Source organism: Balaenoptera borealis (genome assembly GCF_965194805.1).
Source record: "Balaenoptera borealis genome assembly, chromosome: 5".
Classification (NCBI taxonomy): Eukaryota; Metazoa; Chordata; class Mammalia; order Artiodactyla; family Balaenopteridae; genus Balaenoptera; species Balaenoptera borealis.
In genome coordinates this window covers 62,913,406-62,985,494 of record NC_138862.1, presented here as the reverse complement: position 1 = coordinate 62,985,494, position 72,089 = coordinate 62,913,406, and positions in this window count along the sequence as shown.

Below are 72,089 nucleotides of genomic sequence, written 5' to 3'. Positions count from 1 at the left end.
GTAGGTGGGGAGTTTTTTGTTTTTCATTACCTTAAAGATTCCTTTTTAAATGAGTCCCTTTAAACTCTTTTTTTTTTTTTTCACGTTAGATCAGCTGCCTTTCTGGATCCTGTCTCTTGATTCCTCCTTTCCTTCTAGTATAGTGTTCCCAGGGGTAGTGTGTGTGCTTCTACATCTGCTTCCCTTGCATTGTTATAATCCAAAGGAGGCACACGTGGGTATGTGTACAAATGCCTCACAGGCTTGGGCAGGTTCCCAGGTCATTCCTTTCTCCAGGGACCCTTTTCTCTTTCAGCTGCAGATCCAATGTTTCACTCAAAGTAAGCAACCAGATGGCTCTTTCGGCCTCCAAGGGGCCCCCATGTAATAGGAACTCACTTTACTTCTTCTATAGATGTTGAGGAATAACAATCCTGACCAGCCAGATTACACATTGCCTTACATTTGTGAAGCCACCAGCAGCTAAGAGAACTTTAAGGACATCATTTAATTTACTCTCCAAAGACTGTGAGAGGTAGAGGAAGGGCATTCTTCAACAGAAAAAACTGATGCCTAGATATATTATGTATGCTGTTCATAGGCCCAGGAAAGCCTTCTCTTCAGAAAAGAAACACTTCACCTCTTTGACAGCAAAGTTTTGCTTTGAAAAATCCCTTTAAAGTTATAAGATAAAATAATAATTAAAAGGAAAGAATTAAAAGTATTATTATTATTATTAATCCATCTCAGGTCACCACTGATGGAATATCCTCTAGCATCTATTAGAGTTTTCATACGCACATATGACTTCCAGGTTGTGTGTGTGTGTGTGTGTGTGTGTGTTTATGTTTTAACTCCCCTACTTATGATCTTAATCTGATTTCTCTCTGAGAAAGATGATGAGATTATGGAATATATCATTTTTGTTTTGGATTTTTCAAAGATTAGCTGTTTCCAAATGCTGTATAATCATAGAGCTCAGAAGAACTTGAGATACTCCCACACTGAATCCATTTCCTTCTAGCAGCATCCTTTTTACATGAAGATTGCACTCTTCCTTATTATTCTAGAGATTGAAGAAACAGTGGGAACACAGTGTAGAAAGGGAGTCATCACCAATATCAATTAGTGCACTTAGTATTAACAAACTTCATTTTTTTCTGTATATCTCCCTAGAGGTCTCAAGCATTATTAACTCAAAAATTTTTGATTCTTCATTTTGTTCATAACTTATTAATAGTGTTGACTTTCTCTCTGCCCTCTTTGACATCACTTTCTTCTTTCACCTTTTCTTCAGCATGATTCAGCTGCCACACACTTTTATTTCTCAAACACTTGGAGTGTTGTCTGACCCCCTGTATCTTCCTGTATTTTCCTCTGCATCTGCCTTTCCTCCTGCAGATTAAAGGCTGAATCTTTGAATCGGACCCTAAGGTCTAGTGTTTCTTCCTCAACTAATAGTTACTAGTTATAACAAGAATGCTGTAATCTTGGAGGAACTTCAAGACTTTTATTTCCAAAGTTGTTAAGAATAGTTATTTTGACAGGGCTTTAACAGTGTAGTCCTTAAATATATTTCCCCTGTATGTTATGTTGTGAATTCACTTCTTATTTTGTGGCCTCCAATTTTTACATTGAGGTTTATTAAAGGAGTGATTATGAGACGTTGTCGGTGCTCAAAGGCAAATCTCTTAATGCAGCACACTGCTACAAGTGACTGCTGAAGCCTGGGCTCTGGATGTAGGCAAAAATAACTGAGAGAGGTTGGTACAATTCCCCACTTAACTCTCTTCTGCATAATGTAATATTGCATACGGCCAACCTCATACTACAGTAATTCAGGGAAGTTATGGATCTTTCAGTGCTAGAAGTTGAACGACTTGTGTCAACCAGTTTGTTACTTCACTTGACAAGTATTTATTGAGCACTAAAATTACAAAGCACTGTTTTAGCTAGAAACTAGTTGTAGGGGATACAGTAGTCAATGAAACACTGCTCTCAAGAAGCTTAAATCCCAAAGGAAAAGACAAATAATACAGTGGTGAACAGAGAATGAACAGGGGAGCTCCAGGTAGTAATAAATGCTTTAAAGAAAACAACAAAAACAAGGGGAAGTGTGAGAAAGTGAGGGGCTGAGGGGGTGCAGGGAAGTAGTTAGATCAGGGATTCAAGGAAGGCCTCTCAGATAAAATACCATCTGAACTGAGTTCTGGATAATAAGGGGGCTGCCATGGAGAGTATAGTTACAAAAATCCTTAAGAGGTTGGTATGTGTGAAGAACAGACGGAAGACCAGGGTACAGAGACAGCAGTTAGAGAGAGGTATAAGCTATGTCAGGAAATCTGGCAGCAGCCAGTGGGTGTTGGAATGGGAGGCTGAGATGAGGACTTCCACCACTGGCGATTTCATGCTTATTTTGCATCTGTGACAAGATACATTGGAAGAGGGAAGTAATTGTATGGAGGGGATGCGGCAAGCTGAGTTACCCATTCTAGAGAACAGTTGTGTCATTTAGCCTTAGGGCAATCTGAACTTTCACTCAAGCCTTTCAGCTGAAACATCTAGAGCAAATGAATGAGGAATTGTGGGACCCTTTGGGGAAGGGATAGGCTGTGGTTGAAAATGTTGTATCACCATTTCCAGCTTCAGATGGCCTTGCGATAAGCCAGGGTTCAACAGCCTACCATACCCTTCCCTCAAGAGATGTCTGCTAGTAGCTGGTAGACTCCAGTTTTACTTAGAGACCAGGAAACAAATCTACTCTCCATTTCTTAATCAGGACAGAATCAATTTTCCTGAAGGTTCCTCAGAGTAAAAAAGAGTTTAAGAAAATTCCATTCACCATGCTTTTGGAGGGGAATAGTGATAGTGATGATCCCAAATCCTAATTAAATTTTTTAACTATATTTATTTTTTAACCGTATTATGTTGGTTTGGCATCAGGTTTTACTGTTGTTGAACCCAAGTTTGTGTACCCAATGCACACTGGAGCCAAGCAAACCTAAACGTTGGAGTTTAGAACTGAGGAAGGTCATCTTGCTGGCCAGGGTGTAAGGTTTTTAAAGGCTACATTTGGTGTGAGGATTGCAGGGATCATAACTTTCTTCTGATTGGTTGGTGGTGAGGTAGCAGGGTGGTGCTCCAGGAATCTCAATCATCAGCCTTCCAGTTCCAACCAGTCTGGGGTCTCTGTGCCTGTACATGCAGTCACCATCCTTCACCTGGGTGGGGGTCACAGTTCCTTACAGAGCAACTCAAAGACTTGTGTCAGATTGTTGTGTATATCCCTTGAGGGGGAACTAGGATGCTGTATTATCACTGAAGTATTGTTCCTTGAGTGTCTTTCCTTTGTTTCTGCATTCTCTCACTTCCCTAATTAGCAGCTGCTTGAATCTCAGGGAAGGCCTAGGAGACTAAAGCCTTTTCCTACAAACAAGAAATGGGGACCCAGAATGGCTTTTATACCCGGGAGGACCCGACATGGTCCTGCTTGGCTTCCATTCCCCCTTTTCTTTGATATTCCTCAATCCTGAGGGTCATGGGGGTTGGAGGTGCACAAGAAAAGGAATAAAGTTTTGGATAGAGAGGTTAATCATAAACTCGGCAAGGGAACTCAGTTTTAGGAAGACTTGCTTTCATTACCTTGTCAACATTTAGTAGTTGTATCATGCTAGCCAAGTTACTTAACCTCCCTAGGTTTTATTTTCCTCTTCTGTATAACTAGAGTAATAATAGTACTGACCTGACAGCATTGTTGTGAGAATTATATTAAGTGAAATAATATATGCAAACACTCAGGACAATGCCTGTTACAGAAGGACCACTCCATGCAATTACAGAAGTTAGCAGTAATAGTAATAACCACTCACATTTGCATAATGCTCATATTTTACAAGACATCTTCACATGCATGATGCCATTGGATGCTTACAATGAATCTTGCTCAAGTTCATTCAGCTTTAAGTAGTCAGAGTTAAAGCGTAGGTATTTTTTAGGAGGAAAGAGACAAGGAAAGGCAGGAATAATGACCTAGAGGCCAACTAAGTGGTAAGGGGATTCAGTCTAGGGTTAACATTTTTTTTTTTTTTAACAATTACTATTTCACGCATCAGCTGATAGTGCTTTATTTATTTATTTATTTATTTAATTTATTTATTTTTGGCTGCTTTGGGTCTTCGTTGCTGTGCGTGGGCTTTGTCTAGGTGAAGCAAGCAGGGGCTACTCTTCGCTGTGGTGCGCGGGCCTCTCATTGCGGTGGCCTCTCGTTGCGGAGCACGGGCTCCAGGCGCATGGGCTTCAGTAGTTGTGGCGCACGGGCTCAGCCGCTCCGCCACACATGTGGGATCTTCCCAGACCAGGGCTCGAACCCGTGTCCCCTGCATTGGCAGGAGGACTCTCAACCACTGCGCCACCAGGGAAGTCCGGGTTAACATTTTTTAAAGAATAATCTATAAGATAATGTTTCATGCATGGGTAATAAATGGAATAAATGGAATCCATTTTGTGTATTAATTACAATGTCATTAATGCCATGCCTTTCATTGTGTTGGAGAAATCATGTTAAATATTCACAGCCAAATTGTGTTCCAAACTAGATTCACACGCTGTTCACTAAGTGATGAAGTTGATCTGGTATATACCCTATTTTAGACATTTCTCTGACATGCAGCCAGTTCTAGGAAACAACATGGCCCCTCTTTAACAGATACAGAACTACATAAATGCTTCACACAGGAATGGAAGAAGGATCTAATACCCACTTCAAATGGCACAGAGATTTGGGGTGACATCACCAGCAGAGATCTATAGTTAATGTGCTTCTATGTAGTGAATGGAGTACTTTTAATAAACACTGTAAGTTGTTAAGCATTCAAACTGAGATTTGGCTAATGCTCTGGAACACTCCTCCTCCAGCACAACTGCTTTCTCTCTTAGTATAGGAATAGGGCCAAGTGGACCAGAAGTGGTATTAAATAGATTGATAGGGAAATGTCTGCAGCAGAGACGTTTTCCTGTGTGTTGCAGCTAGTAGGGTGATAAGAATGTTGTGTCTTCATTCTCATCACCCTGCTACCTTCAGGCATTCTCTCTCTTTTATTCGAGGGATATGACTCTACAAGAGAGACACCATCCCTGACAGCCTTGTTATGCCTTCAGGTCAATGCCAGACACACAAAGGTCACTGACTTACAAAGGGAAGAACCGAATCTCACTGCGCCTCAGGCAAAATACAGGACTGGAATGGCTCAGTGAGCTGCCTTGTGTTTTTTTTTTCCCAGCCTCAGTTAACCTAAGGCAACACTGTAAAATATCAGTAGCTGAAGTCTGAAGTTGACCTTTCTATATCCCCTTTCTCTTATTTAGGCTTTTTCCTGTTACTTAGGGCCTACACTGTGCAAGACACTGTGGGGAAGACTATGGAAGATGCAAAGAGTTATCAGATACTGTCCTCCAGAGAAACGTTTGTGATTGAAATAGCTAATGGTAGTATCATTTCTGGCAAGATAGTACCAGTTTAAAGTGGGAGGGTATTCTCCAAATTGTATGCAGCTGAGGGCCGCAAAGCTGGCCTAGGAATGAGAAGAGCACACTAAAAAAAAAAAAAAAAAAAAAAAAAAAGAAAGAAAGAAAAATGAGAGAGAGAGAGATGGCCTTAATAACATGGCCTCTAGTGATTTGTCTTTGGAAGAGCCACTGGGTTGACACAACACACTGAATGTCCTTAGACCCTCACTTGTCTCTGGCATAAAACTCAGGAATTGTAAATCAAGAATCATGATTTTAAAACCTCTGGGCATGACAGGAGTACCAAGCTTACAGCACCTGACTGTTCACAATAAATGCTCTCTAATATCTGTTGATGATTTTGGTCATGAGTGCTAGAAAATTCTAACATAACTTGCTGTATCTCCATTTGATTTATTTAGACATCTGTGTAAAGTGGCTCTCTCAGCTGCTTCCCAGAGTTCAAGAAGATGGTGAACTTCCAAGTAACAAATAATGGCCCGTAAGTTATAAATGAGATGGACAATCAATAGTTTTCTGTACTGCCCCAGTGAGCAGGGGGTTCACGCATGGAAGAGGTCACACTGCTGGAAAGTAAGAGAATAAACCCAGCAGGAGTCAGACAGTGATACACCAGAGCTCTGAGCCTACCACCTGTACCCACACACTTGCACCCCTACCTACATTCCAGCCCTCTTATTTCAGTCTATCTTACATGCAACTTGCATTACCTCCAGGTTTGGAATAAGCAGAATTTTCCATTGCTGGTATTGAAGTCAGGACTGAATTCTGGTTGTCCTTTCCTCTTTGACCCAGATGCAGTGTATTACAGAGAAACGCCAGGCCTGGAATCAGAAAACTTGAGCTTTAGTCATGACATAGCCATTTATTAGCTCTGTGTCCTTTAAAACATTACCTGTCCTCTCTGACCCTCAGTTTCCTTTATTTAGAAAAAGAGGTTAATTACAGCTTGTAAATATTAAGGAAACAATCTGCAAGTATACAATGCATATCAGAAAACTCCCAGAAAACTAAAATTCACATGTTCACATAATTGACATGGGTTTAAGTTGAATGGAATTCTTGGCTGATGTTGAACCCTTTCACTTGGTGATTACACTTGAGTGGAGCTCTTGAACAGTATAAGAGAAAATGAAGTTCACGTGTCAGTTTCATGGGTTCAGTTGAAAGTAACAAAAAACCCATTTTGTGGTGATTTTTAGAATAAGGGTTTCTTTTTCTCGTAAATCAAGAAAGCTAGAGGTAGGAGGCTGTAGCTCTTAGTTCAATATCTATTGTTGCCAGGGCTAACATATCTGCAGTATTCTTGGGTTTTCCTTTATGATTGTAGGATGATGGCCTCAACTTCATATATTGGGTTCTATTCAAGGCAGAAAGAAGAGCGGGGTTATGCCAGCCACAAATGTTTGTTTTCATCAGTAAAACAAAAGCTTTCCCAGGAATCTCTAGCACATATCCACTTCTACCTCAGTGACAAGAAAAAAGATACTATGGCTGTCTCTTAATGCAAAGGTGACTGAAAAGAATTTTTACCTAAGTGCAATGCTGCTCTGAACCTAATTTGGGCTCTTTAAGCAAGGAAGGAAGGGAAAAAGAAAATTAGACAGCTGAGTAATAGACTAATAAACTGCCACAAAGTAAAACCTCAATGAGATACTTTAAAAGTGAATTATTTTTCCCAATCTGGCACCGATGCTTTCTTTACAATGAAACTTCAATCATTAACATCTACCATGTGTAAAACATTTCCATTTACCCAAATATGCCAGCTCTCAAACAGGATGGCTGCACTTGGTGTTAAACTGGCTTTTCTAATTAGTTACTCTAATTGAGGAACATTCAGCTTCTTGGAGCAGAAACCATGCAAACCATGTTTTTTTCCTGATATGTCAGAAAATAGAAGGAACCAGATCAGCAAAGCATTGACTTGTGCACAAATCTAAGTTTACCAACAGTAGCTAATTAGTAATTGTATCTGGATGAATTATAAAATAAATGGTGAAAACATGGCAAATTAGCAACTGTGACTCCCATGCAGGCATCTGATCTTAGTTGTGTCCATAAATATGGCAAGAACCACTATTGTGTTTCTTAAAGGTCTGAAGAGAAAGATTCATGCTAACTTGTGTGCATAAAAATTTTTTTGCACATTTGATGAAGGTAGTAGAGTCATGCCCTTCATATTTCACTGCATTTTTCTGTGAGTTTTGATGGTTTCTATCTGTATCCATAGAGGTAAATGCAATAACATCCATGTGGTCAGTACGCAGTGCTTGCATGACATAGATTCTGCTCTAGTGACATGCTTTAAAGATGATTTTGAGGAAGAACTAGTATTCAAAGCAGAGGACAGCTAGGGGGAAAGAATGTGTAGAGAGATGTTGGAACAGGAAAAATCAACTATGTTACCCATAGGTCTAGGGTATATTTCTCTAGTTCCCTTCTTCACCAGTCTTCTGCACAGGTGTAGAATGGCAGGAGTAACACTGCATGCAGCTTGAGCTTTGGCATTACAAAGAAGTTAGACCATGATATTACACTTTGACAGTTCTTAATAAGGAGCATGGACGTGCATGGCCCTACTTGTCTCAAAATATTTGGGTATTCGACCCTATGAAACGTGAACAATCTCTTAGCAATTTGATTCATAAATAGGAAAAAATACCAAAAGCTGAAGACATGTAATATTAGAACACCTTTATCTTTTCATTTTAATCACCAACACCAAAGCAACATCTGCCCAGCTTGGTCTAGCGCGTTAATTTGATTAAAATTATGTCCTATATTGGATATTGTGGGAAATCCCGGTGAGCATCCTTATAATTTTCTGTAGGACATCATCCATCAGAAACCCATGGAATAACAGAATAATTTTTTTTTTTTTTTTTTTAAAGAGCTAAGGGTCTGGCTTTTTTTTTTTTTTTTTAATTTTTTATTTATTTATTTATGGCTGTGCTGGGTCTTCGTTTCTGTGCGAGGGTTTTCTCTAGTTGCGGCAAGTGGGGACCACTCTTCATCGCGGTGCGCGGGCCTCTCACTATCGCAGCCTCTCTTGTTGCGGAGCACAGGCTCCAGACGCGCAGGCTCAGTAGTTGTGGCACACGGGCTTAGTTGCTCCGCGGCATGTGGGATCCTCCCAGACCAGGGCTCGAACCCGTGTCCCCAGCATTGGCAGGCAGATTCTCAACCACTGCGCCACCAGGGAAGCCCAACAGAATAATTTTGACTACAGTTTACTATGTGATTTTTTTTTTTTCTAAATTTCAGTTGTAGGAATATTGGAAGGACTAATCCACACTCTGCTAATTCACTTTGAAAAGTTCAAAGACCTTTAGAAGATCTAAAAAACTACACCTCTCCTACAAGCTTAGTTGTCCCCATGAAACTCTCCAAGCCTACTTGATGGGTTTTCGTTCAGCACTGTTGATGCCCAGATGCTTTGTCCCCATAACTGGTCAAGTGGAACACTGACACAATAGACCCATCAGTATGGTAGTCCTTACACCACTGTACCACAAGCCACAAGAATTTTGGAGGACAACACAGAAACACCTTCCCTGTGCAGCTGGAAAGCTTTTTAGCTCAATACGGTGATGAACAACATTAGAAACCCTTGAGACATTTCATCAGGGGATTCTATAAACAAAAACCATCTTTAGTAGTTTCCATGCACCGTAACATGAAAACAAGCAGACCGCTTCAATGCACAACAGTAGAAAATGGAGGTTGTACACTAGCCTCCTTAAGAGAAAAGAGATACAAAGCATAGCTCCTAGTTGAGATACAAAACCAGGCTGAGTGCTGGACAGTTATAATCTGATTCACCATGTCTGATAAAATGAAATGTAATTTTTCTGCTTGTCAACCATCCCTTTCTTTAAAGAACATCAGTCCATTCTCTTATAAATCTGCTTGCACCTATAGGCCCAGGAGAAAGTATCTGACTCACAACTGGCCAATGAGAACACTGCATCCCCACCCTGACCACAGCGATTGGTTCAGGAGTGGTGAGGGGACCCAGCCTGCTGACTCAGAGTCCTCATGGGGTCATTTATGAAAGCTACGGGGGTGAAAATGCTTCCGAGAACTGGGCCTAACAGACTTTCCCTCTGTGGGGAAACAAAATGTACCGAGAATAAAACTAGTGGAGAGAAAAACAAAGCAGAGGGATGGAAGGATGAAGGGAAAGAGGGACAAAAGGAGAGAGAGACAGAGATGGAGAAAGAAAGGTTGATTATCAATCTTTGGAAGAGCTGGACCCTGCTGTAGCTGATTCTAGATCTATATTTGGACTTTCATTGCCAAGAATTTTTTTTTTTCTTAAGCTATTCTAAGTTGGGATTGTCTCAGTTGAAATTTGAGGATACTGTCAAATACACAAACTTGAAATTAAATGAATTCCACAAACTAGCTTGTCCTTTCAAAGGTTTTCAGCATACAGCCAAAATGTCATCCTACAGCAAGCCAAACCAGAAGCTGGTCTAGCTGTGGCCTGGCTGTACTGTCAGTGGGAATTGGAGTCTGGGAATTGGAGTCTGCTGTCCTGCCTGGCTCTTAAAGTGATGTCATCACTAGTATTCCAGATCAGGCCGGCAGCCATCTTTGACCTCATCAACACCATGCTCTGAGACAACTGGCAGGAGAACACTTTTCACGGTGATTGGAACTCAGAGCCCAGGAGAGTGGTAACATTTACCAGGGAAACACTCAACAGGAATGAGCAGGAGTATGTCTGTAGCTAGAGGTCGGAATTACTTTTGCTAGAAATACTGAAAATTGAAGTTACTATTATAGGAAAAAAAAAAAAATTCTACTAGCATGAGATTAATGGCCACAATATTTGTGCAGCACTGAAATTTTGCAATGGCCCCTGGTTTAAGGCAGGAGATTTCCTGTGTTTATTCTGAGGACTCTAGTTTGAGGGGAGTAAGTCCTTGGCAGAGTTTTGCTTAGAGGCCTAAAGCTGAGTCTTATACCATTGCTTCTCTGCCCCAACCGTTTAACCATTAGCAGTCCTAGGTGTAATGACTTAGGTACAAATAGCATGAGATTAATGGGAACCCTAAATTGTCAATATATAATAAAACCGAAGGAAAAACAAAACTATCTACTTAGTTGAAAAAAAGATGACTCGCAGTGCTTCTCTGTCAAAGCTTTTAACTAAAAAGCCACAGGACAGAAAGGAAAGAGATGCTGCAGACCAGAGGCTAAAATCCTTTCCAGATCAGGTTCCCTTTGCACCTAGCCACTTGATACACATTAGTACAGTGGGGTTTTTGTTTTTTGTTTTTTGTTTTTTTACTTAATAATCATGTTGTGGTGCTCATCTGGAGACCAGAGTCTTGTACACATTGGCTTTTTAACAGCTCCATGAGGGCATTGATCACAGATACTCTCTGGTTTGAACCTCAGAGCATGGGGTGGGCTTAGTTAAGTGCATTCACTGTCAATATTTCTCCTCCATTCTTAATGTAGAGCACACACTCCAAGTGCCAACTGGGTAATTTGGAGTTCAATACTTAGGAGAGTGAGGGAAGGAAAATCTCACGTTATGCTTTATAACCATTGCTGTTTAACACTTAGATCAAAAGCTTTAAGGAAATTACAACTTTGGTGCACTTTACTTTTGCAGGAGTAGCTGGAGGTGATTTATTTCTATTATAGTTTATTCCCCATGGGAAAGGTAGTAGATGGCACTGTGCAGTGCATTAGGAAGTGTCATACCCGGCATGAGTCGGTTGGGGGGCCAGTTGTTACGGAGCCAGAGGGTGTCTGTAGGTCTGTGGCATTTTTTGTCACAAACTGCTATAGAGTCTATACATTCTGATTTGGCACCAACAGATAACATTGCCACTGTGGTTTCTTCTTTTAATTATAATATATATACACATATATTCTCTGTGTGCATAGCAGAAAGGACTTGAGGGACTATTTGGCAAGCTATTTTGACCCACTTCATTTTCTGAGTCTTAGTTTCCCTTTCAAATGAAAAATAAGAAAAGTTCGTGTTTGGTCTCTTGCTCCGCGTCAGACACTGTGACAACTAAATCTGTGTTCATCTCATTGAGCTTTGTTGCAGCCTCACGAGGTAGGCATTATCGTTGCTACTACATGGATGAGGATGCTGAGACACAGAGAGGTTAATTTTCTGTCTGAACTCAAAAAGGTAGAAAGTAGTGAAACAGAATTAAACCCAGAAAATTTGACTTTAGACACATTTTGCCAATATACTTCTGATACTACTAATTTCTTTACAAGGGTTGTTATAAATGCATAAAATTAAAAGTGTCCATGAAAACATTTTGTAAACTGGAAGGTAATGCATAGGAGTGGCTAATATATTATTTATAGTCATATATAGAAATCTCATTCCTCCTACTCTTGGTTGATGTCTTGCTGTTCCCTAGTGTGCTTGAGCCCTATTGCAGTGACTCATTAATTCTTGCCTGTTCCAGTCTTTCAGAATTCTTCTCCTGGTTGAAGTCAAGCAACGTGTTTTCTATGCTCAGTATATTAATAGTACTTGATACATTAAATGTACTCATTTTTCAAGTTAATATATTCATATTTTAATAGATAGTGCCCCCCAATACCTCAATAAAAATGGCTTTCTATTAGATAATATGGTAAACCTAAGGGGGAAGACACCTTTAAGTTAATAGTTTCTTCCATAAACTTCCCATGGAGAAGTCACCTCTGTGAGCAGGACTTCTAAGGGTCTGGCCAACAGATCACTTGTATTCGAATCATCCAACATGTATGATCAGAATTCAGACTCCCAGGCCCCACTTAGCGATTCTGATTCAGTTCCTCTAACAAAATCTTAGTTGGATCTTAAGCCCACTACAGTTTGATGTCCAGCACTCTAGAGTTAATTATCAACCCCACTCTATAATATCTTCTTGTTTTATACACTAATAGATATTTCCTATGAGGGTTGTCAGGGCCAGTTTGCTCAAAAGAGTGTTAACTGTCAAGGATGAAAATAACACCAACTTGAAAAAGTTTGTGTGCATCTTGCATGAAGGAGTAGAGGAGTTGTGAAATGTAGGGAATCATCTATTCATTAAAAAGGCTCTTTTCCTGGAAGAGGGTCAAATAACATTTTCTTGTCTTGGTTTACATAACACCTTTCCTGGAGTCAACCAAGAATGCAAACACACCCAGCTGCTCCATTTAGCTGCATTTTTCTGGACGGCTAGTTGATTCACTTGCAACTTGATTTCTAATAATTTTTGTTTTCCCTGAAAGAAATTTAATAAATGTGAAGAGATGCTTATTTTAAAAAGTAGGTCTTTCCAATGACCCTCTTGTGCACCATATGAGGGGTAAGAGACAAAAGAAGCCTTCCTCTGTGTTTGACCAGATTTTGTACAGCCAGTGAGCAGGAGGGAAGGAGTCACTAGAGCAGTATCTCCCTGACATGGTACTGAGTTGTAACACAGGAGCTTTTCCTGTGACTGAAAGGACAGGAAAAAACTAATTCGTCCAAGGAACATTGAGATCTACTGAACTATGTACTCTAAGCAGCCAGAAAAAAATCTCAAGTCTCTCACTTCAAAGGTGTTGGAAAACTTTCAAGTGCAAATGCCAGAAAGCTAGGACCCAGAGTTGAAAGAGAGGAGAATTTTTTTGTTTTTATTTTCAAAGGAGAATGGTGTCTTCTGGAATCACCACAAGTACACTATTTGGAGTGGGGGTAGTTTCTATTTAAGGGTCTCTGAGGCCAAGACAAAATATATGAAGTTGATTGTGACACCCGAAAGCACGCTTGCTCCTGAGGCCCTGTCAGTTATCATGTTGCATGCCCATTCTCTCCCTGCTGTATAAATTGGCCCCAGGGTGCAGTATTTTTGACACAGAAATCTTCAGTCTCAAACTATTTCTCTCAACCCAATTTTCCTTAAAATTGGTCTGGCTATTAAGTTAGAAGACAGAAAATACAACCTTAGTGAGGAAGATACATTCACAGGGACATCTGCCACTCAAAGCAACTGGATTTCCACAGGCAAGTCTGTTGTCCACAGAGCACTGAAATGCTCATGTCCATCGAAGAACATAAGAAACATCAAATTCTGGTGACTGTTCAGAGACAAGTTCATGGAATTTGCTGTAAATTCCTTTGTTTGAACAAATTGGGAGCTGCTCCCTGGGGACCCCAGTCATAGAATTTTAAAGTTTTCACTGAGTTACAAAAACAAAGGGAATGATCTTGTGGTTCAGTGGCTACACTGGTAAATTATTTATTTACAGGGGCTTATGACAAAAACCCCTTAAAAACCCATAAAATATACACTGCATAAAATATGTCACACCTTTTGGAAATCTGTGCATAGACTAGATCCTCCACTAATGAATGCACTTGGGCAGCTGCAGGGTTTAAGCAGCTCTTCCTCTCTCCTGGTAGATGTACATACACGGGAGGAACTGCGCTCCAGCGTGATGGTGTTCTCATTAAAGTCCAGAAATCTTTAGGAATACGTTGCAAACAGAAATCAGTCATGAAAATGGAGTTGTTCTTCAAATTTCTGAATCAATGACCTTAGAAATAGTTCTGGAGAAAACTGTTTCCATGATCTGACAGAGCCCCTTGTTTAGGCCAAGTTCATCAACTAAGAGTGTTATTAGGATGTTTGATGGATATTTACTTTTTCCCCCTTTGGGCTGTAGAGGTATCTTAAGGTTTTATCATTTTGAAATATGCCTATGATTTTTCACTGGATGGTTAGTGGTTTGCTTCCAGTTTTTTATGCATATGGTTTCAGGAGAGACTATGCTATACCCCCCTTTACCATCTATGAGAATCTAGTGTCTCTCTATTAACTATTCCATAATATGAGGGACATGTGGTTATGCATAGGGTGGCAGGCTCATATTTGAATGAAATATCAGGGAGAAACTTTCATTCAACAAGTATTTTATTGAGTGTCTAATACATGCTTAGCAGAGTTCTGGATGTGGGAGTACAATTGTGACCCAAAGTGACAAAGTTCCTCCTCTCATGGGGCTTACATTCTAGTTGAAGAAGAAAAAAAAAAATGAGGAATTAGACTAATATGTAGTATACCACAGGGTGATTTAGAGAGAAAATAAAATGGGGCATAAAAAGCGATGATGTGGAAGTGAGTAAGTAGGGCTATATTACCGTATTTCATCAAACCAAAGGCGTGAGTAATTGCAAATATGCACCTATATTTATCCACCAATAAGAAGAACAGAAGAGCTTCCAATTATAAGGGAAGATGCCATCAATTGTAAGGTATGTCTAATTCTCAGAGATGTTAAAGTTAAAAAAAAGGAAAGGACATCTTAAATCAAAGAAATAGTGTGTACAGTTGGTTGTCAGGAAAGGCTTTACTGATAAAGTGATATTTAAGCAGAGACCCAAGGGAATCGAGGGTGAGAGATGTATGACTATTGGAGGAAGAACATTTAAACAGAGGGACTAACAGATGCAAAGTTCCTGAAGGGGGACATGCTTTGAATGCTCATGCTTGAGAAATAGCAGGCAGGCTGGCATGGCTGGAGGGGACAGGCAAGGAGCAGACCCCGTAGGGCCTTCTAGGCCATCAGAAGAAGTTTAGATTTTACTCTGAGAAGGAAAGCCAGGGAAGATTTTGAGCAGAGGAGGGACACAGTCTTAATTTAGGATGTCAAAGAATCATTCCAGCTGTTCTCCCCTCTGTAGAGAATAAACAGCAGAGGAAAAGTAGTGAAAGCAGAACGACATGGTCGGAAGCTGTTGGAATCATCCATACAAGAGACGATGGCGGCTTTGACTAACGGGTAGCATCCTGAAGTTGACGAGAAGTGGGCAGACTCTTGGTGTATGCCAGAGTTACAGTCCTTAAGAGCAAGAAGCTGTATATAAACCAATTTTTTAAAGAATATACTGTTCTCTAGGAATGCCAGTCACGTTTGTTATACAACTGAGCTGGTATCTCAGGGTATTTCTTAGACAGGAAAGATAAAATTAATGGAAAATCCTAGGAAGGAGTAGAATTTAGAAACAAGAAGATGTCAATGTCTAGGACCTCTGGTGTAGAAGCTCAGAAGGATTCTCCATCAGGTCATAGATACTAGCTAAAATTTATGGATTAAGAAGCAGAATCTCCCTGGAGAGAGAATAGCCTGTGTGCCTAAGTAGTGAATATACTGAAGAAAAATAGAACCAGTTGAGATTGATTGAGGAAAAGTCTTGAGATTTGATCATCCATTCACATTGATGATCCCAGTCTACACTGTTTTATGAACTGTCTGCTTGGCAAATCAAAAATTTTAATCTATTTTTATAATTGCTTTAAGAGTATGTTGCTTAGCAAAATTCCAACTTTTTATTCCTGAAAAGTAAGGGGTCATAGCAGATGAGTTAAACAAGTTTAACTTTGGGATCCACATACCTGGGCTTGAACGTAGGCTGCAGCCTTTTTTTTTTTTTTTTTTTTAACATCTTTATTGGAGTATAATTGCTTTACAATGGTGTGTTCATTTCTGCTTTATAACAAAGTGAATCAGCTATACATAAACATATATCTCCATATCCCCTCCCTCTTGCATCTCCCTCCCACCCTCCCTATCCCACCCCTCTAGGTGGTCACAGAGCACTGAGTTGATCTCCCTGTGCTATGTGGCTGCTTCCCACTAGCTATCTATTTCACATTTGGTAGTGCATATATGTCAGTGCTACTCTCTCGCTTCATCCCAGCTTATTTACCCTTCCCCCTCCCCGTGTCCTCAAGTCCATTCTCTATGTAGGCTGCAGCTTTTTGTTTACCTGGGCTTGGGAAATGTACTTAACTTCTCTGAGCTCTCAGCATCAACCTCTGAATAATGAAGCTAATAACAATACCTTCCTTATAGGATCACTGTGAAGATTAAAAATCAGTTTTGGCATCTAGCACAATGAGTTGCACGCAGTAAGTTTTCAATAAATAGCTATCATCATTATTTGTATCATAAAGGTACACAAATATAAAGAAGAACCTAATGCCCTAGAGACCAACATGGTACCAATGGTCATCCTCCCAGATAGAGAACCAAGAGGAAATCTGCTGGTCTCCTATAGACAGACAAATCTCACTCAAGGGAAGAGATGAGGAAGAGTTCCAATTGTGGCTCTTTTCCTGCCTGGGTTTTCTTCCCCTCACAACACTTTCTATGACGTACATGGCAACATCGGCTCTCAATCTAGGGTCTGTCTTGAGTTTGTGTCTCACTAGAATCTCAGTGTTAGCCGGTGAGAGTCCACTGAGTTAATTAGGGTGGTAGGTGGAAAATCTAGTGAAATAATAGAACATCTGCTATTGTGGGGTCCTTAGGGGACCTCTCTGGTGCTCACCTGGGGGTCATCCTTTGTTGTAATTGTGCACAGTTGCTGGACATCTCAGAGAAGTCCTGCTGAACTGGACTGGGTTAAATCTGTTGAACTCTTTGAACTCAGTTTGCTCTCTCTCCTGTCTGTCTTTGACTCTTGCTTTCTGCTTCTGTTGCCTGTCTGAGTATCATCTAGTTCCTCTCCTGCCTCTCTCCCTTTCATTTCCCATCTGTCTCTCACTTTTCCCCATATTGGTTTTTCTCTGCACATTCCTATGGCAGCTCTCACCAAAAATCCTTAGAGCTCAGCACAACTATGCTTAATTGTTACTTAGTAGACTCTGCAGAGCATTCATCATTGTTTTCATCAAAGGACCAATTAACTCCCTGCTGCCCTTCACCAACCTGTAGCAAGAGGCCATGCTGTTTCTGGTTAGCTTAAGGCAGCAGGGAGCTAATTGTTCCCTTAGTCAGTGTGGTGGTAAACTCTTTTTAGGATGTTCACAGGTTCACACCCTGCTCTGAAAAGAACCTAGTTTTTACTAAGTTCCTGGCTGATTACTACCCTGCCTATAATCCACTTTTATGGCAGGAAAGGTGCTGTCAAGGCAGCTCCAGGCAAAGTGGGATAATACAGTGTTTTTTGACACCTTTCAGTGTGAGCTCTGGCTTCCTTAAGTAATGGAGACAGCCTGCATCATTATTTTTAAGGAGAAAGATGTCATTGTATGGCTGAGTTTGTGTTCACTAATGCACAGATTTGGGAGGCCATCGTTTTCTATTTTCCTTGAATGTATTGTCAAGGGATGAATAGAGCAGAGTAGGCCTGCCTCATGTTCAATGCTGCAGGGCTTCGAAAAACATTCTACAAAGGTTGCAGTTTACAAACAGTGTGTTCCTAAGCACATGTGCATTTGTTAAGCTGTAGTTAACACCTGTGTGCATTGTGAACGAGTATTAGAAATATTTATAAGAAGTGCTAAATGCAGATAACACATATTTCCAAAAAATCTCCGCAATACTTGTGGAAAAAATCTGCATGTTCTTGGGATTATGGAAGCAAATATGTGCAGTAAAAATGTCATCTTGTTCCATAAAGCCCAATTATTGATTAGCACCTGCTGGTTCTACATGTACAACATACATCCTGTGATAGAGAAGGAGAGATTTGCCTACCACTACTGAATACACTTGGATGTACAATAAAGATTAAGCTCCTACTACAGTAGTAATTGAAAGATAAAAGAAAATGTTGTAGAATTGATTTACTGACACTACTTATGAGTATGGTGATTGTTTTAGGTAAATCACAACACACACACACACACACTCACTCACGCAATCACAGTCTTTTTCCTTTTCTACCCCACCTTCTTCATCCCCTTTCTCCTCCTCCTAACCCTCCTCTACTTCCTTTTCTAATAGCTGTCTTTTCTCTTGGTCCTTTAATATTTTTTTAAATAAGTTATTTCAATTAGCAAACTTGGTAATCTAATCAGTCCCTTGCTTCAATTCTCTCTCCGTCTCTCTCAAATTCAGCTTCATCTCTAATCTTACAGCCTCTACCTTAGCCATTTACTTTGAGTTGTTGGTCTGAGTCTCTCCTACATACAGTTTATCCTTCACACATCTTCCAGACAATCTTTTCTTTCCCTCTCTACCCTAACCCACCAACATAGCTCCTGAATGCCTAATGAGTCACATTTTCACCCTAAGCCCAGAATTGAAGACCCTCTGTCAACTGCCCACACCATCCTTCCCCAGTGGCATCACTTGTTACCCTTCCTTTTGGCCTGCCTCTATTCCAGCCAAGTCCTGTTGCCTCATGCCCCTCAAACTATTGACTCATTTCCTTCATGGTGTTTTGGAGACCTTGTACAGATTGCCCTGTCAGCACCCTGCCAGTGTATGGGCTTCATTTCTTTAGGAGTGGCTCAAACCTCTCACCTTCCCGGAAGTGTCTGAAGATTGTCATATATCTTAATACGTGTTCTTCTACTTTGCATCATTTTACTTTATGGGTCAACATAGCTGCCAGCTTTCATCTGTTACTCTGTTACCTAACAGTCCTTCTTGAGGAATTCTATATGCGTGTTTTCTTTTTTCCTGTTAAATTATAAACTAATGCTTATCGCTGATCTTGTTTACAAAGTGTTTTTGCATTTTGCTATGCCTGGTATAGAACTGTATACATAATAGACACTAGATGAGTATTTCTTTTTTTAAATTTATATTGGAGTATAGTTGATTTACAATGTTGTGTTACTCTCAGGTTTACAGCAAAGTGGTTCAGTTATACATATACATATATCTATTCTTTTTCAGATTCTTTTTCCATATAGGTTAGATGACTGTTTTTTAACTAATTCTTCTCTCACTTTCCTAATGGTGTATTCCTCGTGTCACTGTTTCTTTTCATGTAGGCGTAAAAAAACCCTCCCTAGCTAGATTATAAACCCCCTGAAACTATAGATTGTTAACACTTTTGTAAAGCTCTGTACACAATAGGTAACCAAAATTGTCATCACAAAATGAAATAATGAAGTCAATTAATTTAATTTAATTTAATTATTATTTTTCTATTATTATTATTTTTTTGCTTTTTTGCTTACTGCATCTGTAATTCATCTTGCTGTATTTTCTGATTGTTTTGAATATTAATATTATCTTTAAAGAAAAGTTGTAAGCTCATTTAGGGCAGAGACTTTGACTTCTATCCTTGTGTCCTTATAGTGTACAACACTGAAAAAGTTGAGCTGAAGAATAATTTGATGAATGACCTTAAAAGAAACAAGATTCTTTTATTCTATTCAGTAAACAGCCTAATACAGTCAGTTGTTAGGAACATGGACTTTGGAGCCAAACTACCTGAGTCTTAATCTGACTCTACGCCTATGAGCTGTGTGACTTGGCTGAGTTACTAAACTTCTCTGTGCCTCAGTTCACACATTTGTAATATGGAAATTGCAGTAATGCCCACCTCACAGGGATGTTGTGAAGATTAAATTGAGTTAGTGCTGTAACCTACTTATTAGAAAAAAGCCTGGTATGCAAGAATTGCTAAAAGGTATTTGCCAGTATATCTTGCCCTCAAGCAGTGTAGTCCAGTTGGGTAGTTTTCAACTTTTATCTTTGATGGCTAAGATAATCACACTCTGCTTTGGACCTTTTCTTAATAATAAAGAAGTGATAATTTCTTAAATTTTAAAGAAATAATAACACTAACAGTGTCTCATGCCCCTTTTTCTGTAGAATGGTATTAATGATTGATCCTGTTAATATCAGGAGATCCAGGAATGCTAGTCTATAAAATAACAAAAAATGAATAATAAGGTCAAATAAGATCTTCAGAGAACATACAGAACATACACCTACAGGGTGTAGGTGTAACTTGTATTTAAATTGCCACAACAGTATTCTGAGCTCCTGACGTGAAGGATGTGTATCAATGGGCGTTGGCATTTTGAAGATGATGGCTTTGGAGAGAGGTGCATTTTTAGAGTTATCCTTGGGAAACTGTAATTCAAACTTATGTCTTGGGTAGTTAGATCACTCATGATATATCTACCCTTGGTCCAGAATCCTTTCCCCCTCCTATAACCATTTCAAGCTTTCACTTCCCCACCAGGCAAACTCTTATTCATATTTCAAAACTCAACTCAGGTGTCATTTTCTAATTTTTGTTCCTCCACCTCTACCTCCACTTCCATAAAATTAATCAGTTCTCAAAGCATCGTCCACAATTTACTCATGTTCCTACCATTGTATTTATTAACTGTGTTCTAATTTATTTGTTTACATGCCTGTCTCCTTTTGGCTTAGTTACTTTATGGACTGCACTTTAATAAGTCCCTTAGCCCAACTTCCCAGCCTAGTTTCTAATATAATTTAACTGTTCAGAGTTTGTGTTTTGTTTTTGTTTGTTTAGATTTTATCAAATTTTAAAGGCATTTTTTAAAATGTTGTAGAGTTGTTGAATGGGGAATCAAATATAGAGTAACAAGATGATAAATCCAAAATTGATAAGAAAAACTCTAACAATAAAGTAGGAAAGAAAGTGAAAACATAAAGCAAAGAACAGTAAATGAAGCCTATCTCCTGGAAGAGACATGTAGAACTCTTTAGTAATTCTATTGTCTATACAAAGAGTTGGAATGACACAAAGCAGAAAAACCTTCAGCTATGTTTACTCACAGAAAACTAGACTTAAAAGCAGAAGTCAGAGAGCAGAATTGGAAGAGTGTCTGCAGCAGAGGATGGTATAGGATGAACTTTAGGATCAGATGGACTTGGTTTCTAATTGCGGTTCAGCAACTTGTCATGTGGCTTTAGGAAATTTATGTATCCTTTCTTAGCCTCACTTTCCTTATGTGGAAAATGAAACCTACCTCTGAGTGCTGCTTTGAGGCTTAAGTAACCCGAGCTGAAATGTCTGGCATAAGTAACTGCTGAATAAATGTTAACTATTATCATCATTAGAGTAGAGAAGATCCAGGTTCATTACTGGAAGCAATGTAGTGATATGACCATTATCTTAGCAGTTTAAATTAGTAAAATTCTTGAAGACTAAATCCACAGAATTTTGTTTTAAAATAGTCATATAGAGGTGCTACTAGAATTCATGCACTTATACATGTGATATGTGTATACATTTCATTTTCTCACTGTATACCAATTTATTATTGCATATAATTTGTACTTTTAAGACAGTAGTATCTTTAGTACAGAAAAGACTAAGTCAGATACAGTGACTTAATGGTGCAATAAAATAATGATGAACTGTTTTTATTTTTTCGTGAAATTAAATATAAGAAGTAGAAGTTTTCTGTTTTAAGTTTCCAATGATTAAGTACTTGTTAAGGTTCTAGATCCATAGCTCACCAATACATTAAAAGGTTAAATTCAAGCAATACCACTCTTCCTATTACCAGGGGATATGCACGGTGAACTATCTTCTATGTGAACACAAACACACACAACTCAACCTAGTTGCATATATGATTAAAAGTTTGAACACTCTGTCAAGATTTGACTGCCCCTCTTTAAGTTGATAAGACTCCTGAATTATGACCATAGCTTTAGAAAACATTAGATTTATGATTTATTTGCACTCTTCCCTTCCCCCACCCTGGACCCTAGAAAATAAATAAGAATGGTGCTTTTGAAAAGTCCAAGAGTTTCAGAATATCAGTAGATACAGAATTTACATTTCAACTTTTAATAATAAGGTTATTTTTAGGGGAAGAAAATTCAGTATTTTGACATGGTTTCATTAGCAATCTTATCAAAAAGTTCAAGGGACTGAACTAACAAAAACAGAGCAAAATCTGTCTTCAGTCATTTTAAATGTCCACTCAATCAAGAAGGTTGAACAACTCTAAACCTGATGAATTGTGGAGAGCTGACGGACTGAAATAGTATTATGTTATGAAGATCTACCTCCACACGATGTGAGAACAAAATCTCACACAGTCCCTACTTTAGCATGACTGCAGATTTTTTTTTTACATCAGATTATTGCTTGTGTGTTTCTTCATAGCACCCCTGTGTGATAGGTTTTCCTTCCATTTTCAGAAAAATCAGAATATCGTAAATTTAGTAACTTTCCCAAACCCCTAGGACAGCCAAGGCAGCAAAAGATTCAGTGGACAGTGTCAGAATGTATATTGATACATTGTAAATTTTCCAGTATTTGGCTAAGAGGGAAAATCTAAAAGGTAAAGGAAATTTGTGCCCACATATATAAGGATTAGGAGATATTTGGAAGCTTGAAACCTCCCTTGATAATGCACTTCTTTGTGGACACACTCATTTGTATAGTCATTTATCTTTCTTCATTGCCACCCCACCCTTTCTTTACTACAAAGGGGCCCCAAGCATAGTTTCCCCATTAAAAACACGGCCTGTGCCCCTCTCACTATTCTCCTGCTTATACACACACTGCCTTGGTTTGAAAGCTAAATCAATTAATCATTACCAGGCTCCTCCTGGCACTGACAGAGAGGCCCTTTCAGTTAGCAGAAGACAAAAAAAGTATCTATAGCTATTTATCTCTCTCTCTCTCTATCTGCTACATCATAGATGAACCGTGCAAACATTATGCTTAGTGAAAAAGGCCAGTCACAAAATACCTCATATCATGTCATTCCATTTAAATGGAGTATCCAGAATAGGCGATAGGCAATTATAATTCTAGAGTGCAGAATTAGAGACAAGGGAGTGATGGTTAAAGTTTACAGGGTTTCTCTGTGGTGATAAAGGTGTTCTAAAATTGACTGTGGTGATGGTTGCACACATCTTTGCTTATACTAAAACCTACTGAATTGTATATTTTAAATGGGTGGATGGTATGATATATACTGTATGCTATATAAAAAAAAACTTAAAAAATGGAACTTAAAACACGTTTTTTTCTGTTTATATAAATGGCTATTTACACTGAGATATTTACTCCCAGGTAATGGAGGAATAAAAAAACACAACATGTTTCAGTGCTGCCTCCTGACATCCTAGTCCCATTGGAAAGGACATAGAGAAACCCTTGCTTTAGTTGACATTAAGGATTATAGTTTCTGTCTAGTCTAGGGCAGTGCATGCTAATGTTAAGGAAGCCAAGAGTCCTCAGAGAGTTATACCCCTTGACCACAAGTCAGAGGAAAGAAAGGAAGTCTGTAAGGTCCCAGGTAGGTAGAAGAGCAGTAGCATGGTCCAAGTGTGCATGTATTTACCTCAGGTTGTATTGGAGAGAAACCATCAGATCTCCCCTTTTTCATAGGGTCAGCACAGTATAGTCTTTTATTGTCAGAGGACAGCATTTGAGTGTCAAACAACCTAGTTTCTTGGAGGTTGACCAGATGTTTAGAGGTGTTGGCTGCTCAGGACTCTGAAGATTATAGCACTCTAAGTGAAAACCTCACTAATGTTTTTAAAACACACAGAATTAGTTCCTGAGTTCAAATTATTTCATTCCAAAAAAAAATTGTGTATTCCTCCATATGAAATTCCACTAACCAGCTTTATATCTAGAATTTACAGCCTTTATTTCATGGACTCATCTAGTGATCAACAAAGAGAGTCATATTAAACATGGTATTTACTTAAAGAGATGAAGCCCCAGAGAGGGCCAGTTCCAGGACTATTGAGCAAAGCATTGCACTATTGTCCCCACTGTTTTCTGCCCCTCAATGACCTCATGCCACCAGTTAGCAGGATGATTGTTCTGAAAGTGTACTTAACATGTCCAGGAAAGATGCCATAAATGATATCTGGGGCTGCAACTGTTGCTTGATCCTTCTTCCCTTTGATTCCATTTCCAAACATGAAGAATATGGAAATTATAAATGTAAACACCATCTGTCATCAGTTGCAAATCATTCCCTCCCACCACAAGAGACTTTCTCTAAAAAGACAAATTTTCCACATTCCACTTTTTTTTTAAATTAAAGGAATTAGTGAAGGGTAATATTAAAGAGCTCTAGATTCTAATTCACTTTGTTGATTTCTCACTTTTGTTTAATAAAATGGGCTGTTAACATAAAGGCTAATGAAGTTTTCTGATGACTATAGTAGCCTGCAAGTGACATGACTATCCTCCTCCTTTAGCCCACCCAAATTAGAGTGAAAATCAGCACACTAGAGGTGAGTTTCCCAGTAAATATTAAAAATGCCATCTATACCTTCTGTTGTTAAGAAACTATTAATACTTTTAATAGTGCAACTAAAATATATGAGTTATATACTAATGTTATATTATTAGTGGCACTGATAACATCCATATAGATCTGTATCTTCTAAATGAAAATTAGGGGTAAATATATATACATAGGGCAGTTGGTACCAAACACTGCCCTGCTCACAAGTGTGGTCTGTAGTATAAATTTTCAAATCTCTTTATCTTTCTCTGTCTCTTTCAGTCTCTCTCTCTCAATCTTGCCTCTCAGTTTCTACGGTCTCCTTCATTCTTGATATACTTAATGTAATGTAGATGTACTAATATGAATGAAAATGCCATGCTGGCAAATGCCTATGATTAACCACAGTTGTTCAATCACACCCCTCCTTATACTTCTACATACTCCACTATGGAATAGTGTGTGTGTGTGTGTGTGTGTGTGTGTGTGTGTGTGTGTGTGTGTGTGTGTGTGTGTGTGTTTCTTGGCAGTCATAGAATATGACAGTGCAAAATCGCTGGTCTGACAAATGACTTTATATTTCTCTTGGGCAAAATTTAAAAAAAAAAAAAGTGCTCACATTCATGTTCCTTCCATCTTCTGTCTCCTTCTCCACACACCATGTACTACTGAGTGATGTCTTTGATTACGGTACCTGAACCAGAAAAGAAGAATGGGCTCTTGCTGAAGAGAAGAAAATCTCATTGATAACTCTTGGGTTGTTTGCTCACTTACCTGGAAATGGCTCAAAATATTTCAGTATTAAAAGGAATGTTGGAATTTTTTCTCCTGTGTTTCCCGAGCTAGGCGTTAGGGAATATCAGGTTTCTGTAATCATGATAAGTAAAACTGTTGAATTTTGCCCAGACTGAGATTAAATCAGGAGTATAAAATGTGTTCAGGACCCAGCATAATTATCCATAGTCAGTTCACTGAGAAATACAACAGGCTGAGAGTTATTTGGTTTCCCCTTTATATTGAATCTTTTCTCATTTAATCCTTTTCTCATTGCTAGGTTTTGGAAATTTATACATTTGCTCATTCAGTGCTGATTTATTTTTTCAGGAGTAAACTGTTACTAGTCCTTTATAATGAGAGAAATTTATTATTCATTTTATCTCACCAAAGCTCCCCACCCCATAAAAATCACAAAGAGTGAATTAATTCTTAACTCCTATTCACTGTAAAAGAAAAGACAATATAATGTTCAGCTGAGTTTTTAACCACACAACAAAATCTTTCTCTGTGGTGGTGATGAGTAGGGCACTGTGCATCATTCTGTCCTATAAGGAAGTGTGTCCTGAGGTCAGAAAAGACTCAGATGGGACATGAATGACACTACCAGATTAGGCAAACAGATTCGGTATTTATCATAAATTCATAGGGTACCTTCCTGGGGACCTTATATAAAAGTTCTTAGAGTGTTTTATTCAATTTTCTGACCTTGGAGAATTGAGTTAAACCTAGGAAATACTAATATAGATCACACTTGATATTCATAAAAGAAATATCCCATGATTTCATATTGTAGACAAGTTGTCCAACACTTCTCTCCTTGCCCTCTGCCACTCTCCCCTAATCAGGAGTAATCAGCATAGTTGGATGTTTAGATATGAGTGTGTGAATTCTGGGGCTGCAGACATTCATGTGGTGTCATTCACCCTGGGTTGGAGCTAAATGGCTTCCCGAGTAGACCAGGTCATGGCCATAGCTTCCCACTAGGTGTCCAACTCCTGGAGAGCAGGGAACCATCTTTGCTTCTCATAGTGCAGAACACAAACTTATTTGTTGAATTTAAGCTGATTTGCTGAAATGCAAGGGAATTTAAGAAGCCTTTCATCTCCCTTCTTACTCCTCCTTTTCCTCCCACCTCAGGGTGAAATTCTATTGTCATTTTGTGATGGAAATGTATTGGATGTTATGTAAACTTTAATGTGTCCCTTATCTGGGAAGACTAAGTTAGTGTCAGCCATAAACATATTAGCTCACAATAGTGGATCAGATCTCTGATAAAAAGAAAACCCCCAAAGAGTAGAGCAAAAAAGACAATGATCTTGGACTACTGCAGTGGTAGCTGAGGCAGCTGGCAGGCAAAGGGATTGGGGAAAGAGAAAGAAAGTATGAAGGCCGCGGATGCCCACTGGTACAAAGCCTGGCTACAAAGGGAGCAGGGAAAACAGATGTGACCTAGTTTTTAATTTTACCAAAGGCAGGCATCCTTCGGACTTAGTTTTGGGGAATATAGGGACTTGAGTCTTTAGAATAAAGTTTCTTACAGTAAATATTGGGGAGAAAACATGAGTCAGAGAAGGACTGTTTACAGATATGTGTATTTATATCATATATATACACACATGCATATATGTAACATATATATGTAATATATACATATATATGCACACATGAATAAGTAATGAGTAGTTCAAAATATTTTTCTTTGAATAGGTGAGAATTTAACTGAAAATAAATGCTAACATGAAGAGAAACAATTTTTGATTAGAGAAGGGTTTTTCTATATGGAAGCAAAGTGACTCACAATCAAAATCAGCCATTTCAGGCCAGACACTACAAAAGCATAGATAAACAAGGAAATCAATCAGCTAAACAACTATTTTTCATTCTTGGAGTTTAGAGGTCTCAATAGCCCTTGAGATTTTACAGAAAAAAAAATGTTATTTTTGAGTTCTGTTGCCAGTTGATTGGCATTCTAACCTCAGAAAAAGAGCCCAAGCCTATTTTCATATTGTTCATTGGAACCATATATGTAGATATATCTGTTACATAAGCATTTACTGAGTGCTGACGATGGGCAGGGCACTGAATGCTATACATGAACTGCACAAAGTTCCTGCCCTCCAAAACTTCATACATTTTTGGAAGGCAGATGTATAAACACACATATAAAATAAATAACAGTATGTACATATGCCAGGCTTGCTGTGTGCCAGACCTCATTCTATGTCTATGTGCTATATATATCTCCCCCCCCCCATATGTATATATTCATTCAGTGCTGAGAACAGTCTTACGAGGAAGGAAACATCCCATCTCACAGTTAAGAAATTCAGGCATAGAGAGATGAAATTAACTCGTCCGAGGTCACACAACTATTAAATGGTAGAGTCAGGATTTGCACCTGGCAGTTTAGCTCCTGAGTTCCTAAGTTTAACCACAGTGCTAAGATGGGAAGACATGTGGGATAAAATGAGGATATAAATGAGGGAAGTTTTGGGGGGATAATAAAAGGTATCCTAGAGAGAGATAAACCTGAAACAATTCTTTAAAAAAAAAAAAATGTATGAATGAGGGTAGGGGGGTGAGGAAAATGAGCCAGCAATTTACTTGCCTGGTAGAGTCATTTTTGCTAATGATTTCTCATTTTACTAAACAAGGCTTCGGTACAACAGATTTAGTTACTTCCATTCAATCAACTACACCTCAGTTAAGAATCAGGGAAACTATTGGTTTTCCTAATATACCATGCTTAAATAAATTGAAAAGTATGATGGAGTGAGGGAAATAGATACGCTGGTTGATCAATTGCATGAAGTGGGGGTGGGGAATTGGGGCATCATTGATTTAGTGTAATATAGAAGTGATAAGAAAACATCTCCTTGATCTAAAATATTTCCACTACCAGCCTACTTATGCCTTGATGTTAACAGCATTTAAGGCAGCAGATGTTATCTGGAAGGGATAAGCCCTTTGATGGTCATTAACAGATTAGTTCACATTACATTTATCAGTTCCCTAGCAGAGAGCAAAAAGGCTGAGTGCTAGGCCAGTGAAGCAAAGGACAAAGAGGTTATGACTGGTAGAATGTGGAGAGAAGAACACCGGGAAGAATGGTCCACACCTTAGGGGCTGTAACAGTCCAGGAGAGGCAGCGGTGCCTGGGGCAGGAAGCATGGGCAAGGCCAATACTGAAGTCTCAGCTGTGTAGCCAAATGTTGCACTCAAATGCCCAAGAATGTTTACTAGGAAACCATTCTAGGAGTTTTTCCACAGTTCCACCATTTTTCTTTCCTGTGAATGGGGAGCTGGGACATTAATTGCAAACTGAAGGTGTGGGATAAAGTGGAAACAAAGAAATCTTTGGGTACAAATTTCTTCCTTGACTGATTATATGTATAGTAGAGAACATAAGACAATGTTAGAGCTTACAGACCACCGAGTTCCCTCCAGTGAGTGGCAGGTCTGAAATCCAGGGTTATGCTTGTCAGTTCAGTTGTCTTCCCAATTCGTGGTGTAACTGCCACACTTTTGCAGCCCTTGATGCCAAACATTATCCTGAAAACTCTGATAATCTTCCAAACAGCAGCGAGTACCTTGGTGCTGTCAAACTAAAGAAGGTAAACTGAGGCAAGCTCAAATGATCAGAAATTGCTTTTATTCGGTAATAGCAGAGGAATAGCAATTGGGCAAATGCATGCTGTAGCAAACTACAGGCTAGTCCTTGAAGGTTGGGGGTAGGCTGTATTTATGGTCAAGGAGTGCATAGAGGGGGAAGTCCAGCCAGAGTCCAAGCAGTAAGTTCCCTGGCTTGAGGATAGGGAGAGATTCTTGGTAGATGTTCACTGGTCAAGAGGTAAGTCTTGGTCTTCTGTAAATCAGGCATTTAATGGAAATCAGTATCTGGGCTCTTAAGTTCCATTCTTCTGAGGGTGCATGTGTGAGAGTCTCCATTTCATATCCTCCCGTTCCATTTTAGATTGAAGTCTTTTCACACAGGAACATACTAACACTTAATGGGATAGGTGCCTCAATACTCCATCCTCTCTTCCATGAAGAATGGCTTTCCCTTTCATTGCTCTGCTCCCTCTCAAAAATAGACAGATGGATCCAGAGAAGACATATGGCAAGTGTTGCCAGGTTTAGCAAATAAAAATACAAAATATCCAAATTTGAATTTTGGATAAATAATGGTACACTTTTGGTATAAGTATATCCCATGCAATACTTAGGACATACTTATGCTAAAAAATTATCTGTTATTCATCTGAAATTCAAATTTAACTGGATGGCCTTATTTTGTCTGGCAACCCCATACATGGCAGAGTGAAAAGAGGATAGATCTTGGTGCTTACCAGAAGAGGAATTCAAATCCCATCTCTGCTACCTAGCAGATGGGTACCTTTGGGAAATTTACCTAGTCTATCTGAGCCTGTTTCTTCCTTTGAACAATAAAGATAATAGTACTAAACTATCACAAGGTTGGTGAGAAGATTAAATAAACTAATATATGAACTATGTGTAAAATGCCTTCCAACTGAAGGGTCTCAATAAATGATGGCTCCATCTGGGGTATAGCAGCATTCAAGGAGTCCTATAAAAACTGATAACAATGATTTACAATGGAGTTTAATTTCTCACCTTCTGAAAGGGTTTTCTTGTCTAGATGCATGATCAATATCTAATTTTCATGCAAATGTTGATATATTTTTAATTTCTGAAGGATTTGGGAGAGTTGTTTTTTATGTAAAATATTTCAAAATCTAACTGAAAGCAATCAGAGCCAGCGTTCCTTTGCAAATTCATCCTCTAAAAATTTGCTTGTTGCATGGCTATGTTTGATTCCCAAACCACTACTACTACTACTATTCCCAGCTACTCTGCACACTCTCCCTTTTTATCCCATTAGCGTATGTGAATTCTGCAGTACTGTAACTTCCTGCCACTGAATTCTCAGTCTCTGTGTCTCTCTGTCTCTGTTTATCTCTCTTTCTTTCTTACAGAATCTCTCCCTCCCTCTCTCTCTCTCTCTCTCACCTGTCCTTGCCTGGGAAAAAAGAGCCCATTTATCTGTCTCAAAGAGAATAGGGTAGGTGTTCCAGAGATTTTTTAAAAATGTATTTTCTATTTAGAGAGGAGAGAAAGAAAGGAGCAGGAAGAGAGGTAACCCCCACAAAAGTCAAACTATCTATTTATTTAGTTATGTGTTTGGGGTTGCATTTTGCATTAATCGCCACCTCACACAGGAGCCTTGCAATTTATTATTGGTGATAAGTGTGGACAGTAGCTATTATTTTCTCTCCCTGTTCTAAAATGTGGCATAGTGGGACACTTAGATTTATGGAACATGCATTATTCAAAACTCTAGTTCTGGGATGGCTCAGCAGGAAGACTCCCAGCTATTTCCATAACTTTTTTTCAAAATTCTTCCTCGCTTGCTTTCTTCGTTTCCGTATCAGATGTTAGAAATCACTCAAAACTCAGAAGTGGGAGAATTCATCATGGAAATCTATCAGTACAGTATCTTTCACAAATGGGAGTAACTAGGAAACCTCTATTCTACAAAATCCACTGAAAAGCCCTGGAGGAAGAAAGTAGATTTTCATTGGAAGTAATGAGATGAGCACCTAATTCTCTAGCAAATTCCTTAGGTGTTAAAGACCCAAATGATATAGCCATTCCCCCCCCACCCCGCCCCCAAACTTGAGTGTGCTGGTAATCAGAAATTATTCATCATCAATCATTTAAAGTTTTTTTCTTTCACTCAGTATCCTAGTGTTTCATACATGTGCAAGATACTTGAAAGGAAGAAAAACAAATTAGAAATCTAAGAAAGGTATATCATAAAAAATTAAGGAGCAGAAAATATTTAGAAAATAAAGTATATATATATGATATACTGTATTAACACTGATATATGTAATGTAAATGAACTTGCAAATATAAATTGTCAGAGTACAATACTTATAATTGCTACTAATAGTAATCATCTTTCTATGTATATAATTTTATGAGAGGCTCTATATAAATTTGAATTAAGCATAATTAAAAGATATTCAGCTTGTTGTGGATAAGAAATCCATCTGAAAATGGCTCTGAACTAACATAAGAGGTGGAGGCTCTCACAGGAATGAGTTGAGACACCCACCAATGGGAGAAGGCTGAAAGTGGCATTTGATGCTATGGTAACCTACCTAATCAATAGGACCATGTAGTCATTGGCTATAAACAATACAAAAGAGAGAGAGATAATATAGAGGTGTGGTTAGAAGCCTGATCTCAAGATAGCTGCCATATAGTTCTGATCCTATTTGACAATTATTTCTCTAGCTTTCAAAAGGTTTGTTTTCTGACTTTCTTCAGATTCGTGAGACTATGAATTTCTTAAGGGCAGAGACCATAGTTCACATTCTGTGGTTCCTAAATGCTTAGCTTTGTGCCATCATCCATACTCATTTGTTTTTGTGTATGATAAATAACCATTTACAGACACCTATTCTATGTCAGCCACCATGATATATATATATATATATATATATATATATATATATATATATATATATATATATATATATATATATATACACACACACACACACACACACACACACATATATATTTTCCCCAAGATCTTAATGAATTCTTATATCACCCCGAAGAAATTTTTATTAATACCCCCACCCCTTTTACAGGTGCTTACAAGGTGGGGGGAAGTTTGGGTGCTGAATTCCTAAGGAATTTCTCAATATTGAGATCAGAGTGAGGTTTTGGTTCACTGAAAGCAGCAATTACATGAGAGTTAATGCATGCTTTATAAATCTCTCAACTAGGGACTTCTGGTTCCAACCCAGAAACGAAATGGGTTCAGACTGGATCTAAGTTCTTCTGTGTGACCTGGACCCATTTCACTACAGCATAATGGTTAAAGACTGTGACTAGACAGCTTGCAGTTGAATCCCAGTTATGCCATTTACTAGAATATGGCCTTGAGCAAGTTACTCAGGTGGGTGTAGTGGCTGTAGCCGTATCATGGGTTTGTGTGAGGACTAAATGAGTGAATAACTATGAAGTACTTAAAGCAGTGCCTGGCATGTAATGAGTACTATGTAAGTGTTATCTTTTAATTACCTGCATTCTTGTGTCCTGGGCAAATTGAGACTCAAGATTTTCTCCATTGGTAATAAACAGGGACCTTTAGACAAGTGTAGGGGGGGACCCCTTCTCTGTTATGTTGGGATGGAGAGATAAGGTATAACCTTGCCTCTCCACCGCTGTCTCCTCAGGTCAGTTCACGATTTTCTAGGGAAAACCGGGATGACAATTCAGGCCATTTGAATATGTTATGATTCTAATTGGAGAGACTGAGAACACGCTACCAGTGAGATAAAACTGAATCCAAGGTGACGCCTTAAGTGGCAATCTTTTGAGAAGAGCTTCTTCCCAAGAACTGCAATTTTTTCCTTCCACGGCTTATCACACTGTGGAATATTCTACTCACCAAGGTGAGAAGTAGCCTTAAAATAGACCCTTTTCTTTCTTTCCTTGTTTACTTGATTGGTGTGTACGTATGGGTAGGTGATTCGGGAAAAGTAAGGATTGGTAGAAAAAGGGAGGAAGCAGGACAATTAAAAGTGTTCTGAAAAAGTCACCTCAATTGTTCCATGTTTGTGTTAGAATTCCAGGTGCGGCCAAGACCTCTGAGGTCAATATTGGGTTAAGGAAGGTGGTGAATACAGTGGGTTAAAGAACCTGTTCACAGAAAACTCAAGAAAACTTATTGTCTGGCCTGTGAAATATTTAAGAATAAGCTTAATTTAACTTTAAAGCATAAATGAGTTTCAATTATTGTGGAATAAAAGAATAGATAGGCTGGATAGAAACAGCATTTTAAAAATATAACATATTTTTTCCTGCTTACACTAGTAATATATGGTCATTGATGTATATGCAAAACATGTATCTAATTTCAATACCCAGATATAACCAATTTTAATATTATGGTATATAGTTTCTAACCTTTCTTCTTTGTATATATGCACTGGTTTTAATAATACTATTTAACAATTACTGTGACAATAAAAATTAATATATAAATCAACGTATAAATCCAAAATTTTTAGATTCCATTTTATTTTCTGAACATATTCAATTGTATATATTACAAATCTGTTTACCAAGTAATACAAGCCATAGTGATTGATTCACCATGATAACTGAGTTCAACAGATAACTGGGTTCCTTTGCTCTCTCAGCTGTGATCTTTTGTTTGATACTATTGCCAACAAGGAAATGATGCTCCAATCTGCATCATGACTTGACATAGCAAACCCCATCAGACTCTCCCAGTGATATTTCCATCGAAGTCATATTAACGTCTATTATATTGTCAATGGCATTTCACTTTCAGCTTCTGCTCACCTAACAGAAATTACAATAAAAATAATCTAGCCTTTAAAATAATGTTTGATATTTTTAAAATACAGTAAACACATTTATTATTGACTCAAACACAAGCATCATTTAATGGAAAGCTATATTTGACTAGATGGAACCTACTCTTTCAGTCCAGGCATGACGTGGTACAGTAGGACAATAAGAACTAAGATCTGTTGCTAGGTTTCTTGGACTAAAATTCTTGCTCTGCTATAATAATTCTTGCTCTGAATAATTCTCTTTGTCTCAGTTTCCTGATCCATAAAACGAATACTATATCCAACAGGGATGGTGAAAAGGATACTCCCACATGAGGCTTCCACTGGTCCGCAGTGAAACAGACTCTCACCAGTCCCATCTACTCCTTTCAGTTTCCTTTCTATCGTTGGAATGTTGCCCATTACATCAGTGTTTGAAACACCAGATCAGTGCCTGTAGAAGCTCACATTATTCCTTTTCATCTGTTCTCCTCTTCTTTCTTGGCTTTTCCAGAGTCCAAGTCTTTCAGAGATGGGCAGATGAGCATCAAATAGGATACTAGGATACTAGGTACCTCTAGGAGTTCTGTTGCTCCCATCAGCAACTGGCTAGCTGGATGGCAGGAAGGATTAACAAGCAACAGTGTTTCCCTGGAAGTGTACACCTGAGGCTCCTGCACTGGGCTCTAGTGGTCCTTGAGGGGTACGGCATTTGAGAACCCCAGAACAGTGGTTATTTACCCACCTCTATGGAAGTATCTTGATATTTTAATAGCCACTAGGACTATATTAGTGTGCTTGTTGAATAGAAACCCTGTACACATGTATATTTAAGACCCTATGGTTTTATTAATATTTAACACTATATGGTAAACCTTTTTAAAAAAGCCATCTTATTTAAAGTGACAAAGTGGCCAGAACAAAATTTAGACCTTCTCTAATTTCCTCAGTCTTCTCCTTCCTTTTCAAAGTTGTGGATTTGGTCTTTTGAATTCTGGTGTCAAAGGAGTAAGTCATCAAAACATTTTGAAAAAAAGTTAGGTTTTTATTTTTTGTATTTTCAACTTTATTAAGCACATGTCTCTTTTTTGAGACGTGGAGCCTTATTAGAAGCCAGTATCTGCTTGGAGGGAAGTTTAAACAAACTGAGATTGCAGAAAACACAATAATAACCAAAAGAGAATAGAAAACCCAGAAGAAAAGATTCTATAAGTATTGGGCTTTTCATAGTTCCCTCAGTTTAACTTTTGTGTTTTAAATAGGGAGATATTGTCACAGCCTGGACTTATGGTATGCAAATATTGCACTATATCATTCATTTGCTTTCTACTTATTGGTCATGAATATGCATGCCATTTACCCTGTAGTTAAAATATAGTCTAGTAATTTACACCGGAATTCTATTACAGCCTTAAAATAGGTTCTCCACTAGGACCTTACAAAGTAACTCTGCGTTATTTAGCTCCTGTTCTCATATTGAATAATAATATTGACAAAGTCTTTGCCCACCAGTCATCCATCCCTCTTGCTACTGCACACAGGCACTCCTAGAGGCTTCTTTCCATGTTTCAGACTCCTTAACCCTAATGTGATTATACAGCATGCTTAGTGAACATCTACTCTACTTCCAAACTCATTAAAAAACAAAGTACAATATAATGGTTTATATTTCTCTACCATATTTCTGTCTTAATGCTTATCATTTTGCAACTTATTTTTCCCTTTCTCTCTTCCACTAATATATGCAGTTCTGGGGAACAGATATTTGTCCATTTCATGTTGTCATCTTTGTCGTTAGCATGGTGGCTTATGTACAGCAAGTATTTAAAATGGGTTGATGTATGAATGAAAAAGCAAGGAATGCAATATAACAAAAGCCACAGTGGATAAAAATATTGTTATCTCAGTGCTTATTTTGAATGGTAGTTTAAAAAAAGATATGAGGGATGCACTTAGATAGAATATAATATTGTTTTTAATTATGTTTGCTTCAAAGTGTGAGAGATGTATTCTAAATATCTGTAACCCCCTCTTAAAAACACTTTATGAATCTGTCATTCACAATTTATCTAAATTTTTCTCTATCCTGTATCTCGTAGGGATATAAGTTAGAATGTTTATTATTACCTTTGTAAGGTAGCACTTCCTTTAACTAGTTCAAAGACAACCTGTTTCAAACCTCAAAGGGGATGCTTTGTTTTTTTATAATGGAGTTTTGTGAGTAAGCTCACTTTCATCCAATCCAAACCTTCACTGGTTTGGGGCTCATATCCCTCAGCCACCTCATCCTGGCAGCATGAAAAGTCCTTAGAGTTTGGGTCTGCCATCACAATTGCATGCACATAATTGCTTGCTGCCATTCCCTTGATAATTTTAACCACACACGTGTGTGTTTTATTTCTTGAAAAAAAGATGACAAAAATTTAGTATGCCATTTAAAGTGAGAAAAAGTGTGATTTTGTTATATATAAAATTATGATTTGGATTTTATTTCCAATTCCCTTCCTAATGAAGATCATTCTCCTGCTGCTTATATTTTTATCCTACAGAAACACTAGTTCAGATTTTTCAAGGGTTAATCAGAACAGGTTCCCACATCACTTTCTAGGTTGTACCTGTTAGGCTTACACTTAAGGAAAGGCCCATAATCTCCTTCTGAGCATTTTTTTTTCCCTAAAGGTATTTGAACATGGTCAAGTACAAGTTATTTTTCAGGTACTGTGTACGTGTGAAATCAACACACAGTCTTTAAGATCTTTCTGCATTTTAATATACAATGAAGAACTTAACCTGTAAACCTGAAATTTTATTGTTCACCCCATATTCCAGAACTTATAATAACAGTAGTTAAAATAGGATTTACAGTGGGTAAGTCCACTATATTTTTTCACTCAAATGCATGACCGGTTTGTTTTCTATCTTTATTTTACCTACACCTGCCTCCTTTATCATCATTCTATTTTTTGTTATCGTTGTTGGTTAACAACTTTCAGTTAACTAACAATTAGTGTAAGAGGCTTTAAGAAAATCTATATAAATAATTGTTACTGATTCTTCTTTCATCATATGATCATTTACCTTCTTTTGAAAATGCTAGTTAATGAACACATGCCTTCAGAAGGTTTTACTTATTCAGTGATCCTATACTCCAATAGATATTGCAATTGGGTATGTCTTTAGTTTGCTCTCTCTTTTCAAAATTAGAAGGGGTATTTTATAATGAAGAGCAATAATATGAACCATAGCAAGGAAAGAATTTAAAGTAATAATAATAATAAAAGTAATAACAACAATACCAGCTAGCATCTATGTATTTTTTCCTATGTATCCATTATTTAAAGTGTTTTCTAAGCACTTTAAATGTATTAAATCATTTGATCTTCTCCACAGCCTTCACGGAAGCCCAGAAAGGTTGAATAACTTGCCCAGGGTCTTACAGCTAGTTCATGGGAGAGTCAGGATTCAAATCCAGAGCATCTGGTTTTAGAGCCTGGGCTTTTAACCATTTAGTGACCCTGATTCTCAGCTCATTTTCTTGTGGTAGAATTGATATACAGATATCTTTGAGTGACATAAGAAGAATTTTTTTTTTCCACCAGGGGAGAAGTGAGTCACTTAATACTGTTTCTAAATTTGTTGCTAGACTGTTGAGTCCCAGAGAATTCTTTCTCTGTGATCAATGTCTGAGGGATCCATTTATAAAGGAGTTATCATCATGTAATAATATCTGCCATAACAGATGTGTTTTTTTTTCAACTCAATGAATGACACATGGCAAAGTCTAAATACCTGAACATTAAGAATATTTTGATTATGCCTTCTCTTAAGTCTTTGTAATTGTTAATCTTGGATTTTTTTCCTGACCCTAATTCAGAGATGTCTATCAGGGTCTTTTGTATAGTAGGTAGTCAAGAGTATTTTCAGGAATGAATGAATTTCATAAGTAACAGTATTTTTTGCATTATTTTAGTGATTTCACAGTTTTAGAAACCTATCTCCTTTGCCTCCTGAGATAATACCACTGTTGTTACAACACTTTATCATGTGTATATATTAACAAAAATTTATTTATTTATTTATTATTTTTAGCTGTGTTGGGTCTTCGTTTCTGTGCGAGGGCTTTCTCCAGTTGCAGCGATTGGGAGCCACTCTTCATCGCGGTGCGCGGGCCTCTCACTGTCGCGGCCTCTCTTGTTGCGGAGCACAGGCTCCAGACACGCAGGCTCAGTAGTTGGCTTACGGGTCTAGTTGCTCCACGGCATGTGGGATCTTCCCAGACCAGGGCTCGAACCTGTGTCCCCTGCATTGGAAGGCAGATTCTCAACCACTGCGCCACCAGGGAAGCCCCAACAAAAATTTAAAAAATTGCTTGTAATCAGATACATGTAGATTCAAAACTCGTGGCTGCCAACTGGGTAATAGTGGATAATCAATTTCCACCAGACTCAGTTTCCTCATCTTCCGTTCATGAATGGTCATAGTAGCTACTCCAGAGTTTCTGTGAGAATTAAATGAAATAATACATGTAAAGTGCTCGCTGAACTCCCACGTATAGTAGGTATGCCATTATACTATATAAACCACTCTTCAGCAATAGTAACAGTAACTGCTTTTAGATACAGTCACTTAATCTTTTCCCTCACAGTCAATATGCCCTTAAAATATATTTCTATTAACTAAATTTGACTAGTGTTAACCTTAAATATTTTCTATGATATAGCATTTTGTTGGTATATGCATCAGGTCATTGATCAAAAGCTTCTTGCAGAGAATACAATTCTAAGTACCATTAGGTTTATGATGTATGTGTTTATTTTTGATGCTGAAGAGTAAAAAATGGTAGAACACATACACTATTGAAAGAAAATATATGTTTCCCTTGGTCCTGTGTTTTCCCGTGAAGGATCTGTTGCCTTGGAAGATCTGTTCCCCTTCAGTCCCACGCTCTTTGTGAACCCCACCAATTCTACCTTGCTCCTCTGAGATTGAAGGGTTGTCATCATCATTCTAATACTTGCCTAATTACACAGAGTGCATGTCCAATCTGCCAGTCTAAATGTGGAGAGCTGACATTCTGGCATGTTCATGTGTGTATTCCAGCCAGTCCTCTATACCCTGCAGGCACCTCTCAGCACATCTATTGAGCAATCCACAAAGAGCTGTGAGTCAGAAGTGGGTGGGCGAAAGTAGTAGGGGTAAGGGACAAAGGAGCATTTACACTGGGGTCTTAGCTCTGATGTGTATGCTTCAGGTTTTAGGTAACTACAAGAAACACCTGGGTAAAGATTATGTTATTTTCCCATTCCTGAAGATAACACTAATTTGGGGTCAAGATAATCACAAAGATATTGCGGCAGTATTTGCCACAAAGCATTATAAGAATGGAGTAGAAGCAAGAAGCTTGGACTCCTATAATGATCCAGATAATGAGCAAGGTACTTGTATATACACTATCACATTTAAATCTCATAATAAATAGTTCTGCAAGGAAGGTTGCATTTGATCCTTTTGGAGATGAGAGTTCTGGCCCAGAGACGTTAAGTAGCTGGCCAAAGTTCATATAGTTGAAATCTGAAAAAAAACGTTTCTGGATCTGAAGCTCTTGAGTGTTTTTAATGTATAACATAGATTACACAGGAATTCTGTGGATAAGGATGTGTATCAACATTTAAGGACATATCAAAGTTGTTAGGGATGACACAGTGAGGAAATGTAAATTTCTGTTATTTAGTTGGTTCTAGGATCCCAGCAGAATGAGGTTACCATTGGACTCCTCCCACTGAAGTACTCAAGAAAGAGGGGTTGATCTGTGAGTCATGATGAAAGGGAAGGGAAATGGTTGAGCAGTGGATAGGAAAGAAATTTGGTCCACTTGACCTTTTATTGAAAGTTCTCACCTTGAAGTTGTCCCAAGTCTGCCTGAATAACGAGGGCTGTCATGAAGGAGACTAATAAAGACTGAATGTCTGACACTGACAACAATAACATTTCATCATTTGCAAAAATGTTCCACAAGGGACAGATAATATGCCCAGGGATCATGCATGATTTATTCACATAATGGCAGTGGCTCCCATTCAGAAAAGCTTCTGAAGACAATGGAATATGGGTTGGCAAAGTGTTTCCGCTCCATCAGCAAAGACATCTTTGTCCAGCAGAGAAGCTGATGAAATAACACTACTTGAATCCATTTTTGTGTGTGTGTCAAAAGGTGTAAGGATGAAAGTTCAAGGCAGTTGAATGGTCCTGTGTACTTTTATGTGAAATATGGAATTTGGTGGTTCTTCTATATATTGGTATGTGAAATAGACTTTAAGGGAAAAAAAGCAAGACGGTAAAGGTCATTTTGTGTTCTAGAACTGATTGTGCAGGGGAGATCCACTTACATCCCAGGTCATGTGTGGTATCCTTTGAAGATTAGCATAACCACCTGTGGATTCTGTAGAGTGCGAGTGTGCAATGCAATGAATATCTTATCTGAAGAGTTTGCTTTACTTTAAACTTTGTGGAAAAGCCACAAAGGAGGACAGTGGCTTAGCTTTATTTAGTTGTCCAATGTACACCTAAACAATCAGACAGTAATGTGGAAAATTTTCTTTTAATATGGGTGGAAATGTAAATTGGGACAATAATTTTTAAAAACAAGTTAAATATACTTATTAAAAGGTGAAATGTTTTCTTTGATTCAGCAATTCCTATTATATAGCGTTCATACAGAAACAGTCATACAAGTACACAAAGATACACATACACCTAAAGATACTCATTCCAGCATCCATCACAATGGCAAAAAATTGTAAATAATCTCAATTAATAAAGGATTAATTAGATCAATTTTGGAATATGAATAGGCTGGTATACACTTGATGTAAAAAGTAGGATAGATCTATGTCCACATATGGACAAATATCCAAGATGTATTGTTAAGTGAAAAGAAACAGAATAGGAGGTATAGTCTTACGTTGTAAAATTTTAAAAAGATAAATGCGTGTGGGGTGCACGTGTGTGTATACATTGTTTTACAAAAACAGAAAACTGCATTGAAAATTGAAAAGATATATACCAAATAATTAATAAAATTATAGGGGATTTAAAATTTCCCTATTGTACATTTCTATATCCTCTTATTTATTCATAATACATAAGCATAACATATATTCATATACACTACAAATAACTTTTATAATCAGAAAAATAGATATGTATTTATTGAAAACTACAGAGTAAATAAAGGGAAAAAAGCAGAAACCCAGGCCTAGGGAAGCTTTTAAAGCTACTAGTTTTGGCAGAAGTACATGGGTAATACTTTTAGGGTCTCCAGTGTGTACTAAAGAAAACACCATAAAACCTCAAAAGCACAGGTCAAAACTACCTAGGATTTAGTTCTTTGACATTTCCCAGTTCTCCCTAAATAATTTTCTGAGTGTCTTCATATTTCTCTATCCTATTTCTATGTTTCTTGCTGACTGGTGTTCTTACCCAGCTCTTCATGGAACAGAGGATAAGCAGAATGATCCCCTATAAAAAGAAAGTAAAGCTCAACAGTTTGTTAGAGAAGCCACTTGAGGTTTTGAGGCTTGTAGTCCAGAAGTTGAGAGAAGCAGGGGTTGAAGTCGCTACACATTTTAGATAAATTTTGAGGGTCAGTACTCTCATCAATGTCTATTTATGAGTTGATGGATGGCCAAGGTTGTTAAAAGAAATTTTTTAGAATTGGTAAGAAGAAATGTAAATTTGTATGTATGATTCTTTTTGGGAGGCTAGTTCTAAAGAATTTTCTGCTTGGAAACAAATTTGGCTTGCATTTTAAAATTTTTATAAGATATATACTGTATTTCTAAAAATGGAAATGATGCCACAATATTTGGGTGAGCTCCTGCGAAAATTATTTCTTGAGAGCGTGAAACTTATTCCGAAAATGGTGCAAGTATATTTTAACTTCAGCAAAAAAAAAAATTAGACATAGAAAGACGATATTGATCTGAATTCATAGGGACAACTATGGCGTATAATTGATTTTTAAGACATTGTACGTTTAAAGTGCACAATTTGTTGGGGATTGACATAGAAAGACGATATTGATCTGAATTCATAGGGACAACTATGGCGTATAATTGATTTTTAAGACATTGTACGTTTAAAGTGCACAATTTGTTGGGGTTTGACATACGTATACACCTACGAAACTATCACCATGGTCAAGACAACCAATCTTTCCATCATGCTCAAGTTTCCTTCTGCCCATTTGTGGTACATTCCTCTCCCAACTCCCACCCTTAGCAACCACTGGTCTGCCATCTATTAATTAATTTGTATTTTTTAGAATTTTATCTGAATGGTCTCATCCAGGATGTATTCTTGCTCTCTGGCTTTTTCTACTGGATATAATGATGCTGAGATTTAGCTATGTTTTTGTGTGTATCAATAACTTCTGTCTTTTTTATTGCTGAGTAGTATTACATGTGCAGATATACCGTAATCTATTTAGTCATCTATTGATGGTTATTTGGGTTATTTCCAGTTTTAAGCTATTACAAATAGAGCTGCTATGAACATTGAGGTAAAAGGCTTTATGTGGACATATGTTTTCATTTCTCTTGGGTAAAATACCTATGTGTAGAATGAGAGGATCATACGGGAAGTATATGTTTAACATCCCAAGAACTACCAAAGCATTTTGCAAAATAGTTTTAGCATTTTATATTTTCACCACCAGTGTATGAAAATTCCAGTTGCTCCACATCCTGGCCATTCAATAAGTGTGTGGTGGTATCTCATTGTAGGTTTAATTTGTAGTTCTCTGATTACTAATGATGTTGAGCACATTTTTATGTGCTTAATGGCTATGTTCAAATCTTTTGTCTAGTGTATTCAACTTATTATTAGTGCATTGTAAGATTTCTTTATCTATTCCACATACAAGTTCTTTGCCTGATACGTGTGTTGCAAATATTTTCTCCCAAGCGGGGGATTCCATTTTCTTTCTCTTAATGAAATTTTTTGAAGAATTAGTTTCCAATTTCAGTGAAGTTCAATTTAACAAATTTTAGTTCATGTTTTATGCTTTTTGTGTTCTATGTAAGATACTTTCAATTACTACAAGGTCACAAAGCCTATCACTTTTATTTTTATTTAGTCTGGTTTTAGATTTTACATTTAGGGTATGATCTATTTCTAGTTAATTTTTGTAGATGGTGTGAAGTAAGAGTAAATGTTTTTTCCTATATACCCACCTGTCCCATCACCATTTGTTGAAAGGATGTATCTTTCTCTGTCGACCTGCTTTGGCATCTTTGTGGAAAATCATTTTATTATGTATGTGTGGGTTCATTTCTGAACTCTCTATGCCATTAATATATATGTCCATCTTTTCACAAATATCAAACCATGTTGTTACCACTAGCCTTAAAATTAGTTTTGAAATGAGGTATGGCACATCCTTCAATATAGTTCTTTTAGAAAATTGTTCTGGCTTTCCTAGGTCCATCGTATTTCCATCGGATTTTAGAGTTGACATCAATTTCTACCAAAAAAACCCCCCAAATCTCTGGAATTTTTATAGAGATTGTGTCAACTCTAAAGGTAAATTTGGGGAAAAACTGCTGTCTTAAAAACATGACTCTTTCAATCAATGAGCATGGTAGATTTCTCTATTATTTGGATCTTTAATTTCTCTAATAAATCTTTTGTAGTTTTCTGTGTAGAGAAAGGCTGAACACCTTTTTAAGTGTATACTATTTTTGGGTGCTATTGTAAATGGAATTTTAAAAGCAAATTACTTTCCCGTTGTCCCTAATTTATAAGAATACAATTGATTTATATATTAACTTTGAACCCCTATGATACTGCTAAATTCATTACTTGTTATAGAAATTATTTTGTAAATTTCTTGGAATTTTCTATGAAAACAATCATACCAACTGCAAATAATAGAGTTTCTTTCTTTTATCCAGTCTTTCTGCTTCATACTGTTAATATGGTAGATTGCTTTGATTGATTTTTCATGTTTCCACAACTTTACACTTCTGTAATAAACCTCACTTATTCATGATATGTTAACATATATGTTTTATATATATATGATTTAATTTGCTAATGTTCTGTTAAGAATTTTTATGTCTATATTTATGAGTGATATTGGCCTGTAGGTTTTATTCATTATGTCTTTGTCAGATTTTAAGTATTAGGTTTATACTGGCCTCATTAAACAAGTGTCTATTCCATCTCCATTTTCTGGAAAAATATGTATAAGACAAAATTTTTCTTCCTAGAGTGTTTGATAGAATTCACTAGTGAAAATACTTGGGTCTGGAGTTTTCTTTTAGAAAAGGTTTTTGATAACAAAGTAAATTCCTATAATAGCTATAAGGCTAGTCACATTTTCTATTTCTTCTTGTGTTATTTTGATAAATTGTGCTTTTAATACATTTGTCCATTTCATCGAAGTTATTTAATTTGTTGCCTGTTGTTATTGCTATGTTGTTAGTACCATTTTTGTGTATAGGATTTTTGGTGATAACTTCTTTTTTTAGTGTTGATATTGGTAATTTGTGTTTTCTCTCTTTTTTCTTGTTTATTCCAACTAGGGCTATGCTGACTTTGATGATATTTTCAAAGAACCAACTTTTGGCTTTTGGAAACTTTCTGTATTAATTTTTTCTTTTACTGATTTCTGCTATTATTATTACTACCATTATTATTTTCTTACTTCTACTTACCTTGGGATAATTTACTCTTCTGACTTCTTCATGTGGATATATAAGTAATTTATTTTAGATCATTGTTTTTTTCCACTAAAATATGTATTGAAGCTTATAAATGTCCCTCTAAGTACTGCTTTAGCTGCCTTTCACAAATTATTGTGTGCTGTGTTTTTAATACCTTTTAGTTCAAAATATTTCATCTTGCGATTTCTTCTTTAACCCGTGGTATTATTAACTTGCAGACAGTTGGGATTACCTAGATATCTTATTACTGATTTCTAATTTAATTCCAAATGTGGTTAGAGAATATTTTTGGTATGTGTTTCATCCTTTTAAATATATATATATAAAAAAAATATATATATATATACACACACACACACACACACACACACATACACACACAAAGCCAAAATCCAATAATTAATCACGTAACTACAAAAATATTTAAACCATGCAAAGAAAGGTTGTGTGTGTGTATACATGCACACACACACACACAGTTGACCCTTGAACAATGCAGGTTTTGATTGCACAGGTCCACTTATATGTGGAAATTTTTCAACAGTAAATACTACAGTACTACACGGTTTATGGTTGGTTGAATCTGTGGATGAAAAGTAACCGCACGTACATAGGGCTGACCATAAATCATATGCAGATTAACCCCCGCATCATTCAGAGGTCAACTGTATATACCATTGCTACAACACTGGTAGGGCACACAGTTCTTTCATATATATAATATCTGTCTACTTAGAGTTAATATTGCACTAGTTCATGTAAAATGTAGAAATTTTGCAACCAGAAAGGATAAATGTCCTGTCCTTCCCTTCTGCTGTCTTTTATCTTACTGAGGTGGTAGGTATGATACCTATATACATTGAAAACACCACCAGACAATGTTATAATTTTTGCTTTAAGCAGTCTTTTGTATTTTAAAGAACACAAAGAATTATATTTTATATCTATTCATATATTTACCATTCCTTTTTTTTAAGTTGAAGTAGAGTTGATTTACAAGGTTGTTAGTTTCAGATGGACAGCAAAGTGATTCAGTTATACATATCTATTCTTTTTTCCATTTTGGGTTATTACAATATATTAAATATAGTTTCCTGTGCTATACAGTAAATCCTTGTTGGATATCTATTTTATATGTAGTAGTGTGTAACTGTTAATCCCAAATGCCTAATTTATTCCTTTCCTACTCCATTTCCCCTTTGGTAACCATAAGCTTGTTTTCCATGTCTGTGAGTTTATTTCTGTTTGGTAAATAAGTTCATTCATTTGTATCATTTTTTAGATTCCAAATATAAGTGATATCATGTGCTATGTCTTTCTCTGTCTGACTTACTTCACTTAGTATGATATTCTTCATTTGTTCCTGAAGTTGCAAGTTTCTCTCATACCATTTTCTTTGTTTGAAAAAACTTACTTTAGAATTTACTGTAGCGTAGGTTCTGTCTGAATCAAATTATCTTAGTATTTCTTTACATAAAATGTGTTTATTTTACCTTCATTATTAAAAGATGCATTCATTATACAAAGTTTAAAGTATTGACAGTTTGAGTTGCCAGGTTTAAAAATTATTGTAGTATATTGAAGATGTTCCACTGTCTTCTGGCCCCCATTCTTTCTAAAAAAATATATCTATTTAATCTGTGTTTTTTGGAAATATTGCTCCCCTGAATAAAACATGTCAATTTTCTTTAGTTACTTTTAAGATAGTATTTAGCTTTGATTTTCATCAGTTTGATCATGATTTTCCTAGACATAATTTTCTCTGATTTAACCTATATGGGGTTAAGGAGCTAACTGAATCTACAAAGTTATGGCATACACAAGTTGGGAAGGCCTAGACCCTTATTAATCAAAATATACATTTTTACTCCAATCTCCTTGTACTCTTGCACTGGGACTCCAATTACATTTTTGATCTTTTTCATAGTGCCCACCAACTTAACTCTCTGTTTATTAAAAAAAAAAAAAAAAAAAAAAAAAAAACTAGTTTTCTTTCTGTTCTTCATATTAGATCATTTCTTTTGAGAGTGGGTCATTCTTATCTCATTTGATTGCCATGTCATTTGAGAATGGGTCAAAATTTTTCTGGTTATTTATATGTCGAGTAATTTTGAATGTGATGTTGTGTAGGCTTGCAGTCTTGTTATAATCCTTTGGAGAATGTTCAAGTGTTTAGTTTTTCAGCAATCTGGTTAGATTAAGACTATAAATTTGGTTTCACTTGGTGGGATGTTGTTCATGTCTTAATTCAATTCTCCCAGCCTATGTTTTTTCATGTTAGTTAATACGTGTGGTTCATGGTCTAGAGTAAGATTTATATGGGTTCTTGTACAGAAGTTGAGGGTCCCCTTTTGTTGTTCTAATCCTTCCAGGATTTCCTCCTTACTCTCCAGATGCTCAGGTTCCATTCTGTGGTTTCTCTGGCTAGAAAGATAGCTGGGTCTTTATCAAAGTATTAGTTGCCCATAGTAGTCTCCAAATGAGGCTGTTTCCTGAGGCAGAGCTATGAGGGAAAAAAAAAAACAGGAAATTATCTCCATGTAGGTTACCTCTCCAAGGTTTGTTCCTCCTTCACATTCTGCCTGCTTCTGTCTAGTTTTCAATTCCTCAGACAGCTGGGCATTTTTGTTTTGTTTTGTCAAAAGTTTTTAGTTGTAATGAGTGGGATTGTGAATACCACTGTTAAATCTTAGTTTCAAAATTCATTAGTTTGTGATATTGGGTAAATTACCTAACTTTTCTGAGCCTTGATTTTATTACTTGTAAAATGGAGATAACAAATTCATTATTTTGAAGATTAAATGAGATACTATGTATAAAATATATACCTCACAGAGTTTGGCACATCATTTTCTTATTCTACCTTTAAATTATTAGGCCCAAGAAAGGCTGTTTCCTGGAGTTAAACTGAAATTCCTAATTGGCTTCTTCAGACAGCTGCACTGCTTGGGTCCCTTCCCAATCAGCCTTCACTTTTCTAAGTCAGGTCTAGTATGGGCTCTCTACTATTCTTGAAGAAAACTGTCTGCTCTCTTCTACATGAACATACTTAATTTTGAGTTTTGTATCTCTGTATTAAAAATCAGCAAGAAATAAAATATCAGAGTTGAAAGAAATCTTAGGAACCATTTAGTCAGTCTTCAGTTTTTTGTTTTTGACTTGGGTAAAGTCATAAATTGATAGGTAGATCTAGAGCTTAGTTTCTTTTTTGACTTGATTTTTTTTAATTGAATAAGTTTGATGTGTTACATTGTGCAAGTTTAGTGTACAACATGTTACTCTGATACATTTATATATTTTAATATAATTGCCCATGTAGTGATATTTATCACATTACATAACCACAGTATATCATTACTGTCGATAGTTATTATACTGTGCACTACATTTCTATGGCTTATTTACGAGTCGGTTCAAGTTTGTACCCTTAAACCGAGTAACCCTCAGTAACCACTGGTAACCACTATTTTGTTCTCCACTGTCTACAGGTTTAAGTTTTTTAGAGTCCACATATAAGTGATATCATACAGTACTTGTCTTTCTCCGTCTGACTTATTGCCTTTAACATAACATGCCCAAGGTCCACCCACGCTGCTGCAAATGGGAGAATATCTTCTTTTCTCATGGTTGAATAATATTCCATTGTGCATATGTACCACATCTTTTTTTTTGTCCATTCAACTGTTGACAGGAATTTGGGTTGTTTCCATAACTTGACCATTATGAATAATGCTGCATCAAATATGGGAATGTGTATATCTTGTCAAAATCCTTTCTTTTGGGTATATACCCAGAGGTGGAATTGCTTAATTGTATGGTAGATTTATTTCAAAAATTTTGAGGAACTTCCATATTTTTTTTGCATAGTGGTTGGACCAATTTACATTCCTATAACAATATATTAGAGTTGACTTTTCACCACATCTTCGCCAGCACCTGCTATCTCATCTTCTTGATGACAGTCATTCTAACAGGTGAAGTGATATCTCACTGTGGTTTTGATCCACATTTCCTGATGATTAGTGATGTTGAGCATCTTTTCATGTGTCTGCTAGAAATTTTTATATTCTCTTTGGAGAAATGTCTAATTAGTTCTGCTCATTTTTTAATCAGGTTGGCTTTTTTTGTTGTTACTGAGCTGACTGAATTCTTTATATGGATATGAACCCCTTATCTGATATATGGTTTGCAAAATTTTTCTCCCTTTCTGTAGATTGTCTTCATTTTGTTAATTGTATATTTTGCTCTGCATAAGCTTTTGAGTTTGTAGTCCCATTTGTTGATTTTTTTTTTATTTTGTTGTTTGTGCTTTTGGCATCATGTCTCCAAAATTATTGCCAAGACCAATACTGATGAGCTTCTTCCCCTAGTTTTCTTATATCAGGCTTTACGTTTAAGTCTTTGATCCATTTTGAGTTAGTTTGTGTAAGTAGTGTGAGATAGGGGTCCAAAATCATTGGTCTGCATGTGTTTCTCCAATTTTCCCCAGCACTATTTATTGAAAGACTATCCTTTCCCCATTGGGTATCCTTGATTCCCATGTCACATATTAGTTGACCATATATGCCGGGATTTAATCGTGGGTTCTCTACTCTGTTCCACTGGTCAATGTGTCTACTTTTGTGTCAGTACCATACTGTTTTTATTACTATGGCTTTGTAGTATAGTTTGAAATCTGGAAGCATGATACATCTAAGCTTTGCTTCTTTTTTTCCAGGATTGCTTTGGCTATTTGGTGTCTTTTGGGGTTCCACACAAATTTTAGGATTGTTTCTATTTCTGAGAAGAAAACCTTTGGTATTTTGATGGGGATTGCATTGAATCTGTAGACAGCTTTGGGTAATATAGTCGTTTTAACAATATTAATTCTTCTGGTTCATGAATATGGGATGTTTTCCATTTGTTGTGCCTTTGCTTTCATTCAGCAATGTTTTATAGTTTTCAGTGTACAGATTTTTCACTTTGGTTAAATTTATTTCTAAGTATTTTATTGCTTTTGATACTATTGTGAATGGGATGATTTTCTTTATTGTTTTCCAGAGGCTTCATCATTAGTGTAGAGGAATACAACTGATTTCTGTATGTTGACTTTATAGTCTGCCACTTTACTGAATTCGTTGATTAACCCCAACAGTTTTCTTTTGACAGAGTTTTTGGCATTTTAATTTTTTGTCTTGCCTAATTGCTCTAGCTAGGACTTAAAGTACTATGCTGAATAGGAGTGGTAAGAGTGGGCATCTATGCCTTGTTCTTGATCTTAGGAAAAACTTTCAGTTTCTCTGAATTGAGTATAATGTTAGTTGTGAGTTTGTTGTATATGGCCTTCAGTATGTTGAGGTATGTTCCTTCTGCTAAGTGTTTTTTGTTTTGTTTTGTTTTTAATGAAAGAATGTTGTATTTTGCCAAATGCTTTTTCAACATCTATCAAGATGATCATGTGATTTTTATTTTTCATTTTGTTGATGTGATGTATTACATTTATTAATTTGCATATGTCGAACTATCCTTCTATCCCAGGGAAAAATCCTATTTGGTCATGGTGTATAATCTTTCTATTGTGTTATGAATTTGGTTTCCTGAAATTTTGTTGAGAATTAATGCATCAATGTTTATCAGGGATATTAGTTTTTAGTTTTCTTGTGGTATCCTGGGTTTAGTATCGAAGTCATGCTGGCCTTATAGAATGAGTTTGTGTTCCCTCCTCCTCAATATTTTGGAATAATTTAAGGAGGACTGGTGTTAATTCTTCTTTGAATGTTTGCTATAATTCTCCAGTGAAGCTGTCTGCTCTGGAGTTTTCTGTGTTGAGTTTTTTGATTACTGATTCAATCTCTTTACTTGTAATTGGTCTGTTCAGATTTTCTATTTCTTCCCGATTCAGTCTTGATAGGTTGTGTTTCTAGAAATGTACCATTTCTTCTAGGTTATGTAATTAATGTACTGGCAAATAATTGTTCATAATAGTCTGTTATGATTCCATGCATTTGTAGTATCACTTGTAACATCTCCACTTTCATTTCCAATTTTATCAGTCTTTTTTTTTTTGCTTAGTTTAGCTAAATATGTGTCAATTATATCTTTCTGAAGAAACAGATCTTAGTTTTGTTGAGTCTTTCTATTGTTTTTCTGGTCTCCATTTCATTTATCTCTGCTCTGATCCTTATTGTTTCCTTCCTTCTGCTAACTTTGAACTTAACTTGTTCTTTTTCTAGTTCCCTGAGGTATAAAGTTAGGTTATTTGAGATCTTTCTAATTTCTTAATATATGCATTTATTGCTATAAACTTTAGTCTTAGAACTGCTTTTGCTGCATCCCACCATATTTGATATGTTGTTTTCATTTTCATTTGTTTTGTGGTTTTTATTTCCCTTTTTAAAAATTTTTATTGGTGTATATAGTTGCTTTAAAATGTCATGTTACCTTCTGCTGTACAGCAAAGTGAATCAGTTATACATATATCCCCTCTTTTTTAGATTCCCTTCCCATTTAGGTCACCACAGAGCACTAAGTAGAGTTCCCTGTGCTATACAATAGGTTCTCATTAGTTATCCATTTTATATATAAAAGTGTATATATGTCAACCCTAATCTCCCAATTCATCTCACCCACCCTCCCATGGTTGTTTAGGAGTTTGTTTAGTTTTCACATACCTGTACACCTTCTCAGTTTCCTCTTGTTGTTGATTTCTAGTTTTATACCATTGTGGTCAGTAAAGATATCTGCTTTGATTTCAATCTTCTTAAATTTCTAAGATTTGTTTGGTGATCTATGATAAGATCTTTCCTGGATTATGTTCCTTGTGCACTTGAGAAGGATGTGTATTCTCCTACTGTTGCATGGAATGTTCTGTATATTTCTATTAAGTTGTTCTTTTAATTTTATTGAAGCATTGTTGGTTTACAATGTTATTTTTGCTGTACAGCAAAGTGACTCATATATTTTATATATATATATATATATATATATATATATATATATATATATATATATATATATATAATATACATTTATTCTTCTTCATATTCCTTTCCATTATGGTTTATCACAGGAAATTAAATATAGTTCCCTGTGCTACACAGTAGGACCTTGGTTATCCATCCTATATATACTAGTTTGCATCTGCTAATCGCAAACTCCCAATCCTTCCTTCCCCTATCCCCTCTCCCCCTTGGAAACCACAAGTCTGTTCTCCATGTCTGTGAGGCTTTGTTTCGTAGACATGTTCATTTGTGTTGTATTTTAGATTCCACATATAAGTGATATCATATGGTATTTGTCTTTCTCTTTCTGACTTACTTCACTTAGTATGATGATTTCTAGATCCATCCATGTTGCTGCAAATGGCATCATTCTTTTTTATGGCTGAGTAATATCCCATTGTGTGTGTATGTATGCATGTGTATATATATATTTATATGTACATATATATGTGTGTGTATATATATATGTGTATACATATACATATACATATACACACACACACACACACACCCACATCTTCTTTATCCATTCATATGTCAGTGGACATTTAGGTTGTTTTGATGTCTTGGCTATTGTAAATAGTGTTGCTATGAACACAGGGGTGCACATATCTTTTCGAAGTATAGTTTTATCTGGGTATATGCCCAGGAGTGGAATTGCTGGATCATATGGCAACTCTATTTTTAGTTTTTTTAAGGAACCTCCATACTGTTTTCCATAATTGCTGTACCAATTTACTTTCCCACCAAACAGTGTAGAAGCGTTCCCTTTTCTCCAAGTCCCAACACTTATTATTTGTAGACTTTTTAATGATGGCCATTCTGAGTGGTGTGAGGTGGTACCTCTCTGTAGTTTTTTTTTTTTTTAAGTGTTTTTTTTTTATAGCTACTTTATTTATTTATTTTTTGGCTGTGTTGGGTCTTCGGTTCACGCAAGGGCTTTCTCTAGTTGCGGCAAGCGGGGGCCACTCTTCATCGCGGTGCAGGGACCGCTCCTCATCGCGGTGCACAGGCCTTTCACTATCGCGGCCCCTCCCGTTGCGGGGCACAGGCTCCAGACGCGCAGGCTCAGTAGTTGTGGCTCACGGGCCCAGCTGCTCCGTGGCATGTGGGATCTTCCCAGACCAGGGCTCGAACCCGTGTCCCCTGCATTAGCAGGCAGACTCTCAACCACTGTGCCACCAGGGAAGCCCCTCTCTGTAGTTTTGATTTGCATTTCTCTAATAATTAGATGATGAACATCTTTTCATGTGCCTATTGGCCATTTATATGTCTTCTTTGGAGGAATGTCTACTTAGGTCTTCTGCTCATTTTTCAATTGGGTTGTTTCTTTGTTATTGAATTGTATGAGCTGTTTGTTTTGGAAATTAAGCCTTTGTCAATCACATCATTTGCTCCCAGTTCGTAGGTTGTCTTTTAAAAGTTTGTTTTAAACTGTGGTTCAATTCCAGTGTTTGTTGATTTTCTGTCTGGATGATCTATCCATTGCTAAAGTGAAATACTGAAGTCCCCTAAAATTATTTGTTGTTTTTTTATCCCTTAATATTTGTTATTAAAATCTTAATATATTTCAGTGCTTGGGTGTTGGGAGCATAAATACGTTATGATTCTTATATCTTCTTGATGTACTGACCCCTTTTTCATTATATAATGGCCTTCCTTGTTTCTCATTACTTTTTTTTTTTGCTTAAAGTCTATTTTGTCTGACAGAAGTCTGGCTATGCCTGCCTTCTTTTCATTTCCATTTGCTTGGAATATCATCATCTTCCATCCTTTCACTATGGGTTTATGTGTGCCATTAGAGCTGAAAGTAGTCTTCTGCAGGCAGGATATAGTTGAGTCTTGGTTTTTTGTTTTCGTTTTATTATTTTTTTATCCATCCAGCCACTCTGTGCCTTTTGATTGGTCAGTTCAATCCATTTATGTTTAGGGTGATTATTAATGTGTAAGGATTTACTGACATTTAATCTTTCGTCTTCTGGTTGTTTTGTCTCTCCATAGTTTCTTTTTCCTCTGTTTCTGTCTACCTTTGTAAGTTGGTGGTTTTCCATGTGTGATTTGCTTAGTCTCCCCTTTAAGTTTCATTTCTCTGCTCTAGACTTTTTTCCGGTTTACAGAAAACATCTCATAGATAAAATTATCCTTTTTCTGCTGATAGCAATGTATCTTCATTTGCCTATAAAGGTTCCATCCCTTTACTGTTACCCTTTTATATTTTTAATGTCATAAATTATCTCTTCTTTATGCTATAATTTTGTTACTAAGTTGGAGTAGGTATAGTTATTTTTAATGCTCTCTTTAACCTTTATGCTATAGTTAAGAGTTTAATATACTATTCCAAAAAAAAAGTTGCAGTATTCTAATTCTGACAATTTATCATCTTAAACAAAAAGACGAAAGCACAGAAAACTTTGATTAAGCTTGAAGAATTCAACGTTTCTTATAAGGCAGGTCTAATGGTGTGGTGAACTCCCTCAGCTTTTCTTTGGGAAAACCTTTACTTCTTCATATCTCAAGAGTATTAGCTGGCAGTTTTTAATCAATATTTTAAATATGTCATTGCACTCTTTTCTGGTCTGTAGGGTTTCTGCTGAGAAATCTGTTCATAGCCTTATGGGGGTACCTTTGTAAGTTACTGTCTTTTTCTCCCCCCTGGCTGCCTTTAAAATTATTTTATTGTTGACTTTTGAAAGTTTTAATATAGTGTGTCCTGGTTAAGGTCTTTTTGCATTGAGATAAGATGTTCTGTTAGCTTCATGGACTTATATATCTAGTTCCTTCCCCAGGTTTGGGAAGTTCTCAGCTATTATTTATTTAAATACACCCTCTGCTCCTATCTATCTTCTTCTTCTTCTTCTTCTGGGATACTCATTCCTAAGTTGGCTTTTCTAATAGAGTCAGATAATTCTTGTAGGTTTTCTTCACTTTTTAGTTCTCTCTCCTCTTCTACCTGAATCATTTCTATATTTCTATTCTCAAGCTCACTAATTCTTTCTTCTATATGATCTGCTCTATTTCCAATGCATTCTTCATCTTATTGAGTTCTTCAGCTCGAGAATTTATTTAGTTATTTTTTAGAATTTCAACCTCTGGTAAAATACTCCTGTTTGTTAATTTTACTCCTGAGATCACTGTATTTCTTAATAACAAACAGCTATTTAAAAGTTTTTACCAGTTAGATTACAACATTCCACATCTTTGGGGTCAGCTGCTAGAAAATGTTCATTTTCTTTTTGTGATACCATATTACTGTGATTTCTCATAGTGTTTAGCTGGCAGCCTCTGCCACCACATGTGAAGTAGCACACACTTATTTGTTTACTTTGATTCTAACAGTTCAACAGGTTGGTAGTTAGCCTTCCTTTTGTTTTCCAGAAAGTGGTGCTATAGCATGAGTTTTTGGTTTTTCTTAACTATAGCTGACTCACCATTAAGTTTGGTAGCATGTGCATTTAAAAAAAGGGGGGGTGGTAGAGTAGGGGGAAAGTGTGTACTTGGCACTTGGGGCTTTGGGCATTCCCATGGCCCGGTAGGGGGATCCTCAATTTGGGGGTCCCAGAGGTCCATGGGTGTTCCTCTTAACTCCCAGGGCAGATAGCAGGAGATGCTTTCCTTCAGTTATCTTTGTATGACTACTTTCCTTTGCCTCCCTCCCTCCATCTCTGCAGTCTCTCTTTGGAGAGAGCAACTGGTCCCTCCAGCTGCAGTGCATGTGACTGACCCCCACTCACCACCTTCACCCTCCATCTCTTCTGCCAGAAAGGTTGTGCTGGCTCACTGCTTGACCAGCTGCCACCTCCGCTCTCACCATCTCTCCTGGTGCCAGCTCCACTGCCACTTACCTCACTCTGCTGCCTCCTCCATGGTCTACTCTATCCCCTTTCAGGTGCACAGGTGGATGGATCTCTTGATCATATTGATATGCTATGCAGAGGTGGTTTTTTTTTTCCTTCTTCTGGTTATGGATGTCCAATTAGTTGTAAATCAAAGGGGGAGAGAAAAAGGGAGCTATTCACGGTGCCATGATGCTGACTTCACTCTGGGCTTAGTTTCTCCTTACTCTTCCAACTCCTGTGTCTGTTTTGAAAACCAGTATTTATATACTCATCTTGAGCTCTTAAAGGGAGGTAACCATTTCCACTTCAGAGCTATACAAATGTGAAGAGTTCTTTGTTAAATTTTATCCAGGGATCTCAGAACTTAAACAGATGTGACAAATTTAGGTTAAGTGTTCTGCCTAATGTGTGTATCCAATAATTAACCAAATCCTGAAAGTAGGCCTAAAAACTGTTCCCATATCTATTTTGAACTTCTCAAAAAAAGTAAAGCCTGCTTTTGTGGGGAGGGCATGGTCCTTTTCCAGACACCCAGAAGTGAGACTGGTGGAGCAGAGTTCTAATTAAAATGCTGTGCTATTGTGGAGTTACTGGCATTATCAGTCTTGGACCCTAGCTAAGACTCTCTAAATGAAGATGATAGTTTTGGTTGAATGTGTAACAGATAGCTTTTCCCAGTCTTTCCATATCTAAGTGCCATGTAAAGAGACTTGTTAGGGAGAATGATTTGTGGTAAGGCTGCTGTAAGGACTATGGTAGCTCTGAATTCATTTTTGTGCAACAAGGGTGGGGACAAGTTGTTATATCTGTACCAGACAGACAGATGTTTAAAGGGGGTTATCAATTACTATTCTGACAGGACCGTATCATTTTGAACACAGTCATGGGTAGTTCAATTCAACCATAGTTAAGAGAGTAAATATTTCTGCTTTTAAAATATTGCCTCCCAAAATGTGGGCTGACAGAAATAGTATCTGATGCTATATAAATAACAAACAATGTAGGTCATGTGCTATTTTACTGCACACCCCAGCTCTGGCACTACTCTTGTTATTCTTGTCTCTTTCCTTGTCATTCTTCCAGACAGTCTGTATGCTCCTTGAAGGTAGAAATCATGTACTGTTAATCTTTGTATTCCCAGAGTGTAACTTAATGCCTGGCACAACGTAGGTTCTTGTATTTTTTGAATTAATTAAAAAACAGTATCAAAGGCTACAACTAAAGACACAATTAGTACTTCCTATAATGAGTCTGGATGGACTGTGGATATCTGATCTCTTCTTCATATTTAAAATCCCTACATAACTTTATATACTAACTGGTTAAAACTACCAGAAAGGAAATAAAAGTAATCCAAGTTTTAGTATCTCCTCCTTAGAAGCTATTGGGAAGACTATACAGATCTTTTATAGATTTTGTTTAATTGAATTATGTCACATCCTCTAGTTCTTTGGGGAGAATCTAAATAGACTGTAACCTCACCAAAGGTAGATACCACACATATTTTGGCAACCACTTTATCTTCAGTGCCAATAATGGTGCCTGACACATAACAGATATTTAATTGCTGAATTAATCACTGAGCCTTTCTAAAAATGATATAGGGAAACATATTAATGGGCACAAGTATAAGATAAATGTATAAAAAATAGGGCAAGGAGAAAATGGGTACAAAGAATAAGTGGAATAAGTTGTAAAACAACTGTACAAAAATACAGGAAATGTCTTGTACAGTTGTTAGATATGGGCCTCTTTTTTATTCTGTACTCTAAAAGTGTCAATACCAAAACAAAAAATCAAACCAGTTAACACTGTAATAGATGCTATCAGTGCTCTGCCTATATTGCCTAACCTTTACAGTATGTTCCAGCCAGCATTCAGGTGACCCTACATGACACTGTGCCTAGGACTCTTTCCCCCAGACTTCAGAAGGCAGACAGAAATGCTGAGAACTTAACACCCCAGAGCAGCCTCAAGTAAAGACTAACAGTAGTTGGTATACAAGTATCTCTACTCCCCCAACATTTGGGAGTGACTGTTGTAAGGCATGTGTGTGTGTGTGTGTGTGTTTTGCTTATTCCATATGAATTTTATTTATGTATGTATTTATTTTATTTTAACATCTTTATTGGAGTATAATTGCTTTACAATGGTGTTTGTTTCTGCTTTATAACAAAGTGAGTCAACTATATATATACATATATCCCCATATCCCCTCCTTCTTGCATCTCCCTCCTTCCCATACTCCCTAACCCACCCCTCTAGATGGCCACAAAGCACCGAGCTGATCTCCCTGTGCTATGCGGCTGCTTCCCACTAGCTATCTATTTTACATTTGGTAGTGTCTGTATGTCCATGCCACACTCTCACTTCATCCCAGCTTACCGTTCCCCCTCCCCATGTCCTCAAGTCCATTCACTACATCTGTGTCTTTATTCCTGTCCTGCCCCTAGGTTCATCAGAACCATTTTTTTTTTTTTTTTTTTTAGGTTCCATAGATATGTGTAAGCATACGGTATTTGTCTTTTTCTGCCTTACTTCACTCTGTGTGACAGACTCTAGGTCCATTCACCTCACTACAAATAATTCAATTTCGTTTCTTTTTATGGCTGAGTAATATTCCATTGTATATATGCGCCACACCGTCTTTTCCATTCATCTGTCGATGGACACTTAGGTTGTTTCCATGTCCTGGCTATTGTAAATAGAGCTGCAATGAACATTGTGGTACATGACTCTTTTTGAATTATAGTTTTCTCAGGATACATGCCCAGCAGTAGGAATACTGGGTTGTATGCTAGTTCTATTTTTAGTTTTTTAAGGAACCTCCATACTGTTCTCCATAGTGGCTGTATCAATTTACATTCCCACCAACAGTGCAAGAGGGTTCCCCTTTCTCCACATCCTCTCCAGCATATATAGTTAGTAGATGTTTTGATGACGGCCATTCTGATCAGTGTGAAGTGATACCTCATTGTAGTTTTGATTTGTATTTTTCTAATGATTAGTGATGTTGAGCATCTTTTCATGTGTTTGTTGGCAATCTGTATATCTTCTTTGGAGAAATGTCTGGTTAAGTCTTCTGCCCATTTTTGTATTGGGTTGTTTGTTTTTTTGACATTGAGCTGCATGAGCTGCTTGCATATTTTGGAGATAAACCCTTTGTCAGTTGTTTCGTTTGCAAAATTTTCTCCCATTCTGAGGGTTGTCTTTTTGTCCTGTTTATGATTCCTTTGCTGCGCAAAAGATTTAAGTTTCATTAGGTCTCATTTGTTTATTTTTGGTTTTGTTTTCATTTCTCGAGGGGGGGGGGTCAAAAAGGATCTTGCTGTGATTTATGTCACAGAGTGTTCTGCCTATGTTTTCCTCTAAGAGTTTTATAGTGTCTGGCCTGACATTTAGGTCTTTAATACATTTGAGTTTATTTTTGTGAATGGTGTTAGGAAGTGTTCTAATTTCAGTCTTTTACATGTAGCAGTCCAGTTTTCCCAGCACCACTTATTGAAGAGGCTGTCCTTTCTCCATTGTATACTCTTGCCTCCTTTATCAAAGACAAGGTGACCATATGCGCATGGGTTTATCTCTGGGTTTTCTATCCTGTTCCACTGATCTATATTTCTGTTTCTGTGCCACTACCATACTGTCTTGATTACTGTAGCTTTATAGTATAGTCTGAAGACCAGGAGCCTGATTCCTCCAGCTCCATTATTCTTTCTCAAGGTTGCTTTGGCTATTCGGGGTCTTTTGTGTTTCCATACAAGTTGTGCAATTTTTTGTTCTAGGTCTGTGAAAAATGCCATTGGGAGTTTGATTGATAGGGATTGCACTGAATCTGTAGCTTGCTTTGGGTAGTATAGTCATTTTCACAATGTTGATTCTTCCAATCCAAGAACATGGTATACCTCTCCATCTGTTGGTATCATCTTTAATTTCTTTCATCAGTGTCTTGCAGTTTTCTGCATACAGGTCTTTTGTCTCCTTAAGTAGGGTCATTCCTAGGTATTTTATTCTTTGTATTGCAAAGGTAAATGGGAGTGTTTCCTTAATTTCTCTTTCAGATTTTTCATCATTAGTGTATAGGAATGCAAGAGATTTCTGTGCATTAATTTTGTATCCTGCCACTCTAATTCATTGATTAGCTCTAGCAGTTTTCTGGTAGCATCTTTAGGATTCTCTATGTATAGTGTCATGTCATCTGCAAACAGTGACAGTTTTACTTCTTCTTTTCCATTCAGATTCCTCTTATTTCTTTTTCTTCACTAATAGCTGTGGCTAAACTTCCAAAACTATGTTGAATAATAGTGGTGAGAGTGGGCAACCTTGTCTTGTTCCTTATCTTAGAGGAAATGGTTTCAGTTTTTCACCACTGAGAACGATGTTGGCTGCGGGTTTGTCATATATGGCCTTTATTATGTTGAGGTAGGTTCCCTCTATTCCTACTTTCTGGGGAATTTTTATCTAAATCAGTGTTGAATTTTGTCAAAAGCTTTTTCTGCATCTATGGAGATGATCATATGTTTTTATCACATTGATTTGCATATATTGAAGAATCCTTGCATTCCTGGGATAAATCCCACTTGATCATGCTGTATGAGCCTTTTAATGTGCTGTTGGATTCTATCTGCTACTATTTTGTTGAGGATTTTTGCATCGCTATTCATCAGAGATATTGTTTGTTTGCTCTTTAGTTCTTTTAGATCCTTGTTAAATGTTTGTTTCTCGTATTTTTTCCATTCTGTTTCCGAGATTTTGGATAATCTTTACTATCATTACTCTGAATTTTTTAAGCTAGGTTGCCTATTTTGTCTTCATTTATTTGGTCTTGTAAGTTTTTACCTTGCTCCTTCATCTGTAACATAATTTTTTTGTCCTTTCTTTTTCTTTTTTTTTTTGATGGGTGGTGCTGTATTCTTGTCTTACTGGTTGTTTGGCCTGAGACATCCAGACCTGGAGTTTGCAGGCAGTTGGATAGAGCTGGGTCTTGATGCTGAGGTGAGGACTTCCAGGAGGCCTCACTCTGATTAATATTCCATGGGGTCTGAGATTCTCTGTTAGTCCAGCGGTTTGGACTCAGAGCTCCCACCACAGGAGCTCGGGCCTGACCTCCAGCCTGGGAATCAAGATCCCATAAGGTCTGTGTCATGGTTTAAAAAAAAAGAAAGAAAGAAAGAAAGAAAGAAAAAAAGGAGCAGTACAATATCAAAGATTTAAAACCAAAATAAAATTGGAAAGATTAAAAAAAAATTATGAAAAATAAAACTATAATTAAAACAACTGCAACAAGGTAAAACCACAACAGAAAAAAGAAAAAATGGGGGGGGGGGAGGGGTACAAGCCTAAAGAAGAGAATAATAAAGTATAAAGGATAAAATAAATTAGAAAAATAAAAGATTAAGAAAAATAAAAATATAAAATAATCAATCAACAACAATGAATCAACAAGGTAAAAACAGACCCCCCCCCCAATCTAAAAGAGGAAAAAAAAAAAAAAAAAAAGCCCTGGCTATGGGGGCGGAGTTTAGGCATGTATGGAACTTAGGCAGTGGCAGGGTTTAGGGTGGGGGTGTGGCCTAGGCAGGGCAATGTTCAAGGGTGAGGCAGGGCCTCTGCTTAGGACCTGCGTGGAAGGGAACAGGCAGCATGTCGAAAGGAGGGCCTCTGGAGTGTGGAGTTCTGGAGTTTGGATGTAGGGCCCTGAGTGAGGATGTGTAGGTGGGGTTTAGGTCCAGCTCATTGGGGGGGGGGGGGTCTCTGAGTGTAGAGGTAGGGCCCTGGTTGGGGGTGTAGGGGCGGGGCTTGGGCTCTGTGTGGCAGGAAGGAGGCTCCGAGGGCAGAGGATTAGGCCTGGGAGCCCAACAGGCTTCCTGGTGCCTACGTGGCCAGGGAAAGCACTGGCTGCGTTCCCTTCCATTCCTTTGTGTCCCCCTCCCCCACCATCTCCCCCAGGGTCTCCCCTGTTGCCACTGGACCCCTAACCATGGGTGGGTCCTGCTGGGTATAGGAATGCCTCCCCTCCCCCAGCCATCCCTCAGCAGTGCTGGTCCCAGAGGTCCGGCCTTTACTTTTGCTCCCCCTTCCCTCCCTCCCACTCCCTCACGACCCACACAGCTGGAGGGGGGCCTCCATTAGCAGAGGATCAGGCCCGGAATCTCAGCAGGTTCCTGGGGGCCCAGGTGGGCAGGGAAAACCTGGCCACACTCCCTTTTGATACTCTGCCCTCCCAATGGTTCTCCAATTTCCCTCTTTGGGCGTGGAATCCCTTTGCCTCCACTTCTCCTCCCCCTTCACTCCCCCAATGCCCTACCCAGTTGCTGGGGTTTCCTCTCATCCTCTTAGGTGTCCGTGGTCCCCCACTGGTGCCTGGGAGGTGCCCTTGTTGTCTATAGATGTATTTTTGATGTACTCATTGGGGAAGGTGAGTGAGTTCCATGTCCTCCTACTCTGCCATCTTGATCAATCTCTGAATCAACTTTATTCCAGAGCAAGTCATTTTGTATGAATGGGATTTCAGAAACATTAGTCAAATGAGTGAATGAATGAACAAACCAATTATTTCACCAGTGCATGCGGTAGAGAATCCTGGCCATCTTTTAATAAATACCCCTTCTCCAAACTTCCAAAGTTACAAGTTTATAAAGTTCAGAATTATAAGTTTAGGCTATGGGATTCATTTGTTTCTTGAATTGCTTGGTGCTGAGAAAAGTAGGTAATAATTTTGCAGGATACTTTGTTGTAACTACAGCCCAGAAAATAACCATTTCTGTTCTAGGGGCAATGTGCCTGAGAAGATCTCACAAATACATTTCACTCATTCAAGTGTTGTTCTAGGTGCTCTAGACAGACACAGTAGTAAACAAATTTAAAAATTTCTGCCTTAAAGAGCTTACGGATTTTAAATAAAATGTAGTATAAAGTGTTTGTGTTGAATAAAGTGGGATAAGCGATTTAGTGAAGGGGCAGCATGTCTAAAACAAGATGTTCAGGGAAGGATTTTTGATAAGTTGTATGAGTTGAGCTCTAAAATAAAGAAAGAAGCCCCTAAAGATACCTGGGGAGAGTTTTCCAAGAGAGAAAATAGTGGGTAAAACTGCCTTGAGGCAGAAGACAATGACTAGCAAAGAGGCCAATTTGTCTTGGAAGAGAGTAAGTAGAAGAAAATTAATAGGAAATGAGGTCAGAGAGGTAAGTAGGAGGTGACTAACGTGGGACTTTGTTTGAAATGGGAAACCTGTGGGTATTTTTAAATAGAGTAATGAGACCTGACATATTTTTAAGGGCTTACTCTGGTTGTTGAGTAGAAAATAGACTCTGGGCTAGGGAAGTCACAATAATACAAATAAGATAATGTCTAGGACACAGTTCATAGCTATGGTGGTTGTAGGAAGTGGCCAGTTTGGGGATATATTTTGAGGAAAAGGATAACATTCTGTGCATTGGTTGAACATCATATGGTGTAAAAAAAGAGATATTACTCAAGAATTTTTCCATGGTTTTTAACATAAGCAACTAGAATAATAGAAAGGTTTTTTTACTGAGATTGGAAAAACCAGGGAAAGATCAGGTTGAATGGTGGCAGGGATTGAAATGAAGAGTTCTGTCCGGGACACACTGCTTTTGAAACAGCTGTTTCATGGAGAGATGGCAGTTAGGCGGCTAGAAGGTTCTAGATAAAGGAAGAGGTGCTGTGTGGACATATACATTTGGTATTCATTAGGTAGAATTTAAAGCCTAAAGACTGATGACATTATCTGAGGATTAAGAGTAGACAGAAGAGAGGGCAACACAAGGTAGACAGAAGAGAGGTCAACATGAGGTCACAGGGTAATTATTAGCACATATAGAATGATGAAATTCAATTAACACAAAACTAGTAGAACTATTACAAAAACAGTTAACACTAGAGAAACAAGATATAAACTCTGTATCTTGGTTCTCAAAATATAATCAATCCAGTGATATAATTTTTTACCAAAGGAAGGTATTGGAATTAACTACCACCTTTCAACCAGCCAGTTAGTCTGTGACTATTTTTTTTTTGGAAGTTCTATCTATAAAGGGTCTTTCCAATTTGTTTCCGTTCATTGGAGTCCTAATAATTATTATGAACTAAAATATCAGTTCTTCTTGAGATACTGAAGCTGTGGAACGCCCAGGATCCAAAGTCAGATATGAGGTAACCCTTCACGCAACCTATCAAACAAGGTTAAGTTTGAGGAACATAACCCTTGATTGTTCAGACTCCCATTGAGGAGGTAAAGAGTCTTGACTACTGAAGAGTCAAGAAATCCCAGGCTCCACCACATTTTCTTCCTCTTAAGGTAGTGAATGCCTTCCTTTATGTATCTGAAAAGGAGAAACAAGTCTTCTCTGACTTTTCCCATCTGCTCCTACAGGATAGGAGACACTCTGAAAAAAAAAATCACATTTAGCCCAAGTATTAATTCTAAATATACCCTAGATTTACTAAGAAAGAACATGAAAACACCCTGTCAGAATTGAGTTGAACATAAAGAAGACTGTCTTGACACCGAGGCTAGTTACCATGCTGAAATACATCATTATCATTTTCTAAAAATGTTAAACACTTGAAGAGGTTGTAGGCCGCCATTTTTCTACAAGGCTTTCAAAATCGTATTTCTAGTCTAGAAATGTTTTAGATGTAATTTGGATTGAAAGGCAGTGGCCATTCTAAATTAAAATCTTCCAAGGTCTTATCTAGTACATGATTTTATTATTTTGTTTCCTTGGGGCAGTTTAACCTCATTTACCTTGGATGTGGCAGAAGCTTTCTTCCCGATGATGGTGCAACCATTAGAAAGATGCCTGGTATAAAGAATAAAAATAAGGAAGAAAAAAAGCAAAGTACAAGAGAATGAACCAAATTTAAACAAACAGATTTTTGTTTGATGTTATGAAAATCAAACAACTACCTTTTTATTATACTAGGTGGGGAGGATTGGGATCTCTGTGGAAAATTAACTGCCCCCTACCCTGGTCTTCTAATCTAGACACAATTAGCTATGCCTGTTTGTTTGTTTGTTACACTATAAAAGGAAAATAAAGTTACAATTTAGGACCCAAACTATGCAAATATTACAGATTAAAACTTTGGAAGTATACTCAAAATGCAGTAGAATATCTCACAGTGTATCACTGATGAGATAACAATGCTGCTCTATTAGATTATGATCATAAAAGTGTAGCATAGCCAAAGAAAGATCTTATTATAGAAAAAGTATTTCCTTACTTGAGACAAATGGAAATGGCTAAACAAGGATTGTCTTCAAGAGCTTCAGATACTTTGAATCTACCTCAAAGTTGTGAAATTTCGTTTCAAAAAAAACACTCACTAAGGCAGATTCCCACTGTTTCTTACCCCTACTATTTATGGTTTTACTAGTTAAAAAGTAAGAGCTATTCTGACTCTGTGGGGTTTTTTTTTTTTTTTTTTTTCCTTTTAAGGAAAATTGTTTTTGCCAGAGTCTCTAAAAAGGTTTTTTTTTTTGCCCCATTATTTACTGCATCCCTGTTCCCACTAAGAACTTACAGAGAACAAATAATAAAGATTTTACTATGTTTCCTGCACCTCATTACAATTTTAGTTTTCATTCAGCTTTCTTGGTGCATCATTCTAATCAATTGTCAAGGCCAACATCTCAGAATTTGCAAAATGTACCAAGGGATTTCTGTGTTCATCCTACAATTAAATATTGACATTAGTTGACATAACAGAATAGCCTATTTCTTCTTCTCTGTGTACGAATAGCATAGCCAGAAAGTATTCCAGACATGCAGTGTTAGTAATAGATTAGCTTTCTAGCTTCATCTACCCAGTCTTTCATTAAGTCCTGAACTACCAAATTTAAAGCAGCAGTCTCTTGGAACCACAGAAAAGTCATCATGGAGAGATTGCTCTTTATGCAACATCATGGGTAGAAGAGGTCTAGTACCCAAAAAGTTTCACCAGTCTCTGTGACCTTCCCTGTTTTATATTTCCTCCCTTCCCAACACCCTCCTTCTCCTTTTATCAATGTCTGTCTATCCATCCATCATCTATTTATAGACCCCAGCTATCATCTATCAGTCAATCCTGAGTAGTATGTAATATGTATATAAGTTTGGGAACCCCAAAATTTTGGCATTATCTTTGGTACAAGCTCCATAGAGGCAGGGTAACTGAATTCCTGAAGATTCTACTATAGGACATTGTGTGTCTGAGAGAGAGAGAAACAGAGTGACAGAGAGATGGTGGGGGGATATATAGAGAGATTAACTTTTCTTCAGCATCTTTACTCCTTGTGAGACCTCAGGGATTCCAATATCAAAAGTATTTCATATCACTCTGAAGTGTAAGGCTCCATATAAGTCATTAAGAGGCTTCATTTTACAGATAAAAAACCCAGGGCTGAGACAGTTGAGGTGACACTACCTGTTAATAGCGGAGCTTACATCTTATACTCACTCTTCCTGATCTTCAATCAATCACAATCCTTTCCCTCCATTCTAGCTAAAATCTAAAAGTTCTTCCTCTATTAAGAGAAACATAAATCAAATATAAATGACTACAAAATGCAGAAATATTAAAAGGAAGGAAAAATGAAGGACAAGTACAGTTTAAAAGTTGAAGCTTTGCTTATTTTTCCATATTTAATAAATATTTTTAACGCTTGTGAAGAAAAACAAGATGCAAAAAGCAAGTTTGGTGTGATTAATAAATTGAACTTATTTATCAACAGTTACAGGATGCATTGCCTATCACAGTAGAGTATTTTGAAAACAAGTTGAAAGTTCTTTGAAAAGTAGTACCAAAAAAACGTCACTTAAGCTGAGGTTGATGCAGTAATATCTATAATTTCATGACTACCATTAGTGTGAGACCTTAGACTAGCCGCAAGAAGATGTGATGGTTTTTCCTTAGTACTGAATAAGTAGTGTTTACATTAACTTGTACCAAACAGAAAGTTTCTGGATTGTAGATGATAAATAAGTGTCCCCAGTTTTTTATCTGCTTTTGTCACCTTGTAGCCAAGGTTGAAATGCCTTCTGCAGTGCCTAACAGAGTACCTGACATTTAGGTGATCTTAGGATCATGACTTTAGAATGACTGCTTTTTATAAAATGAGAAGCTTCCTCCCACGTTCCCAAATTGGATTAGCATAGCAACCTCCAAGGGGCCATGACTAAGCCTGCCTGTGGTTCCTCATGGACCACTGGAACAAGTTCTTTCATAAAGCATTAAGCACACATACTGCCTTAATGCTCCCATCCCCACTGTATAAAAGAAAAACCTTGATGAAGGTAGTTGTACAAAGACCTCTAGACAAGGTTGCCTTTAGTTTCCTTTACTTTAAGGAAATGCTGGAGTACAATGATATGTTCATTCTGTAAAACCACTGAAAATAGGAGCCTTTCCTTCCACCAGTTTTAAAATTTAAAAATTTCCTGATTTTGTTACAAACTAGTTAACAAAACAATCTGCCATTACTTGGAATCTCACAGTCTTTGTCCGTGAACAATATCTGATGGATAGGAAAGCCTATTATGTTACAAATACATACATTTTAGTTTACAATTTTGATCTTGTAAATTTATCATTAATTCCTTAAGACTGAAGAAACTCAGCAAAATGTTCAAATATCTTTAGGAGGTAGTGTTCAGTATTGCTTTCCTTGCTAAGGTTTTCAAAGATAGCTAAGTTTCATGATCATGGATCACTTTAAGTGCTATATTGCAGATAAGCTGTGAAACCAAATACCATAACATATTCTTTATGTAAAACGAATGTGTCCAAACTAAATTAGTTATTTATTCATTGTGCTAAAAATAGAGGATTCACTTTCTTGGTTCTATTTTTATGCAGAAAATTAAATAATGTGTGATACTGTTGTTAAAATCTTATCCACTAACATTTGCTTTAGACAGGGGAAGGCAAAATACAGCCCACAGGCCAAGACTGGCCCACCACCTGTTTTTGTAAATAGTTTTATTGAAATACAGCTATATTCATTCATTTACATATTGTCCATGGCTGACTGTATGCTGCCAAAGCAGAGCTGAATAGTTGGGACAGAGACCTTATGGCTGGCAAAGTCAAAAATATTTGCTATCATCTTAAAGATGGCAAAGTAGAAGTATGTGAGCTCACCTCTCCTTACAAAAATACCAAAATCACAATTAACTGCTGAACAACCATTGACAGAAAAACGGTGGAACCTGCCAAAAAAAAATAATCCTACATCCTCAGACAAAGAAGAAGCCACAGTGAGACAGTAGTAGAGGTGCAATCACGATAAAATCAAATCCCATACCCACTGGGTGGGTGACCCTTAGACTGAAAAATAGTTATATCACAGAAGTTCTCCCCACAGGAGTGAATGTTCCAAGCCCCATGTCAGGCTCCCCAGCCTGGGGGAGAAGGCCCCAGAGAATCTCTCTTTGAAGGATAGCAGGGCTGGATAGCAGGAATTCCACAGGACTAGAGGAAATGAAAGCTCCACTCTTAGAGGCTGCACACAAGGTGTCATGCATACCAAGACTCAGGGAAAAAAGCAGTGACCTCATAAGAGCCTAGGCCAGACCTACACGCTGGTATTAGGGGGTCTCCTGCAGAGGCAGAAGGGGGCTGTGGCTCACTGCAGGGACAAAAAAACTGACAGTGGTAGTTCCAAGAAGTACTCATTGGCATGAGCCCTCCTGGAGGCTGCCATTTTCTCACCCAACAGCCTGTAGACTCCAGTGCTGGGATGTCTCAGGCCAAACAACCAAGGGGGCGGGAACACAGCCCCACTCATCAGCTGCTTAAAGTCTTCCTGAGCACACAGCTGCCAGCTAAACACACCCCCTGACATGGCCCTGCCCACCAGAGGGACAGCACCCAGCTCCACCCACCAGTGGGCATGCACCAGGCCCCTGCACCTCACCAGGAAGCCTGCAGACATCTCTTAGACAGCCTCATACACCAGGGGGCAGACAGCAGAAGAACTACAACCCTGCAGCCTGCAGAATGGAAACTGCAATCACAGAAACTTAGACAAAATGAGATGGCAGAGGAATATGGCCCAGATGAAGGAACAAGATAAAACCCCAGAAGTACAGCTAAGTGAAGTGAGGATAGGCAATCTATCTGAAAAACAATTCAGAGCAATGATTGATAGTAAAGATGATCCAAGATCTCAGAAAAAGAATAGAGGCACAGATAAAGAAGATAAAAGAAATGTTTAATAAAGACCTCTAAGAATTAAAGAACAGAGATAACCAATACAATAATTGAAATAAAAAAATACACTAAAAGGAATCAATAGCACAATAAGAAGTGAGGCAGAAGAACAGATAAGTGAGCTAGAAAACATAATGGTGGAAATCACTACCGTGGAACAGAATAAAGCAAAAAGAATGAAAAGAAGACAGTCTAAGAGACCTCTGGGACAACATTAAATGCATCAACATCTGCATTATAGGGTCCCAGAAGAAGAAGAGACAGGATCTGAGAAAATATTTGAAGAGTTAATAGCAGAAAACTTCCCTAACGTGGGAAAGGAAACAGGAACCCAACACCAGGAAGTGCAGAGAGTACCAAGCAAGATAAATCCAAGGAGGAACAGGCCAAAACATGTAGTTAACAAATTAACAAAAATTAGAGACAAAGAAAGAATATTAAAAGCAACAGCAGAAAAGCAACAAATATCATACAAGGAAACTCCAATAAGGTTATCAGCTGACTTCTCAGCAAAAACTATGCAGGCCAGAAGGGAGTGACACACTTAAAGTGATGAAAGGGAAGAACCTACAACCAAGAATACTCTACCCAGCAAGGCTGTCATTCAGATTCGACAAAGAAATCAAAAGCTTTACAGACAAGCAAAAGCTAAGAGAATTCAGCACCACCAGACCAGCTTTGCAAAAAATGCTAAAGGAACTTCTCCAGGGGGAAAAGAAAAGCCCACAACTAGAAACAAGAAAATTATAGATGGAAAAAACTCACCAGTAAAGGCAAACATACAATGAAGATAGGAAATCACAAACAAATATGATATCAAAACCAGCAATTGTGAGAAGAGGAGAATACAAATACAGAATATTGGAAATGCATTTGAAATTAAAAGACCAGAAACGTAAAACAATCTTGTGTATATAGAGAGCTATATCAAACCTCAAGGTAATTGCAAACCAAAAATCTACAATAGATCCACACACAAAAAAGAAAAAGGAATTCAAACACAATACTAAAGATAGTCATCAAATCACAAGAGAAAAGAACAAGAGAAAGTGAAGAAAAAAGACCTACAAAAACAAATCCCAAATAATAAACAAAATGGCAATAAGAACATACTTATCAATAATTATTTTAAATGTAAACAGATTAAATGTCCCAACCAAAAGACACAGACTGGTTGCATGCATACAAAATCAAGACCCCTGTATATGATGTCTATAAGAGACCCACTGCTGATCTAGGGACACATACAGACTGAAAGTGAGCAGATGGAAAAAGGTATTCCTTGCAGATGGAAAAAGAGATTTGGAGTAGCAATACTCATATCAAACAAAACACACTTTAAAATAAAAGAAAGACTGTTACAAGAGGCAAAGAAGAACACTACAGATGATCAAGTATCAATCCAAGAAAAAGATAGAACAATTGTTAAATACATATGCACCCAACACAGGAGCACCTCAATATATAAGGCAAATAAAACAGCCATAAAAGGAGAAATTGACAGTAAAACAATAATAGTGGGGGACTGTAACACCCCACTTTCATAAATGTACAGATCCTCCAGACAGAAAATCAATAAGGAAACACAGGTCTTAAATGATACATTAGACAGGTGGACTTAACTGACATTTATAGAGCATTCCATGTGAAAGCAGCACAATACACATTCTTCTCAAGTGCGCATGGAACGTTCTCCAGGATAGAGATCACATGCTGGGCCACTAAGTGAGCCTTGGTAAATTTTAAAAAACTGAAATCATATTAAGCATCTTTTCTGATCACAATGCTATGAGATTAGAAAACAACTACAAGAAGAAAAACTGTAAAAAACACAAACACATGAAGGCTAAACAATATGCTACTAAACAACCAGTGGATCACTGAAGAAATCAAAAATACCTAGAGACAAATGAAAATGAAAGCACAACAATCCAAAACCTATGGGACATGACAAAGACAGTTCTAAGACAGGAAGTTCATAGCAATACATTCTTACCTCAGGAAACAAGAAAAATCACAAATGAACAACCTAACTTTATACCTAAAGCAACTAGAGAGGGAGAAAAAACAAACAAAAAACCCAAAGTTAGCAGAAGGAAAGAAATCATAAAGATCAGAGCAGAAATAAATGAAATAGAGACGAAGGAAACAATAGAAAAGATCAATGAAACTAACAGATGGTTTTTTGAAAAGATAAACAAAATTGATAAATCTTTAGCCACACTCATCAAGAAAAAAAGGGAGAGGGCTCAGATCAATAAAATTAGAAATGAAAAAGGAGATGTTACAACGAACAACATAGATATACAAAGGATCATAAGAGACTACTAGAAGCAACTATATATGCCATTAAAATTGATAACCTAGAAGAGATAAACAACTTTTTAGAAAGGTACAATCTCCTAAAACTGAGCCAGGGAAAAATAGAAAATATGAACAGACCAATCACAAGCAGTGAAATTGAAACTGTGATTTAAAAACTCCCAACAAAAGTCCAGAACCAGATGGCTCCAGAGGCAAATTCTATCAAACATTTAGAGAAGAGTTAACACCTATCCTTCTGAAACCATTCCAAAAAATTGAAGAAGGAATACTCCCAATCCCATTCTATGAGGCCACCATCACCCTGCTACCAAAACCAGACAACAATACTACAAAAAACAAAATTACAGGTCACTATCACTGATGAATATACATACAAAAATCCTCAACAAAATAATAGCCAACTGAATCCAACAATACATTAAATGGATCATACACCATGATCAAGTGGGATTTATCCCAGAGATGCAAGGATTTTTCAATATCTGCAAATCAATCAGTATGATACACCATATCAACATATTGAACAATAAAAATCATATGATCATCTCAATAGATGCAGAAAAAGCTTGACAAAATTCATCATTCATTTATGATTAAAAACTATCCAGAAAGTGGCCATATAGGGAACCTACCTCAACATAATAAAGGCCACACATGACAAACCTACAGCTAACATCATACTCAACAGTGAAAAGCTGAAAGTATTTCCTCTAAGATCAGGAACAAGACAAGGACGTCCACTCATGCCACTTTTATTCAACATAGTTTTGGAAGTCCTAGCTATGGTAGTCAGAGAAGAAAAAGAAATAAAGGGAATCCTAATTGGAAAAGAAGAAGTAAAACTGTCACTATTTGCAGATGATATGATACTATACATAGGAAATCCTAAAGATGCCACCAGAAAACTACCAGAGGTCATCAGTGAATTCGGTAAAGTTGCAGGATACAAAGTAAATACACAGAAAACTGTTGCATTTCTCTACACTAACAATGAAATATCAGAAAGAGAAATTAAATGAAACAATCCCATTTACCATTACATCAAAAAGAATTAAATACCTAGGAATAAACCTACCTAAGGAGGCAAAACTCCTGTCCTCCAAAAAGTATAAGATGCTGATGAAAGAAATCAAATATGACACAGATGATAAGATATACCGTGTTCTTCAACTGGAAGAATCAATATTGTTAAAATGACTATACTACTCAAGGCAATCTACAATTCAATGCAATTCCTATCAAATTACCAATGGCATTTTTCACAGAACTAGAGGAAAAACAATTTTTAATTTGTATGGAGACACAAAAGACCCTGAATAGCCAAAGCAATCTTGTGAAAGAAAAAAACAGAGCTGAAGGAATCAGATTCCCTGG